This window comes from Tamandua tetradactyla, chromosome 1, assembly GCF_023851605.1.
Source record: "Tamandua tetradactyla isolate mTamTet1 chromosome 1, mTamTet1.pri, whole genome shotgun sequence".
Lineage (NCBI taxonomy): Eukaryota > Metazoa > Chordata > Mammalia > Pilosa > Myrmecophagidae > Tamandua > Tamandua tetradactyla.
Window position 1 is genome coordinate 96002995 of NC_135327.1, and position 67963 is coordinate 96070957.

General features: G+C 49.6%; 7 protein-coding genes across 9 annotated transcripts; all 7 read left to right on the forward strand.

Moving 5' to 3' along the window:
- The first annotated feature begins 618 nt into the window (after positions 1–618).
- On the forward strand, positions 619–2617 carry HOXA7 (homeobox A7). Its single transcript, XM_077162957.1, has 2 exons — positions 619–1156; positions 2067–2617. Exons 1-2 carry the CDS (start codon positions 778–780, stop codon positions 2378–2380), a joined length of 693 nt encoding a protein of 230 aa, XP_077019072.1. The 5' UTR covers positions 619–777; the 3' UTR covers positions 2381–2617.
- A 6863-nt stretch (positions 2618–9480) lies between these two features.
- On the forward strand, positions 9481–11786 carry HOXA6 (homeobox A6). The gene is made up of 2 exons (XM_077121179.1): positions 9481–9952; positions 11432–11786. Exons 1-2 carry the CDS (start codon positions 9511–9513, stop codon positions 11689–11691), a joined length of 702 nt encoding a protein of 233 aa, XP_076977294.1. The 5' UTR covers positions 9481–9510; the 3' UTR covers positions 11692–11786.
- A 1723-nt stretch (positions 11787–13509) lies between these two features.
- HOXA5 (homeobox A5) lies at positions 13510–16214 on the forward strand. Its single transcript, XM_077121167.1, has 2 exons — positions 13510–14252; positions 15220–16214. Exons 1-2 carry the CDS (start codon positions 13691–13693, stop codon positions 15468–15470), a joined length of 813 nt encoding a protein of 270 aa, XP_076977282.1. The 5' UTR covers positions 13510–13690; the 3' UTR covers positions 15471–16214.
- A 10345-nt stretch (positions 16215–26559) lies between these two features.
- HOXA4 (homeobox A4) lies at positions 26560–29482 on the forward strand. Its single transcript, XM_077121152.1, has 2 exons — positions 26560–27296; positions 27851–29482. The coding sequence occupies exons 1-2, from the start codon at positions 26669–26671 to the stop codon at positions 28189–28191; spliced, it is 969 nt and encodes a 322-aa protein (XP_076977267.1). The 5' UTR covers positions 26560–26668; the 3' UTR covers positions 28192–29482.
- A 72-nt stretch (positions 29483–29554) lies between these two features.
- Positions 29555–50179, forward strand: HOXA3 (homeobox A3). Of its 3 annotated transcripts, none has more exons than XM_077121123.1 (4): positions 29555–30556; positions 34842–34924; positions 46472–47120; positions 48486–50179. In XM_077121123.1, exons 3-4 carry the CDS (start codon positions 46592–46594, stop codon positions 49289–49291), a joined length of 1335 nt encoding a protein of 444 aa, XP_076977238.1. In that variant the 5' UTR covers positions 29555–30556; positions 34842–34924; positions 46472–46591; the 3' UTR covers positions 49292–50179. The 3 variants fall into 3 exon arrangements, with proteins under 3 accessions (XP_076977238.1, XP_076977230.1, XP_076977248.1); XM_077121115.1 differs by lacking the exon at positions 29555–30556 and adding an exon at positions 32812–32842; XM_077121133.1 differs by lacking the exons at positions 29555–30556; positions 34842–34924 and adding an exon at positions 43531–43615.
- Positions 50180–53309: 3130 nt separating this feature from the next.
- Positions 53310–57512, forward strand: HOXA2 (homeobox A2). The gene is made up of 3 exons (XM_077121147.1): positions 53310–53403; positions 54020–55101; positions 55755–57512. The coding sequence occupies exons 2-3, from the start codon at positions 54609–54611 to the stop codon at positions 56489–56491; spliced, it is 1230 nt and encodes a 409-aa protein (XP_076977262.1). The 5' UTR covers positions 53310–53403; positions 54020–54608; the 3' UTR covers positions 56492–57512.
- A 3712-nt stretch (positions 57513–61224) lies between these two features.
- HOXA1 (homeobox A1) lies at positions 61225–63897 on the forward strand. The gene is made up of 2 exons (XM_077162958.1): positions 61225–61928; positions 62366–63897. Exons 1-2 carry the CDS (start codon positions 61283–61285, stop codon positions 62719–62721), a joined length of 1002 nt encoding a protein of 333 aa, XP_077019073.1. The 5' UTR covers positions 61225–61282; the 3' UTR covers positions 62722–63897.
- The last annotated feature ends 4066 nt before the right edge of the window (positions 63898–67963 follow it).

Here is a 67963-nt window from a genome sequence, read left to right on the forward strand (position 1 = left end):
AGATAAATATTTCACTGCTTCCTTTAGGGCTGATAAACAGTGCGCCGCCGATTAGGAAAGGTGGCTGGAGAAGCTGACTTTTTTCCAACCACATGGTTCCAGTTTGCAGGGGCGTTCTCGCCCCAGCTGGAAACGACGCTGCGCCTGCCTCGTCCGGATCGGAGTCCAAGTCCGGCCTTTCCCCGCCGTACCTGAGTGGGGGTGGGGGTGGGGACGCGGGCAAAGAGCCTATTTGCCCAGAGCTGAGAACTGCCCGCAGAACAACCGTGGGGCAGGTGGGGACGCGGGGCGCCGAGAACCGCCCAGGGCTAGGTCAGTGAGCAAAAAAACGGGACAGGAGGAGTGACAGGGGCCGCCGGGGTTTGGTCCCTTCTCGGTCAGTGCGTGTAGCAGGATCTGCGCTGGGCCAGCCCAGACCGGTGTCCACAGGCCCTGGCGCCCGGATTGGCGCCCGGAGGGGCGCTCCCTGGGGGCCTGGGAGTCTGTTTCCCGCAGGGCGCCGCCAAGCCGGCCCGGCGCGGGCAGATTCGTTGGCTACATATTTGAGCCTCTTCCCCTTCCATTCTAGGCGGCCGCGGGCCCCGCGGAGCGAGACCACCTGTGAGGACTGCCGAGATTGGCGGAGGCCGTCATGTGGGCGGTCACGTGCTGCGGCGAGCTCCGTCCAAAAGAAAATGGGGTTTGGTGTAAATCTGGGGGTGTAATGTTATCATATATCACGCTACCTCGTAAAACCGACACTGAAAGCTGCCGGACAACAAATCACAGGTCAAAATTATGAGTTCTTCGTATTATGTGAACGCGCTTTTTAGCAAATATACGGCGGGGGCTTCTCTTTTCCAAAATGCCGAGCCGACTTCTTGCTCCTTTGCGCCCAACTCGCAGAGAAGCGGCTACGGGACGGGCGCCGGCGCCTTCGCCTCGTCCGTGCCAGGCTTGTACAATGTCAACAGCCCCCTCTATCAGAGTCCCTTCGCGTCCGGCTACGGCCTGGGCGCCGACGCCTACGGCAACCTGCCCTGCGCCTCCTACGACCAGAACATCCCCGGGCTCTGCAGTGACCTCGCCAAAGGCGCCTGCGACAAGGCGGACGAGGGCGCGCTGCATGGCCCGGCCGAGGCCAATTTCCGCATCTACCCGTGGATGCGGTCCTCAGGTAGGCGCAGCCGCTAGAGCGGCCGGGAGGGCGGGGAGCGGGGAGCGCGCCGGGCCGGGGAGCGCCGAGAGCGGAGCCAGGCGGCTGTGAGTCGGCGGCCCCGTGACTCCTGGCGGCGCTGCCTTTCTGGTTTTAATTAGAGCTGAGGCGCCATTGCGTGGAGAGCCCGTAGCATTGTATGTAAATGAAGCTCATAAAACTTTTTATGACCCAATTAATGGGTTCCATCCTCGTAAATTTATTTAACTTCATTTGCCTTGGAATTCTAATATTAAGTTTGTTCGCTCTTCTCTCGTTCTCCTCTCTCCCTCCCTCCTCTTTCTCTCTTTCAGCCTGGCTTTTCTTTCTCAAAAGCAGGGAGAGCAATGCCCTCCAAAGCCCTTCACAGGCCTGAGGGGCCATTTCAAGGCCGGGGACTGCAGGGAGCGGAGAACAGAGTCAGAGTGCCCTAGGAAGGTCCGGGGATGGGGGCGAGGGCTGCTGGGGAGGGAGGCGCCCGGGAAGTGCTGGCTGCCCGAAGGTCGCCCACTTGCCTAGCACGGCGGGGAGGCAGCCCGGCTTGCCTTAAAGGGCACCAGCGTAGCGTTTCCCACTTATCCTCACTCTATATTTACAGTTTCTCTTTGTCAGGGTGAAGCAGGACATTGTGGAAGCGTAGCCGGCTGGAAAGGGCGGTTGTAAAGTCGGGCTTCTAAAGCCTTGCCTCCTTACACAGTTGCCTGTGCGACTGGCACCACACTTGGTGTCTTGTGAAAACACTTTGGGAAGCACAGAGTGGAGGGGGACGGGCACCTCCGCCAGAGCTCGGAGGAAGGTGCAGGGTCTGGGACGGCAGCATAGCTAATTAACTCCCTATCCTGTTTGTGTCCCTGTCTGCGTGTCTGTCTGTGTGTCCGTCTGTCCTTCATAGGGCCGGACAGGAAACGGGGCCGCCAGACCTACACGCGCTACCAGACGCTGGAGCTGGAGAAGGAGTTCCACTTCAACCGCTACCTGACGCGGCGCCGCCGCATCGAGATCGCCCACGCGCTCTGCCTCACCGAGCGCCAGATCAAGATCTGGTTCCAGAACCGCCGCATGAAGTGGAAGAAAGAACATAAGGATGAGGGCCCGGCCACCGCCGCAGCCCCCGAGGGCGCAGTGCCCGCCACCACCACCGCGGCTGCTGCCGACAAGGCCGACGATGAGGAGGAAGAGGAGGAAGACGAGGACGAGGAGGAATGAGAGGCCTAGCATGACCCTGACTGCACGGGACAGTCGGGAAAGCCTCTTGAAGAGACTCACTGGTTTTATTTACAAAAATGAGAGGGGAAAAACAAACAAATAAAAAAAAACCCAGCCCTCAACCCATCTCCCACCCACCCCATCACCTACTCCGGCTCCCAAATCTTCTGGACTGGCAGCCGCTGAGACTGGGTCCCCTTGGAGAGACCCCCTGCCTCTGAGGACCCCCAGCAGACACCCCACCCCCAACCCCAGGCCGCCGGCCTGCGCTGGCGCGGCCAAAATACTACCTAGCACAGGCCTCGGAGTGAGGCACCCCCAAACTACCTATGGGCTTAGGCCCAGCGGGCCTCCTCTCCCAGGAAGCCCAGACCAGGTCCCAACACTGGCAGACACCTATCACCACCACCCCCATACCCTCAAGGACTTTTCTCAGTACTACCTAACTTGCCCCAAACTACCTATTTTGTGCTCCCTGGCTGCCTGCTACCTAGTGCCGGCCCTTTCCCAGCCAGCCCCCTGCTGCTTCTGGTGGGCAGCCTTTAGGGTTCTTGAGGCTGTGCAAAGAAGGAGCTGGGGTTCAGGGACTAGGGCATTGGCTTCTATTTAAATTAAAAAAATAATATATTTATTCCAAAGCATTCGAAGTGCTGCAATCTAGTATCCCTCCTTCTCCAGCCTGGGCACCCCAAGTTCAGGCCCATCACCCTGGAGGGGAGCATTCCTGTGCTGGCTGCAGACCTCCAGGTTAGCTTCTGCTTAATAGGACTGCGGAAACGTTCCCAGCCAAGTTGCCTCTCCTTTGGCCCCTGTGTCCTACTGTCCAGCCATGCCCAATATATATACCCTAACTTTTCCTACAATAGCAAATACTGTATATTTGAACAAGATTTTTTGTGTGTCATTTATATAGTCTTAGAGCTCATTTGTAAGGCAATATCTTGACTTGGGAAGGATGTGTTATGGGGTGACTTTGTAGCATGGTGTGTTATCTTGAGCTAATGCTGTAGTGGGGTGGGGAGGCCTGAAGACCTCCCCATATACCCTTCATCTCCTCTGTTGTCCTGTGTCCCCCTGGCTCCAGACTGGGGTTCAGGTAGGCACGCTTCCTGTCTTGCCCAGCTAATCGTGTTTTATGTAACAGAAAAATAAAGATGCTTGGTGACAAAGAAACATGAACTGCTTTATCCTGGGAGCCTAGGGAAGGGGGGGGTGCATGGCTGGAAGGCAAACCCTGGCTGTATCTGTGTGTCCAAAGGGGAGGTGGGCAGTAAAAGTGTCCTAGTACCCCAGTGTGAGTGTCCATGTATTGGTGTGTATGTATGTATGTATATTGTGTCCTTTCTCCCATATATTTTTGTGCTTTTAAAATGGATGTGTATACTTATTTTTGTATGTATGTATTTTGCATTGTATGTATTTTTACGAGTCCATAATTGTGTGTCCATTTCTCTGTGTATGGATGTTTGTCTGGTTTGTGTGTGCACAAACATCTTCCAGATCCCTTGAAAATAGAATTTTCAATGGGTACATCATATTCCATGCTTCTCCCTAAGAACCTCCATAAATTCCATGAGCTATCCCCAACCATCCTTTCTTCTAGAGCTGTGGGGTGGGAGCGGGAAGCAAAATCACCCTATAACTGATCCGAGATCCCTCAAAGCCTTGAACCTGGCCCCATATAGGAGATTGGATTTAGGGCGTCTGCCGCAGGCCCCCCACCCCGCATTCAGGCATGGTGAGAGTGCCCCAGGGTCTGGCAGTGCCGCAGAGGGGTGCAGGGAGGGGCAGGGGCCGCAGAACCTAGCTGCGCAGCCTGAGCGGGGGTGTTGGGGGTGCAGGGAAGGAAGAGGGGCTGGGGAAGGGTTGAGGGGAAGTGGGGAGAACGCAGAGCAGCCTGAGCTCTGCTGCTGAAGACCTCTGCTCCAGTCTTCAGTCTTCTGCCTGGGCTGGGTCCCCTTCTTACTGCCCTTTTAATAAAACCCGATCCAGTCAAGTCTACAAAATCCGCGGCCCCAAATCAGGGCAGCCTCGGTGGTAAGATGGCGCCGGTGTAAGAGCTGCCTCCTCTTAGTGATGGGGAAAGGGTCATAAATCCGTTGTTGTTTATGAAAATTTACAACTTTGCAATACAACTTTATGAGTTGTTCGGCCCTTCCATTGGCCGCTGTCGGTCATGTGGATGGGAACCGTGAACATGAACTTTTTTATAATTTCCCTTGCGAGAATAGAGCCGCATTCTTTTGCTCCGCTTCGTCCTGCCTGCTTCGGAGCTCTGCCTTCCAGCCCAGCTCGGCTGTGCTTTGTCCAGCGATGGCGAGCGAGGGGAGGCTCCGGTCCGACCCGGCCCGGCCGCTTGCGCCCAAAGTGGGGCGTGCCCAGTTCCCGGCGCCACGGGCGGCCGCTTTGCAACTCGCAACCTGGCTAATTTCCTGCGTCCTCTGGCACCAGGAAGGAGGACGATTCGTCTCCCGGCCGCCCAAGAGACAGCTGTCAGAGGGGCAGGAGCTTCTGGGACCCTCCATCTGAAGGTGAGACATGTAGGGAGAGGAGACAGGAGCAAAGGTGGTGAGATGGCAGCCGGCGGCGGCAGTGGGAGAGGGTATCCGGGGTGGCTTTGGAGAGGGGCACGCTCACCCTTCACCCACATCCAGCCTCTCACATTCGCCTTGCCCCATCATCACACAACGCATACATACACACACACACACACACACACACACACACACACACACACTCCCCCACTCTCCCCCCCCACCACACTTCCTGGCTCACCAGGCCAGTGAATGCCCGCCTTCCCTGCGTTGGCATAGCGCCCTAGCAAGGGGCAAAAGCAATGGGATCTTCTCCCTTTCCCCGTAGTGGCTCCACAAAGTCCAAAGGGACGTGTTCTCTGCACCCGTCGGTCCCTCTAGTTGCTCGGATTTGGATTTTAATTTTCTCATTCATAACCCAAATGGTTAGAATGAATTCCACAACAGCAGGAGACAGTTCCCGACCTGGAAAGGTGACAAGAGGTGGAGGGAAAGTAAATTTGTCAGGCATTTTTAATAGCACGAACACAGCTCCTTCTATTCCGTGTGAATTGGTTTCTGGGGAGAAAGAACGGGGTGAGGGTATCCGGACTTACTAATTCAGCTAGAGTCCTCCGCTGATTGCTTGCTTCTCTTCGGTGGTTTTCCGATGAAAGAGCTGTCTTTAGCGGGAGCAGAGGGATTAGGTGCGCGGGTGGAATTCTGTGTCGGAAGGGAAGATGGGGTTAATTGGCTGAGTGTTGCTTGGCGGGAAGTTTCCGTACAGAGAACGTTGCGGGATTAGTGCGAGCTAAGGTTGATGGAAGAACACAAACCGGGTCTGGCGATAGGGAGAACCCCCCCATCCCACCCGACGCTGAGGGCACCAGACCGCACATCCCACCCTCTGTGAGCTGAAAGAGGACTGTGGGGCGGCCTGGAAGCAGGCCTCAAGGGCGTCGCGGGCGTGCGCTTTGCGTGGCGCGGTGGCACCCACCCTGGCTCGCCTTGGGCACTCATGGGTCCAGATTTGCCTCGGGAGCTCCCTAGATAGCGAAAAGAAACGAGCCCGAGTATCTGGACTTGAGTTTTTGTTTTTGTTTTTGTTTTAGGTTATTGTTCTCCAATCTTAGGGTAATTTCTTGGTATTCATTAGATAATTAAGAAGGGGTTGTGGATGTCTGGGACCTTCACTTGCGCTAAAGGTGCGCTCCGGCAGGATAAAGCGCCGCATTTGCATGGCAGGGCCGCGAGCCGCCAGACTGCAGGCTGCAGCCAGCGCATTATTTATTGCGACCGCGCCGGGCGCTCGCTGCTGCCACGCTGTGGCCGTCGCCGGGACCGACGCCAGATGCAGCCCCGCGTTGTGCAGCCTGGCGCGACCGCTGAGCTGGCCCCTCAGAAATTTCCCCATCAGGCCGGGGAGAGGGGGGCGAAGTGGAGACCTGGAGGGTCTCTCGGGGCCTGACTAGCAGGGAAACCTCCCCCGCCTTGGCCACTCCTGACAGGGGCAGGACGCCGGACTAGACTCGGGTGCCCCCTCCCCCATGGAGACTGGTTGCACAGGCCGCCTGGCACATCATGGCTGCTTCTGTCCAAACTGCGCGTCCCAAGGCGCCTCGGGGGCGCATGCTGGTTAGGAGAACGCTTGGCTTTGAGATTCTGAAATCGGAGAGACATGTAGTTCTGAGGCCTGCAGGCTTGGCTGGCCCTGAGGAGGATTGGCTATGGTAAAGAAAGCGATCCGTGGCTCCAGCAAGGGCCTGTGCTGGGCAGTGGCCGCACCTGTGTGCTCTGGGTGCTGGGCTGGGCTAGCGATCCGGGCCGGACTAAGGTGGCCTTCGAGGCCCCACCCAGCCACCCACCAGGGCATCCTTCTTGTCGCTGGAGGTCTAGGAGCTCAGTGGGCAGCCCTGGGCAAAGATGGACTGTGGGGCCCTGCTCACATCCCACCCCCCTTGAAGAGCAGCTGAAAGGTAAGTGGACTTTCTGCTTGGCTTTGACTAAGAATAGAGAGCGCTGAGTGGTGACCATTCTCACCATCCCAGGAGAGGCTCCTGTGTCTAAGGCTCCTGTTCTTGCCAAAGTGGGTTTTGGCTCTTCGAGTGTGTGTGTGTATGTATATGTGTGTATATACATTTGTATGTACACAGCACATGGAGACACACACACATATATATACTTCACATGAAATAGCACTTAAAGCTGGTTGGGGAAATAAATTGGTCAGCTGCCGATGTGGTATGGCCCAGCCTTGGCAAACACATAGAGATTTCAATTTAATATAGATATTTTTCCCATCTTAGTGCCTACAAAGGCTAGAAATACAATATTTTTGGCTCTTAGCTGAGAAAATCAAATTCTCTCGTTTGTTGGGACAATTATTAGATCTAGAATCCAGGTTAAAGCATAACAAATAATAATAACAGTAATAAACTGTCACCAGCCTCAATGCTGTGTGATACATGGAGGAATGAAAGAGAAATTATAGATGTAAACATTTATCAACATCTTCAGACGGTTGTTATTTTCACTTTAAAGAATAACTTGCTTGAAATCGCTGTCATCTGATGTCTTATTTAAGAAACAATAATTCGAATATAATTTTCTTGTAACATAGCTTAAAGAAATAATTCCCTTTTTAATATTTTGAATCCATTTTCATCTATTGGTCCTTTCCCTAAAGAAATGAGGGAAATGTCAAATTCTATCCTCTCCTGTGAGGTCGGTCTTTATATACTCAAAAGAGAACTTCCCTGGGCTGGATCGACTGGCGCAAAGGCACTGGTTTCTGGGTGCGTCTTCCATCACCGGCAGCAGCCGCTTATAGGGGGTCGCCGCGTGGGCTCTGTGCAGGCAGACCTTAGGCCAGCCCCTTCCCAGTTTTTCCCTTTGGGAGTAAGGCAGTGGAGGAAATAAATCGAAAAGCAAGGAAGTGATTAAAGAAGTCGTTCTCAGATTCCTGGTGGGGTGGGAGGCATTGCCAGCCCCCCCAAATCCTGAACCCCATCAGCCTGCATTCACCCGGCTTTTACAGATCTTACAAGCACCTTTGGAAATTCAGTCAAATCATATCAATAGTCTTTCTTCAGCCACCACAGAACTGAGGATTTTAAGGCTAATTCAAGGGGTTTTACAAGCCCAACAAAACAGTGTCGTAAAAATGCCACTGGAAGGATATCACATTTTACAAAATGAGATTGATCCGTGTGCTGTAAAAGTCAACTCTCTGGAAGGCACACCTCTCAAAGCGAGAGCAAGCAGCGCACGACAGGTTTTTCATGTGCTGTCTGGGGATAGCCGGGCCTGGGGCAGTGGTAAAAGCAATTCAGAGGATTTCTGGAGCCAGTGAGACCACTGTTCTGCTCCTGAACGACTGCGGGCAGCAGACCCCAGAGCCGTCCCAGGAAGGACAAGAGGGACGGCACTCCCAGGATAGTGTGGGCCATCGGGCGCCCCGGAAACCAAGCCCATCAATTATCCTGCAGTCTTGGGCTGCGCAGCTATCCTGTGTACACTGGTTTCAGCCAGGGGCTCTGTGTTTTCTGCACCTCTGGAAGGAGGACAGATTCCACATCTGGATTCTGATCTCAGTTCTGAGCAGCCCGGGCCGCAGAAGGCGAGACTCAGAATGCTGGGCAAGGGGAACAGGGACCATGGCTGACTTTGGAGCTCCGTCTCACTGCTGCTCTTTTCTAGACCCCCTTCTTGTTAAAACCATTGATTTCTATCCTCCCAATTTCCGATTCAAAGGCAGGACAGGGGAGGGCGCACAGTTGGCCGAGGTGCTTTGAAGCCAGACAGGCGCAGGCTTTGAAGGTGAGCCTGATGGGGCCCAAACGAGAGGTGTTGTATGTGGGAGAAGGGAGCTAGGCCGCCCCTGTAGTCACATCCTGGCCAGTGCAGGTGGGCTTTTCCTTCTCTCCCGCCAGGCCCAGGCTCCTGGTGGGGTGGAGAGAGGGAGAAGGAGAGGACACACAGATTCCTAAGGCGTAGGAGTGAGAAGCAGGGAGTGAAGGCCTGGTTTCTCAGAGCCCCCTTCCCAGCTCAGGGAACCAGGGTAGGGGCACACAGGAGTGGGCAATTTAGGGCCATGCTGGAAGGGCAGGCCGGTGGGGTGCAAGGCCAACCTTGTCACTGCTCCTCCCTGCACGGTGCTGTCAGGTTTCTTGTTTGGAAGAAAATAACAGGAAAATCCAGCAAAGCAAAAAAGGGAGGAGGAAAGGGCGGGCCTGGCGAGGCCTCTACAGCGGCCCCGGCTCTGGTATCCCTACTCGGACCTGATCTGCGCGCCCCTGCCCGGGCGGTGCCCGCCTCTGGCGTTCGGGGAGAGAGCCGGCCGGCTGGCGGTGCGCGCCCATTAATCTGCCCGGCGGACGGCGGGCGGGCGGGCGGGCTGGGGGCTGTTTGTAACTTTGCTGCCTCGGTCGCCGCGGTCCCCGGGGAGCGGGCTCCGGCGCTCGCTCCCATTGGCCGCCGCCGCGTCAGCTGGTGCGATTTGCTGCTGTCGCTTTTGGCGTTCGGCCATCCAGAAACAAACCAGTTCGATGACTACTAATAGTTATAGCCAGATGTACTAATACACAACAAATCACAGTCCTGCAGAGGGGCGCGCAAATGAGTTCCTATTTTGTGAATCCCACTTTCCCTGGGAGCCTGCCCAGCGGCCAGGACTCCTTCCTGGGCCAGCTGCCCCTCTACCCGGCCGGCTATGACACGCTGAGGCCCTTCCCGGCCTCGTACGGGGCGTCGAGCCTCCCGGACAAGACGTACACCTCACCTTGTTTCTACCAACAGTCCAACTCCGTTCTGGCCTGCAACCGGGCGTCCTACGAGTACGGGGCCTCGTGTTTCTATTCTGATAAGGACCTCAGTGGCGCCTCGCCTTCGGGCAGTGGCAAGCAGAGGGGCCCCGGGGACTACCTGCACTTTTCTCCCGAACAGCAGTTCAAACCCGACAGCAGCAGCGTGCAGGGCAAAGCCCTCCATGAGGAAGGCGCCGACCGGAAGTACACGAGCCCTGTTTACCCGTGGATGCAGCGGATGAACTCCTGCGCGGGTAAGACATTTCCCTGCAGTACCCCGCCCCCATTCCCTGGCCCCCAGAGAGTGGAGGGAGAGAGGGAAAGGGACAGGTAAAGAAGGAAGGAAGGAGAAGAAAACGGAAAAAGTGAGAGAAAGTGGAACGAGAAATAGAGAGCAAGAAAGGAGGAAAGAATGAGCAAAGTTTCTTTGGCTCTTTTCAGAGATTAAAAAAAAAAAATTCCCAATGGGCAACCAACCAGACTGACAGAGAGAAGGCAGGGCACTAGTGTCCATATAATGTGGCATGTTAGGAGAAGGGGTGAGTGGGGACTCATTGCCAGGCTGTGTGAGACCCGTGTCAGGAGCAACCTGAAGAGAGAGGTTGCTCTCTTCAGGAGGGGAGAAGAGAGAGGGGAGAAGAGAGAGGGAACCAGATGGGAGGGAGTGCCTGCCCACGCCACATCCTGGTAACTCCCTGCTCAGATTCCCAAGTCAAGAGACTCTTCTACACGGCCTCAGTTATAACTCCCCGTCAACCCCAACCCTCTCTCCTTTCTGCCTTTCAGAAACCCAAATAGAGTCCTCTTCCAGTATTTCACCAAAGCCACATACCCAACCTGAGATCTCTTTCTCATTCTTTCTCTCCCCACCCTCCCCTCCTCCCACTTCCACTCAATTGCTCACTCAGAGCTAAGTTCTGCTTCCTTCTGCACCTCTGCTTGAGCCTCACACACCCGGCTGGGAGGGACCCTCCCCACCCATGGGTCTTTTTGGCACAGAACACATAGTACAATGCAGCCTACATTTCCAGATACCCCAGACTGCCCCAGCTGCACGTTTTTGCCCCTGGTTTCAAAAACTCCACAGGAAATCCTCTTGCCCTTAGAGCAGGAAAAAGCCTAATGTGGATTTTTAAATTTAGTTGTGGTGTTTTGTTGAAAAAAATCCACTTGTTTTCCAAAGGAGCTCAGCATTTCTCAGAGGGGCCATATAATTTGGGGGGGTGGGGGTGGAATTCGTAAGGATTTGATAGACTGACCATTTGTAACTTTCCAAGGAAAGTGTTGAGTTTTGACATGCCTGGCCACAGTAACATCCTCAAAGACAACCATGTGTGAAGTCGTAGTATCCACAGTGCTTACAGAATTGCACACCCATCTATCCCCAGAAACACACACATACACACACTACAGCCAGCTTCCGAAAAAAATAGGACCTCGGTGCCCCAAATTAAGAGTGCTCAGTCTATGCTTTCCCTTGTAATGGCTTTCATGAGGAAGATTTTTGAAAAACAACAACTTCCCATGGCAAGTCGTTTTAGGTGGAAAACATCTCACTTGGTATGAAATAAGCTTCTCCCACCCAGCGCGCGTTCAGCCCCAGATATAGTGGGAGAGACTGGAGTGGAGGGACGCCGGTTTTCAGCCCAGAGCCTCGGGGAACCGGGAGCGGGGCCAGCGGGTTCGGCCGCCCAGACCCTCGCTTACCAGCGCGGGGTCATTTCTGCTCGCAGGTGCAGTGTACGGGAGCCACGGGCGCCGAGGCCGCCAGACCTACACGCGCTACCAGACGCTGGAGCTGGAGAAGGAGTTCCACTTCAACCGCTACCTGACGCGGCGCCGCCGCATCGAGATCGCCAATGCGCTCTGCCTCACCGAGCGCCAGATCAAGATCTGGTTCCAGAACCGCCGCATGAAGTGGAAAAAGGAGAATAAACTCATCAATTCCACGCAGCCCAGTGGGGAGGACACAGATGCGAAGGCGGGCGAGTAGAAGTCTGGGCAAGGACCAGGCCAGCGCCGCAATCTCCCTCGGCTTTGCCCCCTTGACCTCCTCTGCTCCCTAACTTTTCTCCACCCGGAGGTTTCCGCAGCTTCTGGGGAGCCCGGAGCTTTGCAAGCGCCTATTTCTTACAATCCCCACCCTCCCCCTGCACACACATTCTGAGCGGGGAGCGGGGCGCACTGCATACACACAGTCCCGTTCCCCAAGGCTGCCCAAGTCGGCTCAGGGCCCCAGGGCGCACCCCGAATTCGGCTCCAGCTCTTGCGCCAGCGTCTCTGCGCGCTCTGAGCTCCGGGCGCCGGGTCGTTGTCAGTCTCAGGGTTGCTGGGGAGGAAAAATCCCCGGGCCAAGACCCGTTTGGGATTTGGGCGTCTCTGCCTCAGCCCCTCGCTACCAAGTACTGGATGGCACCGCCAAATCGACTTCAGCCACTGGAAAAAGGGAGGCCAATGGCTACGGGCCTCCCAGGTCGCCCCTAAGACAGAAAGGAGCGCGAGGAACAAAGGGGGCCCCAGAGTCAAGGCTCTCTGGCCCGCGCGCAACCGCCAGTGGAAAAGAAATCGCTTCAGCCGAGGCAAGCCAACGTGGGCGCTGGTGGAACTTTACAGTCCCGAGAGCGACCCGGCTCTCGCCGGCTCCCGGCTCCAGATTTCCAGCTCTCTGCCTCCGACAGCGCCGCCACCGCAGCAGCTTTCAAGACCTAGTGAGGGGACCCAGGGACATGGGAGCGGCAAAATTCTCGGCTTCCAAATGTGCCAGGGGCGCCTGCGAAGCCCGGCCTCCAGTAGGGAGGCCCCCCTCGCCTCTCAGCTCTATTTGTGATTTACTTTCTTCTTCCGAAGCCCAGGAAAATAACGACAGAGCTACTAGGCACTGTCTCGAAATGCTTCCATTAGCGCCTTCATTTTACAACTGGAGGTCTAAGCAAGACCCCAATAACTTGGCCCACGGATCCCCAGCTCCTAGGCAGCTTCTGTGGCGTCAGGAAACCTGGGACCACTTGCTGGGTTCACGGAGAACACTCCGACTTGGGGCCCGGCAGCCTCGAAGAACCCGACGCAGTGGGGAAGATTCTCCCAGGCTGGATACTTAAGCAAATCAAATAGCAAGCTAATGACACGAAAACCATATTTACACGAAAGAAAAATAGACTCCAGTCATAAAAGAGTATGGAATTTGACCTCGCTTCGGAAAAACACTACAGAAAGCTATCTTTAATAGACGCCTGTCATTTAAGAGCGGCAGGGACACTGTCCCTCATGCACTAGCAAAAACAGAGCCATAATTGTAGCTGCTGCTGCGGGGCAGGATTTATTTCTCCAATTGGCTAAATGGCTTCGCCCCTTCCCCGAAGGTGATAGCTGTATTTTCAAAATTCAGAGCTGCCTGAGGATGCGCAGAACCGAACCCAACCACGACACAAAATAAGAGGGGCTGAAAATTGGGGGAAATAAAGTTCTTGAAAACAACAAAATCTAAGTCACCATTCCCCCCCCAGTCTTCTGTATCCTCGCCGGGCGCGCGATCGGCAGCTGATGGCCTCACAATTGGTACATCCTAATGGAACTGCGAGGGAAATGCAATAATTTTGCCATAATGGGCTGTAACCTCGATTCGACCCCGGCCCTTGCAACCCAGGGTCGGAAGCTGGGCAATGCGTCCTGCCTCCAGCGGGTGGCGCTCGAGTCCGACTGAATGGCGGCAGCGGGCGTCGGGCACGCGCCCGGGGTACGCGCGCCACCCCTCTCGCCTCCACCCAACTCCCCCATTAGTGCACGAGTTTACCTCTAGAGGTCATCAGGCAGGATTTACGACTGGACAACAAAAGCACGTGATTCGAAGTCGTACCCCATATTTGGGTGCCTACGTAGGAGGGAACCAAGTACATGTCCCAGTCATTTCCATAATTCATCATAAATTGTGCAAGGGTGCTATAGACGCACAAACGACCGCGAGCCACAAATCAAGCACACATATCAAAAAACAAATGAGCTCTTATTTTGTAAACTCATTTTGCGGTCGCTATCCAAATGGCCCGGACTACCAGTTGCATAATTATGGAGATCATAGTTCCGTGAGCGAGCAATTCAGGGACTCGGCGAGCATGCACTCCGGCAGGTACGGCTACGGCTACAATGGCATGGATCTCAGCGTCGGCCGTTCGGGCTCGGGCCACTTTGGCTCCGGGGAGCGCGCCCGCAGCTACGCGGCCGGCGCCAGCGCGGCGCCCGCCGAGCCCAGGTACAGCCAGCCGGCCACGTCCACGCACTCGCCTCCGCCCGACCCGCTGCCCTGCTCCGCTGTGGCCCCATCGCCCGGCAGCGACAGCCACCATGGCGGGAAAAACTCCCTGGGCAACTCCAGCGGCGCTTCGGCCAACGCCGGCAGCACCCACATCAGCAGCAGAGAGGGGGTTGGCACGGCGTCCGGAGCCGAGGAGGACGCCCCCGCCAGCAGCGAGCAGGCAAGCGCGCAGAGTGAGCCCAGCCCGGCGACGCCCGCCCAGCCCCAGATCTACCCCTGGATGCGCAAGCTGCACATAAGTCATGGTAAAGCCAGCCTTTTTTTTAAATCCACACGGCCTCCGAGGCGCGGCTCTTGGTCCCCGGTCTCCTCCGTTCCCTTCTCTCCCAGTCTCTCTTCCTGGTCTCGCCTTTCCCAGCCCCGCGGAGCCTCTCCTTGCGTCCTCCCTCCCCTTCTTCTTCCTTCTCTCTTTCTGCAGCGCCCTGCGCTCGCAAATGGGGGGATAAACCGCCACTGGCTGGGCAAGTTTAAACGTTAAAAGGGGGGGAAAGGAAAAAAACCATCTGGAACTCCAGAGCCTCAGAATGCGCTCCGAGGTCAGACCAGCCGAGCAGGGCGCAGAGGTAGAGAGGATGGCAGTAAGGGCCGTGAATCGGGCTTGTCAGGGCAGATAATTTATGAGAAGAGCTACGCTGGGGAAACAGCGTTACTAATTAGAGCCCCCGAAAAGGGGCTTGCGGGGGAAATAATCAAGGCTAGAGCTGGAGGGCTTCTGAAGTTTGGGGGCAGAAGGGAGAGAGGAGGAAAAGGAAGAAAAAAGAAAACAGGCGCCCCAAGCGTGCAGGCTGGAGCAGGAGGCGGCTCTCAGGGCTGGAACTTTAAGAGAGTGACCTGGAGGCCACTTGGGCGCTCAGGAAAGGGCTGTGTTTTGGTGGGTTTCTGAGCGGTGGGCGCCCAGGCAGGGCTGTGCCCCAGCTCCGGGCGCTCGGGGCAGGACTAGAGGACAGAAGAGCGACGAGGGAAAGCCGGGCTTCCCTCTCAGGACGTGGCTCCAGCCTCAGATGGGCCGATTGTTCCCAGAGTCCAAATCGTATTGTTTTCTTTCTAGAAAGGAAGAGGGAAGGAAATTCGGGAGGGATGGGCTGGCGAGGTAGGACTTGTTGAGCTTTTCACCCCTGTTCCCTATTCAGGACCCTGGCTCATCCAGCTGGCGGACATTGGAAGCCAGGGGCTGAGGAGTTGGTGGCTAAAGCGCTGACTTTTCTGTTGCAGACAACATAGGCGGCCCGGAAGGCAAACGGGCCCGGACGGCCTACACCCGCTACCAGACCCTGGAGCTGGAGAAGGAGTTCCACTTCAACCGCTACCTGACCCGCCGAAGAAGGATTGAAATAGCACATGCTCTTTGCCTCTCCGAGAGACAAATTAAAATCTGGTTCCAAAACCGGAGAATGAAGTGGAAAAAAGATAATAAGCTGAAAAGCATGAGCATGGCGGCGGCGGGAGGGGCCTTCCGCCCTTGAATATTTGAGCATTCAAAGTACTGAGCAGTATTAGCGGATCCCGCGTAGTGTCAGTACTAAGGTGACTTTCTGAAACTCCCTTGTGTTCCTTCTGTGAAGAAGCCCTGTTCTTGTTGCCCTAATTCATCTTTTAATCATGAGCCTGTTTATTGCCATTATAGCGCCTGTATAAGTAGATCTGCTTTCTGTTCATCTCTTTGTCCTGAATGGCTTTGTCTTGGGAAAAAAAATAGATGTTTTAACTTATTTATATGAAGCAAGCTCTGTTACTTGAAGTAACTATAACAAAAAAAAGAAAAGAGAAAAAACACATAAAAAAGTCCCCCTTCGACCTTGTTTAGTGCCAATGTTGTGTGTTGCACTCGAGTTGTTTAACTGTGCATGTGCGTGGAAGTGTTCCTGTCTCAATAGCTCCAAGCTGTTAAAGATATTTTTATTCAAACTACCTATATTCCCTGTGTAATTAATGCTGTTGTAGAGGTGACTTGATGAGACACAACTTAACTTGTTCGACGTGTAGTGACTAGTGACTGTGACAAAAACTGTGACTCTGAGCGGTGTGTCCCTGGTGCCTTTGTAGGACCCTTTGCACGAACTCTGGAAGTGGCTCTTATAAGCGCAGCTTCAGTGATGTATGTTTTTGTGAACAAAGTTACAAATATTGTCCAAGTCTGGCTGTTTAAAGCAAACTGTGATCCAGCTTTTTTTTTTTTTTTTTTTGTATTTGTTTTTAAGGAAAAAAATACTGACTGGAAACAAAAAAAATAAACTTTCTATTGTAAGTTCTCCTGGTCTGGTTTGTGCCAAAAAGCAAGCCATCAGTGAGTGGCTCTTTCTGCTTCTCTGCCTCCCTGTCCAGTCCTGGAAGCGAGTGAGTCTGTGGCTACCTGAGCAGCTCACTTATGCAAGGAGGCCTCAGACCAACACCCTGACCCCAGCCTCTCTATCAGAAAGTTCAGGGCAAAAGGTGGGAAAAAGCTGCAGGCGGTTCCAAAGCCTGAGTTCACCCTGCCCATCTCTGAGCAAAGCAGGTTAATTTGTCCGTATAAAAGAAAAGAGAAAAGAGAGAAAGAAGGAGAAAAAGCCCAGGGCTTTGTTAGTGGCCCTCCAGGCCCATACAGGTCCTGCCTCTCTCCTAAGGGGGTTCTGGGCCTCCACCTACTGGAGAAGCTGCTATGCCAGGTTGTGACCCCAAACCTTCTGCCCTTAACCCACCCCAGCACCCCTTCCCCATGCCTTGCTCTGAACCCAGTTGGCTTCTTTTGCTACAATTAATTTGCTACAAATGGAAGGTTACTTACCCCATCCTAGCTCGATTGGAAAACTCCTCAGAGCAGCTAAAGTGCAACTAGAGATTTGCACATTTACCGACTGCTTACACTGATGCCGTCTTTCCTTTTAAAAGTTATAAAACAGTAAACTTTATAAGCCCCAGTTCCGGCTATATGACATTTGGGTGCCAAATGAATAGGGTTTTGTCTATGAATTAGATCGTAAAATCATCCATAGCACAGACAGATCGGCTCACTGGCTATAAAACGTCACGTGGGGCCATTAAAGTAAGTTTTATGGTTTTGGGGAGTTGACATCCAACATTATATACCACATAACATATAATCTCACTGACGCTGGACTCCATTTGACTCTTTTGCAGGCTACGTGTGCCGCCTGGTCATTCAAATTGTCAGTTTTAGGTCCAGAAGTGTCCAAACCACAAGTTCTCAAAACTCTGAAAAATGGCTCCCTCCGAGTTAAGGTAAGCTAGCCTCCTGAGCGCTTTCAAGTTTATTTGTACTCTGAAAACTTTTTTCCTCACTTTCTCTCTTTTTCTCTCTCGTTCAATAACTCTGAAGCTGCCTCTTAATTCAAAGGGGGCAGGGCAAACTTTTCCTCTGCCCAAATTGGCAGCGCCAAGAGCAGCTTTGCGGAGACACCACGGTGAAAAGCGCCTGTGGCCGTGCCCCAGGCCTAACTTTAATTGCTGCACAACCGCGGACCATAATGACTTCCGCTGCTCTCGCCTGCGTGCAAAAAGATGATTTTGTGTGTGTGCGCGCGCGCGTGCGCGCGCGAATGGGCCTGTGTGTGAGATTTGGCAGGACCATTCCCCACCCACACCCCACACCCGGGGATCTGGCCAGGGCCTGGCTTTTTTGGAGTCGCGGAGCCCTGGGGTAGGGCTGGAAGACAGTGGGGCGCCGGCTGCGGGAGCGCGCGGAGGCTGCGGGCGCCGAGGGCCGCGCTGCGCTGGGGAGTTTGAATGAAAGGCCCGAGAGCAGGGCCGAGGCGGGCTCTGGCAGGATTCCTTACGGTACTGTGGCAGTATTTCTTCGCGGGCCTAGGTCATTTGGCAGGGCTCAATTGAGGCAGCTGCCTTCGGGGCCGACTTTCAGGCTGGCTGGAAAGAGCCATAGGGTGGCAGTGGCCGGCGAGGCGCGGACTGCGCCTCCAGGCTGGGTCCCTGGGTTGCCAGCCCCAACTCAGGCTGCGAACCGAGTTCGGCAGGACGCGGGGGACCGCGGGTCCCCAGCTAGGCGGGACCTCTCCTTAGCACCCTCTCCCCCCCGCACCCTGGACCAGGCCTGAACCTTGTTTGCCTGCACCTTCTTTTTATTTAGCTGGGACTGTTCTCACCCGCCTGTGAGTCTGAAGCAATAAACTTTATGGCCGGATTTAACTTTAGTCTTTGAATCCCAGGTTAAATGAAAGAGGTTAAAGTGCTTTCTTTTTTTTCCGCCAAGCCTTTCTTCTCCCTCTCTTCTTTCCTTTTTCCTCTCCTCTTTTGTAGAAATAAAACGTCTATGCCTAAGACCCTCAAAGACAACTTTAGAGTCCCGCCAGATAACATTAAATATTAGCGAAATTTACTCCCTTTCAAAATACAGGCAAATTTTCTCTCTTCCAAACTGCGCCCTAATGTTTGGAGGGAAATTGAGGTGTCTTCAATGCCCAGCTTGAAAGTCCCCAGAACCATTAGGTTGTTTTTTCTGACACGTCATAAAGCATAGTTTAGGAAAGAAATGGGTCGTTTGGCAGTAGATTTCCGCCTTTCTTTTGTTTTGCTCTTTCTGTTTGATCCCAGGAAATTTACATAATCTATGATTTCCAAAACAGTCCCCAAAATGGTACCAACTGGTGAAGCAAGGTGAAATAAAATTTTCCTGGGTATAGTTCCAACTTGTCCCCAGCCACCACCTCTGGCCCCAAGCTGGCAAAGCTAAGTGACTGTGAACCCTGTGGCCTGTCCTGGAGTTTTTCTCTGGGTGGGTACCCACCAAGGATTTAGCAGATTTCCCCCATCCCATATGAGGAATTAAGCCAAATTCTCCAACTGGACTCAGAAATGAAACAAAAACAGAACCCCTGTCTCCAAATGCTTTTTGCCTCAGGAGCTGGGTAGTTTTTTGTAAGTGCTAGATATTTACTAACTGCTTAAAATGAAAAATTTTAAAGCATAGATTTGAAATTTCAAAAAACTTTATTGTGCATAGGCCACCTACACTCAACATAAGTCCAACAGATGTCCCCAAAGAGAGAGGTCTGAAAAGCAAAACTGGGAAGTTGTGTGTGTTTTTTTTTTTTTTTTAAAGAATCAAAACCCTGCCAAAACTCCCACTGCTCATGAAGAGTGGCAAGGGGAATTTCCAACATCATTTTGTGTGACCTATTAAAATGGCCATTGAAATTCCAGAATTCAGGAATATGTACCAGTATCTTCCTAGGCACCAGAATAGAAACTCTATTTGAATGTGGTAGTCTTTTTTTATTTTGTGTGTCTGTGAGAATTCTGGATTCTTTGTTTCGCTGCTCTAAGTTTCAGGTTCTTTATTAGAAAATTTTGGCTCAAGATTGTATTGTAGTTACACATTTGGTGATCTTGCTTGAGTGATTTCTTGGTGACTAAAAATAGAAGAGAAAAGAGTGTTAGGGATGCTGGCAGGTTAGTGTGAGTAGCTTGTATAGAAGACATTTCTACTACACCTCCGTGGCCACAGTCCATCCTGGGGTTTAGGAATGGGCAGGAAGGTTGTTGGACTCATACCCAGTGTCACACGACGTAAAGAATCTTTCCCATGAATTGAAAAATTCCAGGTAACAAATATTGTCAGCTTGCTTATTTCTGCCTTAGGTAGAATTTAGGAGACCAGGCCAACCCATATGAAGCTAAAGAATTTTTAAAAAAATACAGTACCCAGTTAGACTCGTGTGAGTGTTATTAGAGGGTTTTTTGGTTTTGTTTTGTTTTTCTTCCTTCCTGTTTTCCTAGGAAACACAGGTAAGGAGAAGGGTTGGTTATCCACTGAGTTGGTAGATAAGTTATTTCTTCCTGTGCACGCTTTTGGATTGCTTTTGCAGAGAACTTAGGGGAAAAATCTCCGTCATTGAGGGCTTTATGAAGATATCCAGCCTCAGCTGATGGCAGACGTATGTGTGTGTGCACCGTGTCTTGTAAAAGGAGAAGGCATCCAAAATGTGCAGGCCCCTGTTTGTTTCCACAAGCTAAAGAGACAATATTTTCTGAACTATAAATATAATAGGAAGTTTCTGGTCACACTTACTTAGGGGTTTCTTAGGGTTTCCATGCGCTAATTTCACAACATTATGCCAAGATTCCTTTCCCCTTCTTCTTTGTTGACGGCACTGGGAGAGCAAGGCAGAATTTCCTACCAGAAACGGAGTCCTGTTCATTTGTTGAGAGGCAAAGAGGACTATATCCAAACAATTAGTGAGGGAAGAGCAAATCGCATCCTGAAAGATGGGCTATTAAAGAGGAAAATAATCCCTTCAGTTTAAAAGATGCCCTTCTCAGCCTCTCCTCCTGCCTTGGCTCTGAGGTTGCTCTGTGGCTTGCCCACCATGGAGAGTGCAGAGTACCGTGGCCCCCTTCCTTTGGCTTCTAAGGGGGTTTCCTTCTGTTCGGTGGCAAAACTGGAAACAGGAGCCCCACAGGGCTGAGGGGTTCAGTCCAGGCTTCCACCCACATGGGAGAGGGGGTCCACATCCTCGCCATTCTTAAGCCTCAGAATGGGAGGATCTTTGTTTGGTATTTTTCACAAAGAAATCTGTCCTTCTCCTGCTAGGTCCCTTCCCCACAAAGTGGTCTTTTCAATAATAATATTTGTTATGAAGGTTATTGGGTAATTATTGCGATTTTGTGAAGCAGCCCTTGCTTGAGGTGACGTCTGTCATCGCCTAACAAATGACGCCCGCGCAGTTCACTGCCGGGTTAAGTAAATGCAGGAGAAGATAAATCTGCACACCCTAGGAATCGCCAGCAGAGCACGCTTTAGTACAAGTTCACAGTCAACTTGCCTGCCTGGGCCAGCTCTCCCAACAATTAGGGCTGCGTCTTTATTTTTAAATAAAGAAGAAAATGTCTCCAATTCCCATTGCCTGTTTTCTTCCCATTTTCTCACCCCTCTCACATTTGGGGTTTTTTCCCCCATCCTACTCCAAATTTTCCTTGTAAATGTAATCATGAGTGGTTTCAAGTTAATCTAGTTCCTATCTGAGCACTTTGACAAAAAAAGGTGGGAGGCTGATTTGACAGGACACACAGTTACAAACACACAAAAATATACATCTCACCCTCTATTCTAAAAGGCAGTGGGAGAAGCAGGGCACCCCTGAGATCCTAGGGGGCCCCTTCCCCCTGAGAGAAGAGGACAGCTTTGTGTATCTTTGTGGTTAGTGCGTTACAACTGCAGGTCAAAAAGTTGAGGGTCAAAAGTTTACATTGTGCAGCACTCTTAGTCATCTGCCCAGACAGAGTTTGATGTCAATGTTAGAGTTGCGATCTTGACTATCAGCACAAAAGATAAAATGGCTCGGAGTGATGCGTGCATCACGGTATGGACTCCAGGTGAACCCTAGTGGTTGAATGACCTCAATTATGGAGGAAAGGATAGAAAATTCCTCTTTTCAAGAGTAATACATGCTGTATTTCATCTTGAATTATCACCCCCATTCTGAGGAAATAGCAGCAGGTAAATAGCATAGATTACTAAAATACCAATACCTTAGATGCTGGAGAACCAGGGGTCCGCTTGTGGGATTGTCACAAAACAAAAATGCACAAAACTCAGCAGTGGGCATTTAAAAAATAATATAGCAAGCTTCCAATGTCCCATTTTAGATTCAAAGACAAGGGAAGGGAGCAGAAAATCTTTATTTGAAAAGGGTGATTTTGACTGGCCTGTTTTGTTTTGTTTTAGTACATATAACGATCCCTAAAGTGGGTGAGAACAGTGCAAACACAAGCACTTCTTTCAAAATGTACTCTTCACAGTTTCCAAACATAGGGACTGCTTTTTCTGAAACTGCAACCAACGAATGCGAAGCGTTCTCTGAGCTGGGAAGGGGAGGGAAGGAAGTGGAAAAGGACAGGATTCCCCGTACTCTCTACTGGTGAGAAAATGATTATTGGTGCCATGAAAACGTCCCGGTTCTTGTAAATTTTTCATTATCTTTATTGTTGAACCTCAACCAAATGTAAGAGAAATGCTGCAATCTATAAGCAAATAACAAACTATAGAGAAGCAGCCATTTGAGCAGGCAAGTGGAATCAACAAATGCCAGGCCACTTTGTAAAAGACTACTGTAACAGACTTCTATTCTCAAAAAATACTTAAAAAAATAAGTATTTTAATATTTAAAATTATTAAGTATATAAGGGTGGGAGAGTGGAAGAGAAACAGAATAGTGTATTAAGGAAGCAGACTGGAACCATGCCTCCTGTGTGAGTGGCGATTGGAGAACTAAACAATATTTTATTTTCCATGCATCTAGATTAGCTGTAAGTGTTGATGCCATTAGAATCCATTTTCTGGGGACATATTTTTCTTTTCTATGTGTTGACTTTCAAGTGATCGAGGAACGATGACATTTTTCTAGGTTTTTCTTTTTAACTTCGGAGATAATACAACTGTTCAGAATGTAGACTTTTGCAGGGACGTTTAAGATCATCTGAATATATTCTGGTCGATTGGATATAACGGTGCCAGGCATGTTCAGTGGTAAAGTGGTAAAGTAAATATTTCCCAAACACTGTCTTCATGGAAGTAAGCAGGTTGCTTCCACTGTGCAATGTGTAAAGTTTTTACTCTGGCCAAGAGCTTGATGCCAAATGGGGGTTTGCCAGATGAAAACAGAAGAAAGGAAACAACTGTGGTGATTGCAGCTACAGCAGTGAACACTTCACCACATCTGGGCTAGTGAAATGAAGGAAACCAAAACCCCTTTTATTACTTACCAAGACAATTATGTGTCTCTTCCAGAAAACCTTTTCATTATATTGTAGGTTAAAAACATGTGACACACACCTTGGAAACATGTCAGCTTCAATAATCAGAGACACCTTCTTAGCAAAGTCTTTAAAAGAAAAAGGAGCCTGCAGTACTTACTGCTTTTAAAGTGCTTACTTCTTTGTTCTGAGGATTCTGATCTTTAGGCCTCTCACATAATCCTGTATAAATCTAAAATGAATTCCAGTCCTTATTCCTGGCTTGTATTCGTTGTTTTAAATGACTACAAAGAAATTACTCTCATACAATTAGTTGGTCAAATGGCTGATAAAGTGTTGGCCCTCTAAAAATGCATGCCTAATAAAAGGTGATGGGGGCATGGGGGTGGGGGGAAGCCCTCAGATGCCATCATCAGGCATTTTGAAATTCAGTGCTCCAGAGAGAAAACAGGCTGGGGGACTCTTGCTCTAAAGAACAAAGGACAAATACAGTCAATACATTCCATAATGTTTACATTTCCTTTGGTTTTCCCTCTTGGTTTTCCTTGAGGAGTGACCTGGGCAAAGAACCCTGCTCTCTAAAAGACACTGTATAGACCTTTTAGAAGCGCAAAGTCCAAGGCCGAGGTGAACTTCAGGTCAGCGCGTCTAACAAATATGAAAATGTCGGCTGGTGAAGGGCGCGCCTTGTGATTTAACAAAGACTGTCAATGTGTAAGATTAATAAGAAACAAAATGCACACGGTGTCACTGTTCGGTCACTTTGAAACTTGGGACAGGGTTGCATTCAAGAAGGAAGGCTGTTTCAAATATATTCAAAATGATTCAAATCAGATTCAAACCAGGCTGCAAACACTGCCTCCCTCTCACCCTCCCTCTCCCTCAGACTCCCTTCCCTCTCCTTTTCCATCTGGGATGCAAGGACATGATGAAAAGTTATTTTACTTAATGGGATTTTAAGAAAGCTTTTGTTGGGAATACATGTTATTCCTGCACATGAAAATGAGCAAATGTGCTTACCAGCTTCCCAAGGAAAGGACAACGCTTTCACCCTGCTTGGGATGGAACCAGTTTGTGTGCGAAGATTAGCACACTCCCTCTTTGCTCGATTTTAAGACATCCCATCTTTTTTCGGGCGAGATGCCGCTGGTAAACTGCAGTTAGTTTATGAATTGAGTTAGCGTCTTTCTGGCTTTACTTTGGTGTTATGCTAAGGCAAGAGGTGTTTTAAAAATGTTTTTCAAAAGGTTATTTGATTCAGTGGAATGATGCTATGGCTTGCAAAGTGAGATTGTAGAAGGATCAGAAAAGGTACTGAGATTGTTTATTACAGCCATAAATCTTGCAGTAAAATGTCAAAATGTCGGTGTGTGAGATAACACTTGGTGGTCCTGGCTCCGTTTGTGTTTATGATACGAACCACAAAGACAAGTTACAGGCCTTGGGGGATTCTGTGTAAGCCCATCTTCCTAAAGTATTAGAACCGCATGAAACACAAGCGCAGTTAACTCGTTTAGGTTAACCATATACAAAACAGTGTTCTTGTCTCGTTAATACTTTAAAATAGAAACTCGGCAGAAGGTTTTGAGGTTAAACAACGTGAATTTTCTGTTTTAGTGTCTGTAAATAATATTAAACAGACATGATTAAAACCCTAGTACTCAAGGTTCATGACAGGAGGAGGAGGGGAAGATTTCATTTTTTTTCTTCCAGATTTGTAATATACACATATAACATATTGTATGTCATAAGTATATATTATTTACATTATGTTATATAATATATATAGTATTTTTTTCTTGTTGGAGAAAGATACTGGTTTAGGCAGCTGTATCACAGGATAGATTTTCCTCCTAGTCTAGAGAGGATGTCTAGAGATTATACTCAGCGCTAATTTCTGTCTGCAGCTCAGATTTCATTAAAAACAAAAAATGCTCAGAGTGCCTCTTGTCAATGGCCAGCACTCTTCACACACACACACACACACACACACACACACACACTCTTCCCCAATGTGAAAATTTTCTTTGTACCACTTCAGGCTGATTCCAGTTAGAAAGCTAACACAATCCCTTTTTTAACCGCTTTCCCTAAATTAGTTTAAAGATTAGTCCCATATAATGGGCTTTATGTGGCTAAGCATTAAATGACTATCCATCAAATGGATGTATTCCAGCATTTAGTAACTCATATGAGCAACTGATATAAATGAAGATAAAATTGACACTCCTTTTGAAGTGGCTCCAGGGTTAGGCTGGCACTTTCCTTGTCTGCGCTCCACACTCAGTTGTGAGAAGGCTGTTTATACTGCTTTTTGAAAAATCAACTAAGGTGCACCAGCTAAGAAATCCTTGCTTTGCATGCCAATATGAAAGTATTTTTAGAATGGTGACTATGCTGGCTTGCATTGCTTCAATCAAGGCTGAAACATAGAGGATCCAGGTGTGTCTGATTCAGGAAAGGAAAATACATACCACGAATAAGACATCAGTATTTACTCCAAAAATCAACATTAGGTGGAATTAAGTAATTTATTTGCTGATAATGGCGTATTTAGTTTACCCATCAAATTTCAATTACGGAATGGCAGGCAAAAGTCCCCTTTTCCCCACTTTCCGAAGCTACTGATATCGTTACTATGCTTATATCAGCAGTACAGAAATTATACATTGCATATATAATTCTAACCTGATATACAGCCTAAGAAAGCAGCATCCAAAAGAATAAACGTAAAATTCTTAGCTGGAAAAGAGCTGCCGGCGATCAGGCCGGGCACGTTGCCTTTCTATCCTTAGCTTGTTTTTAGTTTGAAAGATTGTTCTGAAATAGAAGTTGTTGGTTTCAAAGCTTGATGTTGTGGAGGCACTTTCTATCCTTAGCTTATTTTAGTTTGAAAGATTGTTCTGAAATAGAAGTTGTTGGTTTCAAAGCTTGATGTTGTGGAGGCACTGCTTCTATCCATTCCCGTTCTCGAGTCATCTTCTCTGTTACAATCGCACCTCGTAAACAGGGGCACGCTGAGCTTTCACATTGATACCTCCACCAAATAATAACTAGTAGTAAGGTTCCAAATTTTCTTGGGGGGAGGGCGTCTTTCTCTAAAGAAAGAAAAAGGAAAAGTGTTTGCCCACCCGGTCACATTGAAATGTCCTCACTTTACATTCTCAGACACATTTCTCTCAGGTGCCCACCCACTCACCCACCCTAGGGCTCCTGCCGGGCTTCTCATTGCTCGGGCTGTCCCGGTCTCCCGCGGACATAGCGACCAGAATGTGGGAAGGGGAACAGCGGTGAGAAAAAGGGTCTTTCCTCCTCATTCCTTTTATTCCGGACCCAGCAAAACAACAACAACCAAAAAAACCTCAAAAAACAAAAACAACCCCCTTCGTTCCGGCGCCCTTCCCTCCCCCATGGGGAACTTCAGGCCAAGCTGGTTTCGAGGTCAGCGTTGGGCCGTGACCACTGGGCCATCCCGAAGCTCAAGCTAGGGTAAGGGCATGCACAGGGCCCAACCTTCGCGTCCAAGAGGACCAGCAGCGGGGCAGACCCCGAATTCCGAGCTGGACTCAAATTTGGGGGTGACAGGGTTCCAAAACACCTCCTCCCTCCTCTCGCCCGGGACCCGACAGCAGCATCCATCACCCACCCGCGAGCTTCCTGATCCGGGTCCGCGCGCGCCGTGCGTCCATTGGTGGGGGTGGATCACGTGGGGGCACGGAGCGAGGCGCGCGCTAGGCCGAGGCGGAACGCGCGCGCGCGCGGGGGCAGGAGAGGAGGGGCGAGAACTTTGGCGGTGGCGGGAGGAAGGGGGAGGGGCGGGCGCTTGACAGCGGGGGGAGGGGAAGGGCGCAGAGGAAAGGGGGGATGGGAAGCGAAACAGGAGGGGGAGGGGCCTCGGCAAGCCCAGAAAAACGACAACGCGAGAAAAATTAGTATTTTTGCACTTCACAAATTAATGACCATGAGCTCGTTTTTGATAAACTCCAACTACATCGAGCCCAAGTTCCCTCCCTTCGAGGAGTACGCGCAGCACAGCGGCCCGGGCGGCGGAGACGGCGGCCCGGGCGGGGGCCCCGGCTACCAGCAGCCCCCGGCGCCCGCGGCCCAGCACCTGCCGCCGCAGCCCCAGCTCCCCCACGCGGGCGGCAGCCGTGAGCCCCCCGCCTCCTACTACGCGCCGCGGGCCGCCCGCGAGCCCGCCTACCCCGCGGCACCGCTCTACCCCGCGCACAGTGCTGCGGACGCTGCCTACCCCTACGGCTACCGCGGCGGTGCCAGCCCCGCGCGGCCTCCGCAGCCCGAGCAGACCCCAGCGCACGCCAAGGGGTCCGCTCTCAGCCTGCATGCGGGTCATGTTTTGCAGCCTGGGCGGCAGCCCCCGCCACCGCCCCCACCCCCGCAGCACCGCGTGGCGCCCCCTGCGCCCCAGCGGCGCTGCGAGGCGGCCCCTACCACTCCGGGCGTCCCGGCAGGGGGCAGCGCCCCCGCGTGCCCGCTGCTCCTGGCCGACAAGAGCCCGGCGGGCCTGAAGGGCAAGGAGCCGGTGGTGTACCCCTGGATGAAGAAGATCCATGTCAGCGCCGGTACGTGGCGCCGCTGGGGAGGCGCGGGGAGGCGCGGGCAGGTTGAGCTGGGGCCTGGGTTCGAGGGTCCGGACCGGGGTCAGGAGGGAGAGGCCGAGGGGAAGGGGGCCTCAGGAGGGGAGCCCCCATCTTGCCCGGGTGCACTGGGGTGTGGGTGTGCGCACCAGCCTCTTGATCCCAACGTGAGAACCCTTTTGTACCGGGGGTCCCTTTATCGAGAGATTTACGAGACGCCAAACTGTTAGGGCAGTAATTATAGTCCCCATAAATTTAATTGCCCTGGCAGAGGCTTCGGGCCATGTGTCTTTGAAGCTTTTCTTCAGCCCCGATGCCCAGCACCATTCTTTATGGCTCTCGGGCGTTTCTCGTTGTCAATAGCCTGTGAAACATTTTCTTTGCCGTTTTATGTATCTTGCGTGAACTTGGTGTCAGGTTATTATATAATGATGATGTCCAATTGCTCTTCCCCACCCCACCTTCTCTCTCCTCCTCCTTTTCCTCTCTTCTCTTCCACTCCCTCTTCCTTGGCCTTCTCCCGGATTCCGGGAGTTCAGTCAACCCCAGTTATAACGGAGGGGAGCCCAAGCGCTCTCGCACCGCCTACACCCGGCAGCAAGTCTTGGAGCTGGAGAAGGAGTTCCACTTTAACCGCTACCTGACCCGGCGGCGCCGCATCGAGATCGCCCACACGCTCTGCTTGTCTGAACGCCAGGTCAAGATCTGGTTTCAGAACCGGAGGATGAAGTGGAAGAAAGATCACAAACTGCCCAACACCAAGATGCGCTCCTCCAACTCGGCCTCGGCCTCAGCAGGCCCTCCAGGGAAAGCACAAACTCAGAGCCCTCACTCCCATCCCCACCCTGGCGCCTCCACACCCATTCCCTCCTCCATATAGTCTCTTGGAGACCTAGATCAGTTTCTCCCTTACCTACCTTTCTCTTCTCTTCTTCTCCCCCTTTCCTCATCCACCCCTCTGAGTCTGGACCATAACAGACACCAAAACAAAACCCGACTTGGTGAAAAGGATAACAAAAAAAAGAAGACATTATCCCGGTAAGAGTGTGTACTAGTTGCCACCCAAGAAAGGATAAATGGCCAGGATGCTTGCTGGTAGAACAACCTGCTGGCCTGAAGAAGACTACCAGGTTTGAGTACCTGAAAAGGACCACTTGGCATCAAATTTCTTGAGATTGTTAAAGTTAACCATGCTGACTAGGGACAGGTACATGTATGTCTATTTGTTGCAAGCAGAAGAAAACATACCCTTTTCCCACCTCCTGTATTTCCTTCTCCCTTATTAAGGCAGCTCATACAATCTTGTATTGAACTGAATAAATGAGCAGACATTGTGGACCTCATAAAATTATTTAATTCTCAAAATATATAGACCGTGATGGTAGATGTGACAAGTTAGTTTCCCTTCCTTGCATTTATTTAAAATACTGTTATAGAGATATTGTGGACTTATTTTGGGGCACATTTTCGGGTGTGAGGGGAGTGCATTTAGACCCATGTGCAACTGTACAAATTGTGGTGTGGCTATATAGAGAGCCATGTGGTAAGAATAAACTCTGTTTTTAAAAAAATACATTAAAAATATAAAACACAGATTTGTGTGTTTCCTAAGCTTTACATTAAAAAAAAAAAAAGCAAAAAACCACTAAAAGTCCTCTGGATTGAGATTATTGACCTTGCACATTAAAATCTGGTAGATGGCTTGAGTTGGATTCTCTTGGATTCCGACTGCTCACATAATTTGTGTGAGTGTGTGTTTTCAACTTGAGCTGAACTCTTGTCAGGCTTGACCCACTGTGGGAAAAGTTCCAAGGAGAGGAAGGCTCTTGAGCTCTAAGAGGGCTCTTCTTCTTCCCAAACTTGGCCAGGCTTTCAGGCTTCAAGTCTCTGTAAGGCATAGAAGCGTGCCCTTCCCCGCAATGAAAGGTGAAACCGCACAGTGCTGCGGGCCCAGGAGTTTCTGCAGCTGTTCTGCACACTGAACTCTGAGCACACTTGGAAAGAAATGGTCCCTCTGGTATTTATTGCACCTTCACACTTAATCTGCCTGTTTCCCTGGAGATAAAAAATAGTTTGGGCAAAGGTTTAAGATTGCTTTTTGTTTCTTGGCTGTTTTTAAGGTCGTCTTCACTAACTACAGCTTGGAGCTTTTTGTTTGCTTGTTGTTTTTTTTTTTCTCTCTCTCTCCCCTCTGCTCTCTCTTAAAGAAGAATTTTCAACATAATCTGAATTTTCCCAGTATATCCTCCAAAGTTTCCTCTGAGGGAAATAAACAAACAATGACATCCCAAAGTGCACCCCAGGCAAGGTAGACCTGATAGGGGTGGATCATTGCTGGAAGAAAGCCCAACTTTGAACTAAAGTCACTTTCATCAAGTCCGCCAAGATCTTTCTGTTCAATCCTAGAGATCGAAACTCAAAAGGTAGAAAATAAGAACCCATCTTAGTATCCATGACCCTAGTATTTGTTTATCGATTTAGATTTGCTCATCAATAAAGGGACTTCTTATAACAAGATGCAGAAAACAATGCACACAAGCTCCGAAATATTAAAACTGTCATCTGCCCTTGAATGGGTGCAGGTTTTAGTTAATGTAAAAATTTTAGCAGAGATGGGGTCAGGTGGAGCAGTCGCCCACCTTTGCAATAACAGATGAATTTTAAATGCATTTTTCCATGGCAAAACACTTAGCCAGTGGTCAGTGCTGGTGCCTCTCTTGCCCCCGCTCTCCTGTGATACAGGCTAGAATGGTCAGCTCTCTACCTACAAGTCTTGGACCAGTTCTGAGAGGAAAGTGGTGGATACCAGTCTCTGAGGGGCCTCTATCCCTGTTCATGAAAACTCAGCGCAAACAAATATGTACCTGCCATCCCAAATCAGGCCAAACCTGGCATGAAGTGCATTTTACAAGGTGTGAATGGGTGCCAGGGATTTCTGGAAGCCCTGCAACTGCTCCCCGTACTACATGCACTCGTAAAATGAAATTAAATCACGCTGAAAATAGCAATTTTCCCAGGAATCATTAATCACCTCATACAATAAATACTTCTTTGTAATTCAACAGCAATTCTGAAAGGCATTCTCTGGGAAAAGTCTGTGGAGGAGCGAGGGATCTTCTTGCAAATAATGTGGGCTCGGGCAAAGACGCAGCATCTTGGCTGTCTGCTCAAAAACTGCCTAGCTTTTTGGTGGAAATTGAGAGGCAAACTGAAAAACCTCAAATGGCAGATTATCATCATTTAAGGTAAACTCTCTTGTATTTCTCCTTTGTGAGGAAGGAAGGGTGTGGGGATATTCATTGGCTTCATGCTGGGGGCAATTGTATGGGGGGGGGGCAAAGGCGGTGACTTTCTTTTACTAGCTCTTATATTCTACCAGGAAAGAAAAAGAGAGCATGAGATAGTTTTCCCAATATTCCATGGCAAAATGACATTTTTGCCTGAACTGTCTTGATTATTAAGGTATTGGTGAGATTAACAAAAACAAAAATATCTAAATGATTAGGTCATTAAAAAAAATGTTTTACCCATTTCAGATCTGGCTTTTAAGGAAGCTTGTTATAACAGCTCAGAAAACCCCATTTTCTGTGCCAAAATTGTGCATTGTCTGCCCTTTGCTAGGGCAACCATAAGAGTTCACCCAGAGGACAAATTTTCTGTCTCATTAATTGTTGTTGTTGTTGTTGTTGTTTTTAAAGCAAACCCTATTGGCCTCTCAAACCCTTGACCTTTAAAGACAGTATTTTGTATAAGCTCTGTAATTCTACCAAAATGGGCTTTATACATACTCTTCTCCGTTTTCTCTATTTCTCCTTCCCTCCCTCCCTCAATTACACACACTCATCTGCTCTAGTCACAGAGCCAAGCTACAGATAAAAGTTTGTCAACATCTGAAATCAACCTAAATCGGATGGGAGACACTTTAATGGTCACAGTTTGAATTAAGTACTTAACACTCTCCCCCCTGAAGAATAATGGCACTTTACAGGAGCTGTTCCCTAGTTTTGTTGAAATCTACGATATACTTGGTGTTTTATTACAGAAGGAATTCAACTGTGACAGGCATAGTAGAGTAGTTAATACCCAGGCTGGGGCTCACGGGAAGATTACCTAGATATATGGGGGGCTTGGGAAGAGGGACAGCCCTCTGCATGGCATCTCTGACTGTATACGCGGTCATCCCAAGGTGTCTCTATGTCTGCCATCTCTCAGCCTCCTCCTCCTGGGGTGGGTACCACATCTCCCCTCCATGTCCCTACTCCCCTGAGCTTCCAACCAGTCCTGATCTCATCAGGAAGAACTGCTTTCCCTCAGCAGTTTCAACACAGAAGCACACCAGCAATTCTGTTTAAAATTGCATAATAGAAACACTCCAAAGAATCAGTGTAACAAATAGAAGCCTAAAGCTTCTCTTCTGAATGGGTGGGTTCTGTTCAGGCAATAGGCCTTCCTTTGCACTCCCCTGGTCTCTGTATTTCTGGACAAGGTCCTGCATGGATCATAGTCTCATCAGTCGCAATTGCTGATCCGTTTACCCCTTGTCTATATTATGCATGGGCCCAAGAAAATAAATCTGCTTCTACTCCCAAAGAGTCTGGGCCAGAAACAATAGGTGGAGGGAGAGATGTGTTCTTTCACCTTGATAGCATCAAGGAGGCTGCTGGCACTTTTGCGAAATCTTCTAGACTGGAACTTCTGGCTGGGAACTCTAGCATTCTTCTCAAGGCCCTAAACTCATAGAGCAAAAGTCCCTCCCTCCCTTCCCCCACCGCTTTTCCCTGGCCAGTCCCACTGTTTCTGGGGTTGATTATTAGAGCTGAAAGGAATTTCCTGATTGAGAGACTATCCAAGGAGAAAGAGACCATTTTGGTTCCAACTCTCCATTTACAGATGAAGAAACTGAGGCAGTTGAATGATCTCTTTGCCACCCTGTTCTTTATGTTAATGAATGGTAGGCTGAATAGAGCCTTTGGTCTCTCTCTGAACATAGGGTAGATACATAGGTATCTTTCTTCTGAGAAGCCTGTTCTGCCTATAATGGAAATATGCACCTAGGCTTCCTAGAGATGGATGGCCACAGGTGTGTGGTGGTTGGGGAAGAAGGTTGGGTTTTTGCCTGATTCAACTGCTGAGAACCAAACCGCGGTAATCAGGGCGCTTAGACAGGTGAGCTGGCTGCTAGGCTCCGGAAGGTCTGGCCATCGGGCGCCTGCGAGAGTGGTGGACTGTCCACGGTCTACAATGCTCATAGGGCGCGAGTGGCTAGTTCTCCGTTCGCCTGGCTCTTGCCCTAGTATGTCGATGGCGGTCGCTCGCCCAGGACCCTGGCAAGGCTCCCGCACTTCCGAATCCAGAGGAACTAAAAAAGCCAAACAGGGACCCGGTTGCAGCAGATAAAGGTGTAGCGCCTAGTGGAGGGAGATATTGAAATTCTAATCTTTTGGGGTCACGTGACTCATTAAATAATTAATGCGGATTGTCAGGAATGGATCTGAGTCGTCAGGGCCTCACCAGGAATGCATCTCTCAGAAGTGAGACCCCAACTTCCTATTTGATTTTTAAAACTCACGCCCTCAGATTTATCTCCAAAGGCTTTTAACCCCCTCAGGAAGGCAGGAAGGAGCCCTTCAACAGGGAGGCCTGGAGCCGGCAGCCCCTCGCTGGGCCCTGGGGCTCTTTGCGCCGGGTTTCTGCGGGTCCCGGGAGCGCGCCGCGACCAGGAAGCGTGAGTCGGGGCTTGGGTTTTCTGCGGTCACATCCTGCTTTGGTGATGAAGTGGGACGGATGCGCAGTTGGAAACGTTCTGATTCACACTGGGGAAGGCAGCAGAGATACCACAGGACCGGCGCGCGGCTTTGTTCAATTTTCCCGGCGTTCATAAATCACCCGCGCTGGGCGAGCGAGGGAGCAAGCGAGCGCCAAAAACGCGGAGAGGGAGGCCGCGGCGGCCATTGCAGGAGAGTCCTGGGCACGCATCTCTGTGTGACTCATTAGTCTGAACGATTTATGGGGAACTGCAGCCGTGACTATTAGACTTGGGGATAAGGAAATAGCAACAGTAATAATAACCATAATAATTACAATACTCCTAAACGCTGCCGGGGGGTGGGAAGGGGGAGGCCTAGAGGATCTTTCTGGGGAGAAGCTGAGTTGTGAAGTGCCAGGTGGCCAACCCCCACCTTGCTTAGGATCACTCGAGAGCCCCAGGAGACACAGAGGGCAAGTTTGAACTGGATAAAGGAGAACAGCGCTGTGTGGATTCTGAGCCCCAAGTGTCTACTAGGGTGGACTGCGGGTTGAGGTGGTGGCAGAGGGCAGCTGCCGGTTTTCGGCCACTTGTTCAGCGTGCTAGGGGCCCCAACGTCGGTTATTTGGTAGCTCCCTGTTGGCACTATCAGCAGGACTGCATGGAGGCGGGACAACTAGCAGAGGGCTCCTTGGGGCAGGCCCGATTGGGGGCGGGGTGTGGGGTGGTGGGGTGGTGGGGTGGGGGAGTTACTGGGGACTGAGTGAAGGTGTGCGGGAGGCAGGGGTAGTGCTGTGGAAGCAGTTGGTCTCACAGAGTCCGAGCCGAGCTGGAAAACCAGGGCCTAGCCTGGGGGACAATTCTTTGTCCCTTCCCCAGTGCCTCCCACCCTGAGAAAGTTGGCTAACGACTCAATGACCATTTGCTGGTCAGAGAGCGACAGAGGGCTGCATATATCCTGAGGGATGAGACTGCAGCAGACTTAGGGCGCATTGAGCCGATTTGTGGGCGCTGCTGAAAATTGGACTGGACTGGCAGTTCGGGTCCGGTGTTGTCGGGTGCCTGCGTCCTCCCGTGTTTCCAGCAGCCGTAGTTGGCCTGCCCTGAGCAAGTGGGCACTGCGGTAGTCCGGCCAGACCACTGGGACCAGGAAATGGAGCACCCAGGACTTGAATGAACCAGAAGACAAAACCTTCCAAGACTGCCTGTGAAAGGAGTCGGGGTCTGATTTCGTGCCAACAGAAATGAACACTGTTAGTGAGGTTTCAGGAGACGTGATTGAATGCTCCCAGACAAGGCTTCCCTTTGTTAGCAAAAGAAAATAAAGCGTGCGTTCACAGTCCCCATGTCCGGGTGTGCGGGGAGCTCTCTTAGCTGAGCTCGTTGATAGAGCCGTGCGGGTCGAGCAGAGCGAGTCCGGAGGAATCGCAAAGCCTCTTTCACCTTCCCATCTTCCTCCTCCTCCCCCATTTTCCTCCCTCCAAACCCCTCCTAACCACCCACCTCACTCCACCCCCACCAAAGAGAGAGAAAGAAAAAGGATAAGAGTGTGGATGCGGAGATGGAGTGTGTCTTTATTTTACAAAAAATAAATCACCATCTTCAGGTCATTCGTAGACTGGAACCTTTCGAGCAATGAGTGTGACGCATGGACGAGCGACCTGGCGACTCCCCCGTTCCCGCGTCACCCCAGGGGCCACCCGGGCGCGCCGCGCTTCCAACTCGGGTCTTCCAACTCCCTTTCTTCAGCCACGGATAATCCTCTGCTGTTTATTTGTCCACAGAGCACCGGGACACTGGAAAAGGCGATTCACCGAGCGCAGGGAGTTGGAGACAGTCCCTGATTCAGACTTAAACATCTTTAGAGGTGAGTGCCGTGCCAAAACTCTTCTCTGCGCCAGACTTTGCGCGAGGCCGTGGGGAGGAGTTTACCCTCCCGGGCTCCCGGCAACTACAGCCTATTGAACGAGATTCTGGTCAATATTTAACTTCGGAGGAGTTTTCGAGCTGGGTTCCCTTCAGGGGAACGCCCCGCGAATGAGGGGCTTCAGGCAGACAAAGAGTCTGCTCCAAAGCCGCTGGTGTGCAGGAGGGGACAGTTGCAGAGGCCAGAGATGGGGCGGGAGGAGTCAGGGTGTGTGTGTGTTTGTTTCCTTCTGCAACAAACCACTATACCGAACAGCAGGGCAAAATCAAGTAGAGGCCACCGCGGCGCGCTGCGTGGGCCGCTCTCCTTGTTGACTGCATGCAGGGACTGCCGAGGCTGTGAGTTCGGAAATGGTCGTCATTTGCAGCACCCAGTTGCGGAAACTAGTCTCGCCGTCTTGCAGTTTCTCTTTCCTTGCCATGAGGAAAGTTTTACCTTTCCTTGGCATGAGGGAAGTTGTTGTATTTCGAATATTTAGGCCTTTGGAGCCAGCGGGTCTTGCTTCCTGTACTGGGACTGATAGAAGTTCTTTCCATGGGAAAAACACGGGTTTTCTATGCCTCCGCGTTTTCTTTTCCTATGTGGTACAAGAGAAAAGCCCTTAAAATTCTTTTCAAGTTCTGCTTTAATTTGTTCTTTTAGTTTGGGATGCAGGGAGGTAATTACTGTGGTTTATTACCTTGTAAAAGATCCATAAATTACATTTCTATTTGGGGGAGGGAGCTGCTAGAATAGCTTTCAGAAGCTTGGTAAAGGGAGAATGTGAAGGAATGGGTTTGCTTTGTCCTTTCAGGAATTACTTATTTTTAAAAAGTTTTCTGAGAGTTTGTTTTCTATTCACTAGGCTTCAAACTTCCCTAAAATTAGTTCCTCAAGTAGATAGCAGGTTGTTAAGTAATTGCAACATGCTATTCAGTGGCGCTCTAAGGCTGATATGGTGTTCTGGATACAGTTCTTTTTTTTTTTATCAGATAGGAAGTAAACAGAGTAATGGTAAAACTGGATTACTTTCTCAGCTACTGTCTGTCTGTTTATACCAAGTATAGATGAGCATTTCAGGAATTTGTAACTAAGTGTGTATATATGATTTGCATTTCTGCAAAATAACCAAACCCTGCATGTATAAATAGCTGCAGGAGTTTGGAGCTAAGTTATAAAGTGATACACACATCCACATGTGTCCAGAGAACTTGGAGCCCATTTACACTTCAGTTGCACTCAGAGGAAATATCTCATGTTAAATAATGATCTATCACCTCCACAAAAAAAGTGGGCTTAGAGAGCCTTACGTGATGCTATGTAGGAAAACCACTAGAGTTAACTAAAGGGAGAAAAACGTTAAGTGTATTTTTGATAGAGAAATCAGATTGCAGTGTTTGAGTACAGATATATCTAATCTGCCAACAGCTTTGCAAATATTGACTAAAGGTCTGTATCCTTGGTTGCCTACTCCTTCCAAGCCAACTTTCCCCCTCTTATGGCTCTGGTGGCCTGAATCCACAGCATGTCTCCACAGCCCTGGCAAGGCTAGCGGCTGGTGAATTGAGTAGAGGGGGACTGGCAGCTGGGTTTCCCCGCACTCTCTTCTTGCTCTCTAGAACTGAATTTTAAAAGGTCCACAGCCTTGCTCCAGGAAAATGGATTTCAGGGTGGTGAAGGAGGAGGACTCTCAGCTGCTAGTTCCTGGGCCAGCCTTGCCCAGCCTGAACTCTCCCTTAAGGAAGCAATTTTCACATCAAAAGTTAAATTTCCTTTGATTTCCTCAGATTTCCCCTTCTCATTCCATCAAATCACCTCATCCCATTCTAAGCCATTAATTGTTAAACAGCAGTTGGAACATTAACTGAGTTGTTAATTGTGGTAAGGAGACTCCAAGCTGGAGCTGAGTTGCCACTGGGCCTTGCTGGAGTTAAGGCATTTCTCTGAAGTACTACCAAAGGCTTTTTCCATTGATTTATGGCCTCAGGAGTTTGCTCCATATTGTTCTGAGAGTTCTGAAGGTGGACCATTTTCATCTTTGGGTTGAAGCCTTTGCAGAAACTTTAGTTGGGAAGGGGACAGTTTTCCAGCCACTCTAGCAATTCTTCCCTGAACGGTTTGGAGTGGAAGTGGGAGGAGAGGACAGTAAGGATGAGTGGAGAAAGGAGAGTGCTTCTGGAATCAGTCTTTGAATCCTGTCCCCTATCCCTCCAATCCTGATTTTCACTTTGTATTTGCCCTTTCCATCTTGTGGTTGAAGTGGAGGGCCTATGACTCAAGTCAGAGCTGGAAAAGTTCACACAGAGGTCCTCTCCCAGCTATGCCATAGACAGACCTTATTGGAATACTGCCACCAGCTTAGGCCAGGGCTCACTTCCAAGGGTTTAAGTCTCCTCCTCTTTTATTGTCCTTCTGATTTGGACACCCCCATGACCTAGGCCCCTTACTGAGGGGCTTATATTCTCATCAGTCCCCTTCTGTTCCTCTGCAGGGGAGGAAAGAAGGAAGGATTCATGCACAGTCTCCTGCAGCTGCTACAAGTGAGTCTTCACACATAGACAGCCATAGCCAGCTGAAGACCCACTCTAGAAGAATAAAAGAATATGGCAGGGGAATTTCATGGGCCTCAGAGTACTCCCAAAGTTCTGAAACTAAGGCCTAAAAAGACGAACACTTTAGGCAACTTGTGATGTGATGAAGTGGTGAAATCAAGGGCCAATGTCATGAAGCAGGAGGCAAAAGTAGGGTTGGGACCTGAGAGAGAGAGAGAGAGAGAGAGAGAGAGAACTTATTTATTTGAGTTAGGTTCATCCTGAGGAGAGTTGGTCCAGTTCAATTTCTCCTGGTGGACATGGGGTTGTCTTAGGAGAGGGCCGACAGACCTGCCTTCAGAGAGGGTCCTGGGTTGCCTTGTAGGTTAACTGAAGGGACGTGAGTGAGGTTTGATTTTTTTCTCTTATAGAGACAATTAGATAATTTCCTCTTACGTTTTTCAGCTTTAGAAACCTGTAATTTCATGTATCACTCAGCTATGCACTGAGGAAATGCAGTAAGTGCAGATTTGGCCAGGGTACTGGGTTCCTCCAGTTTTGTAAAATCCTGACCCACCACTCTAGAGCCAGGCATGTTCTGCCTTGTGGACTCCCATCAGCCAAAACTAACTGGACTTGGAGGAGGTGTTTCAGCCTTTTGTCAGGTAATTATGGGCCTTTTTGGTTTCTTCAGTGGCTGTGGTGTATGGCGTGGGTGTCAGCAAACCTATACAATGGCAGACCATGAGAGCGGCTGCTGATCAGGCCAGTCATTTCTGAGTTTTCTTACAGAAATGGGGCCTGACCCTTGCCCTTTGATGTGCGGGCCAGTCAGCCAGGGGAGACGGGGTGTTTGGGTGTGCTGGGCTCAGCTTAACCCTCAGTGGGAGGCTGTAAGGAACGTTAAATAGACGCTAAGAATACAGGCAGTATTGCTATTCCCTTGTGTTGTGTTTGGAGTGTATGTAAAGAAATAAGTGGAGATAAGTAATTTGGTGTGGCAAGCCTGAGGTGGGGGAGGGGACAGGACCCCAGCTTCGAACTGCCAGAGACAAAACTCTTCCCAACTGCTGGTCAAGGTCCCGCACCTCCCAACCCCCAAAACTAAATGTTCTGTTTGGAAACCTAGTTCCTTCAGTGATTCCCTATTTCAAATAAAAGGATTTAAGTTGACGTATGACCACGTGAGCACATAATACAGCGCATTATTGTGGCATTTGGAGCGGAGACCCGGGAGGGCTTCGCCTGTGATTACGTTTTTCTAGATTCTCTACAGAGCGAGAGCTTACCGCGCCCCCCCCCCCCCACGCACCCACCTCCTCTTTCTCCTTTCCCTTCTCCGGAGAGCGCTCTCCGAGCGGGTTGCAGTTTTTCGCCACGTATGGAGCGGTTCTGGCCAAGCTAGCCGATGGGACAAGAAGCCACACCAGGAGGATGGAATTTATTTTAAGGTATTTCCGCTGATTGTGCATATCTAGAGTGAATTATGGCTGTGAGAGACAAAGGTCAGGCAAGGAGACCCAGGCTTGTGGACAGGACCCTCAGCCCCTTCTTCCTTTGTTTCTCATTTTAGAACAGAAACCATGTGAAAGATCCCCAGTAGCACCTAAGATTCTTGAGTTTAATTCCCTGGAAAATGTGGGGTGTAAGGAGGAGGCACTTGGGGGCTACTAGGTGGGCTAGGCGCCTCTAGTGTGGGTGGCTTTGTCCACTGAAGTGGAGCAGGTCTTGAATCCCAGGCAGGAGTTGACCCTAGGGGAGGGATGGTCCCGAAGTAGCCCATGCTAGCGCCTGGTGGGAATGGGGGCTGAGCGGCGAGAAGGGGAATCTCTCCTAGGTTGGCATGTTTGCTGGCCCGCACAGAGGGTTAGGGCTGACCTGGGTAGCTGGAGGAGCTGGGAGAGGGAAATCGATGAGTGTGCAGATGTACTGCCATTTTATTGATGTTGCTTTGGGTCACTTTGTCCAGTGTTGGGTTGCAGGGCTTGCTTCCCTACACCCGGGACTGAAGTAGCCGCCTGACTCAGAGGGCGCACCATTGTTTCTCTAAGAAGATCTGCCTAGGGAGGGGTGGAGAAGGGCAGCTCAGATCTAGGAAAGGCTGCGGGATGGGAAGTGGAAAACCTGCTGGATGCTTGGAGGTTCGCTTATTCTAGCATTTGGGAGACAGAGGAAGGAGAGAGCAGAGACTAGGTTTGGGATATCAGGCTTCATCTGTGCTCCCGGCCTGCTACCCCTGCCCCCCACCTCCATAAGCTTCCAGCCGGTTTGGATAGTTGGAGGACTGGCTGGTGCACACCGGGCTGGAGCGAAATCCGGAGGTAGGATCCGCAGGGAGAGCAAGACCCCACGGCTGGTTTTGGCGATAGACATTTCTTTGGCTTCAATGCCCTAGAAACGGTGCTGTACCCCGGATGGAGTCAGATGAGAGTTAAACTATGTGCTTCCAAATTAGTGGGAAAGCCCGAGCTAATTGGGCTTTCGGGACCCCCGCACCCGTGGGAAGGGTGGAAACTCCCTGGGAAGGTGAAGGAAACTCTGCTTCCCTCCGCACCTTGGAAAGGGGCTACAAGGCGTTGGATTTGGATTTGCCCAAATGTGACAATTTTTTTTAACCTTATTTCCTTCTGTACTTGAAAAAATAAAATATCAGTCTTCCCCTACTTGAGCGGGATTGCTTCCCCAGAACGGAACGGCCGGCCGCTTTTACCCTTCCTTGCCGCGGTCCTTGGCGGTAACCGTATTTAACTGAGACCATTTCAAGTGCTCTAAAACACCCCTTGGAAATAAAATGTAAGCTTTAATTGCTGTTCAATTACTTGTCAGCATTTCATATGATTTATGACCCAGTTCTGGCGCATTTTTGACCCAGTTAAAGACTCATAAATAATATAGCTTCACTAGAAAGAATCAAAACCGGAGTAGAGGTTTGTTAGAGGCATCTTTTTATTGTCGCTTCAGTGTCAGCAAGCAGAATAAATATCTAACGTGAACTCTTCTGAGCTGCTTCTGCATAAAAGCATGCACAGTGAGAAGGCAGTAGTCATATTTATAGAGGGCTAGTTGGTTTTTCCTTGCATGAAAGAGCTAAAGCCCCACCCCATTACAGCTAAATTATAGCTATGAAAAAGGCTGGTCCTTTTCTGCCCTCAAAATGTCGGCCTCATCCTCACAGGCAAATATATTTCCTCAAAAATTGTTCTCCCCATTCTGGGATTTCCATGCCTCTAATTGACAAACAGTTATTTCTCACCTTCCTCCCTGGTTGCAGAGAAAGTCTCGGAGCAGCAGGAGGCCCTCCCAGACATTTTCACGTTTATGATAAAAACCTAACCCTGCACGTTTGCTGATCCACATATTCTTGTAGGGCTGAGAGCAGGTTTCCTTCAAATCCTTATTGGTGAGAGATCGGGAAGTGCAGAGATATGGGAATCTGAGGAGTCAAGGGGTCCTCTCAGCAAAGAAAATCATGGTGGCTTTGGCGGAGCCGGGAGAATAGCTGTGGGATTTGCCTAGGAAGGACAGAGCGCCGAGGAGGCTTTGGTGGATTTCTGGCAGTGGGAATTAGCTGGTTCTATTTCCCCTTTAAAAACTATACCAAAAAAAAAAAAAAAAAAAAAAAACCACCCAAAAAACAAAACAAACAAGCAAACAAAAACAACCAAATGAAACCAAAACAAAAGTACAGCCATTATAAATTTTTACTTTTCAAATCACTTCCTCTGTGTTTGCTCCAAAGCAAGTCTTTGGATTTCAGCAGAGAGGCGGGAGGCTGGGCCACCCAACAGTCTGTTTGCCAGGAGGCCAGACCCTAGTATTGAAGTTCTCGAGCCCCACTTCTGTCCTGCTGGGGTCAGTGGCCCAGAGGCCACCTACTCTGGGGTGGATGGAGGACCTGGTCCAAGCTCCTTCCCCAAGTCCCCTTTGCTCCCGGGGCTGGGCCGGTCCAGCCTCCACGTTTTGCCCTGCGTAGTCTTTTTCCCCGTTGGAAAGGTGTGTGCCCCGGGATTCCCGGCCCTCAGTCAGGCGCTCTCGAGACTCTCGGCTGGTATCGTTCCCTCCCTGGGCAAGTTCTCACGGGCAGGCTGGCCTTCCCTGCAGCTGGCTTAGTTGAGAACGCGGCAAGAGACGTGTCAGCAGTTTGTAGGAGAAAGTATGGGTTGATTATTGACCCACGCCTTCTTTCTTCAAATGCCATATCCGACTGGGCTGGTTTGAAGAGAAAATGCCGGCGAGCGGATTTTTTTGTGGCCCGCTCTGGCCTCCTACTCGTCCTGGCTACCCCTTTCATGTTGTGTCACTGCAATATGCCATAAGGAGCAAGTGTTTGCTGTTTTGTGCTCTGTTTACAGCTTTGGGGCGCCGAGTCATAAATCTTGCCTAGCCATAAATGACAAAAACCATTGGTATGCATGAGGCCACCCTGGCCCGGAGTGCTTTTTGATTTCTCCCTTTTCCCCTGGCTTTGTTTTTACTCTAAGGTGACACTTTGGCTCCCTGACAGTTTAAACATACTACTTATATTTTTAACACTTTCTTTTGAGAAGGACCTGCCGCTCACACCTTGGAATTGCATTCAAGTTCCATTTCTCTTTATTTTTTTGCCACACATATCCTTGCAGAATTCACTTCTGAACCTGGGGAGCTGAGGGAAGTTTTAAAGGGGAAAAGAAAGTGGGGATCAAACTTCAAGATTAGGGTCTCCTGGTATGCAGACCGTCCGGTGTCCTGGCTTCCTGCCTCTCTGCTGAAATCCAAAAGACTTACTTTGAAACAAGTGCAGGAAAGGTGATTTAAAAAGTAATTTATAATGGCTGGGTTTTTTTTTTTTAGGGGGGGGAATATAGATTTTAAAGGGAAAATACCACTGGTCAATTCTCATCTTCCTTAAAGTTGTGGCAAATCACATGCAAACTCGGATCTGTCCTTTGCTTAGCTCGGTGTCCTCCCACCCCACCAATTCGGAAAAAAAATAGGTGATGGATGTAGGTTTGGGTTGGATTTAGATTTTTCTGTCTTCCCTGTGAGTGAGCTTCATGTCTGTGGTGTGAAATGGGCACATGAGGCTGGAGACCCATGTTCCCAGGCATCCTAGTTGTAACCCTGCCCAGAGGGCTCCGTGTCACTGCCTGGACTAATATGCATCGTCCCCAGGCCGCCTTCCTCTTGGCTGCCACAACTTCAATGGTTTATGCCTAAAAACATAACCAAAGACAGCCCAATTGGCCCCTGGAGAGGACTCTGAAGAAATGAGGCCATATCCTAGTTTCCCAAACACTGGCTTTGGGGTGCCTGGATTAGGGGTAGCAGGCAAAGTTAACTGCCCAAAGTCTGGGGAACTCCCTTCTCCTCGTTCTCTCTCCCCTCGTTCTCTTTCCCCTCATCCCCTAACTGGAAATGGCCAGGGCACAGAAGGTTAGGAGGTTTCTCAAACGGATTCCTAAGAAATAGAGCCCGGCAAGAGAGCCCCTTTGTGAGAGCCGTTTGTTCTCATTAGCATAATTTTCCTGGACTTTAGAGACGCCTATGAGAGAGGAGAGGGAGGGCGTTGGGGGGTGGGGGAAACTGCCCTCCTCCCGCCATCCCGGAGCTCCCTCTCTCGCCTCTGCCCCTCCCCTCGCCTCAGCCCCCAGCCCCCACGCCGGCCCGCGCTTCCCCAGCCGCCTTGGCCTCCCTTCCCGCCCGCCCCCAGCACCCCCCTCCGCCACCCCCGACCAGACGCTGCTCCGCGTGTAATATTCATAAGAAACGTACCCAAGTCGGTGCCACTAGCTTAGGCAGAGCCCCGCGCCGTGCTAGCGCTTATCTCCGGGCCGCGGCTGCTGCCCTCGGGAAGGGCAGGAGGCGGGGGTGTGGGGGAGGGGTGGGTGGGTGGGGTGGGTGGGAGGGGGGGTCCAAGCCGCCCCAGTCCGCCCTGGGCTAGCCGTGCCGGAGCAGCCAGGCGGCCACGCTCTGCGCGGCGGCGTCCGGTCCTCGGGGTCTCCCTCCCGCCCGACGTCTCGGCTGATGCTGAGGGTCGGTGCCCATCCCGCGCCGAAGGGACCCGGCCGGGCTGCGGAGCCGGGCTGGGGGCTGGAGCTCAAGCCCCAGCCTGCGCTCGCTGCGCTCGTCAGAAGTTAAGGTAAGCAGGGCCACAACCGGCCGCTCCAGCGCTGAATGGCGGAGTTTACGTCTCGGTGATTTATGGCTGCAGACTTAAATCTCGGTTCAAGAAGAGTTCACAAGCCGGAGCTTCCTTCCCGGCAGTGACTGATATACCCTTACACTTCGAGTTCAGGCCGCTTTCCCATCCCCGCCCCCACTCCTTCCCTCTCCCTTAGCCCAACTTTTCTGGGTTGGGGAGGGTGGGAGGGGAGGGCAAGAGGATGTAGGGACTCTTATCCGACGTTCCCTCTCTAACTCGGGGTGAGGGCAGGCTGGGGAAGAAAAGGGAGAGGAAAGAGGGAGCCGGGTCTGAAAAAAAGAATTGAATTTGGGCAGATCTTTGGAGAGAGACAATAGGGCTGTCTTCCTGCACTCAATTTAGCTTCCACAGTTCTCGCTCAGTCCTTGCACCTGGGGGTTATTGTCTAGAAACTGATCTTTGGGGAGGAATCTTAACTCCAGCCTTTGCTTGGGAGTACAAAGCAAAGTTTCTTGGTTGGCAGATCTCCAACTTCTTTGCTAGGTTGCAAACTTTGGGGACTGGGTTTGTGTGGGCCCAAGGTGGTTGTCTGCTGACCTTAAACAATAGGAAAGACTTAGGTTGGCTTCTAAGAGAGCAATTAATATTTTAAGTTTTGGGGGTTGCCTGTATGCTGTTCGTTTTTAAAAGGTGTTTTTGTTATTTTTTTAAAAGATAATACCCAACTTGATGAAAAGGCTTAAGTTAAATAAGCAGCAAGCAGTGTATTTTGTAATAGTGGATTAGCAAGTCACTTGAAATATTGGCCATTCAAAATCAATTTAATTTTTGTTTTATCTAATATCTTTCTGTTCAAGTGTCTTGGGTAATTTTCTTAACCTGATGTTTTATTTTACACAAGCCCAGTATCTATAAAATTTATAAATTAGCACTGCCAAATGCAATAGGAACTGTTTTCAATGAAAGAACAGGAAATTGAGACATTAAATTACTATCCAGTTTTGAAATTTAATTTTATCCTTTATTTGGTTTTGATCATGGTATATAGAGCTTCCTATCTATTTCCAAAAGAAAAACAATACTCCAGGGCTCAAGATCATGCACAATAACTCCGGATAAGGGATGCTGTAATTTTTAATTGAGGATCTGGAAAATTAATTGTGCCTGCTTCCCAGATGTTGGTCAGATTGCTGGCTTAATAATGAAATCCAAAGAAGTTCATTACTAAAAACAAAATTATAATTATCCATTGGTAGGTATGATTACATTATTTTTATAGCAAACAAAGTGCCTGCTATTTCTTTGAAAACATGAATAACTCTAGGACTCAAATACATATAGTTTCGGGTATGAAGTGTAAACCATTTTCTTCATGAACTTGTCATTATAATTTTGCTAAATGGCCAGAGGGACTAACATTCTGAGAGAGTATTTGTGTGTGTGTTTATATGTGAAACCCACATGGAACTTTTGTAAGCTGAGAATCAGAGGTTGGCCATGCAAATGTTGAAGACAAAAGGGCAATATGGATTTACTTCTCTAAGCTGCTTTCTGAATAAAAGAGGGTTGAGAAAGCCTTCCAATTGCTTTTTAGATTTTCAGGGTTATCATTTACTTGCTGTTTCTGAAGCAGGTAAATAGGCCAAGTGAACAATATCAACAACACCAACAGCACACTAAGATCAGGGAAATCTGGCAGGATTTTATGGCTTGTGCTTCCATTCCTCGTCTGGAGCCAAATGACCCCCATACATCAAATTACATTGCAGTTTCTAAGACAGAACCTATTATCGTTAAGTTGGAAGGAGAGTTCAAGCCGTGGTCATGGAGATGAACGCTGGTTTTTCAGGTTCCTGGTGTCTTCCCCCACCCCCCCCCAATCCATCATGTTTTAACAGGTAGAATTTGATAGTTGCCTTGAATACAGCACCTCTGCAAGGCAAGAGGGTCTGAGAGCCTTCTGTAGTTGGGAATAGAGGCCAGGGTTGCTTACCAGGAGGTACCCAAGAAGTAGAAAGAGGAAAGGAGTAATGAACTGTCCTGGATCTGAATGGTGATTTGTTAGAGGGGGGTTGTAATTGATCCTCCCTGCCAACCCCCCCCAACCCCAGGATGCTCCATCCAAAGTTTTCTCCCTGCTTGGCCACAAGGGGCTCATTTGGAAGAGTGGGTCATATCCCTGCACAAGGGTAGATTAAGTGCCTAACAAGCTCAGCTTTTGAAATCCTGTAGGGTCTGATAGGGCAATTGCCAGCAAAAGCTTTGTGGAAACCTCTCTGGTGGACAGGAAGGTGCGAGAAGGGGCTGGAATGGAAGTTACCCTGCCTCAGGGTAACTAAAAGTTACCCAGTTCTCCTGACAAATAGAAGTCCTAAGTGGGGATTGGAGAAAAATTGATGATCCAGGCTCCCTCTTTGCCTCTTCACCCTCCTCTAAGACCACCAGAGAGGAGGGAGTTGCGGGGCTTACTGGACGAGGCCAAGTAGCAGAGACTAAGGCACACCCCAGGTTCCTCCTTTCCTGAAAAAGAAGTATGCCAACCCTGTTCCTTTCCGGCCTGTTATGTCTTTCTCCTTTTAGACCAGCTCCCGAGGCCCTTCTTGCAGCCCTCACTCACTCTCTTTCTCACTCCCCGGAAAACCCCCCAACTCCAGACGCGAGTTAAGCAAATATTTGTAGCTGCCAGTAAATTCCAGCGGCTTTTTATAGCGCGGCTCCCTGCGCCCGAGGCCAAGTCGTGCTGCTCAATATTGCTGACCACTTTTTCTTTTATGGCTTTCATGTCACTTAGCTATTGAGAGTAAGATGGATTTGCGCGGAGCCCTCACCGCGCTGCGCTTCTCGCCCCCCCAGGTCTGCGCTGGGCGGCCATTGGCGGCGGAGCGTCACGTGACCGCGGGGGCGTGCCAATGTGCGCCCTCACGGGTGTCAAGCCCCTGTCAGAGTGTGCGATCAAGATCTTGAAACAACGCGATGCAAAAAGCGACCTACTACGACAGTTCGGCGATCTACGGTGGCTACCCCTACCAGGCAGCCAACGGGTTCGCTTATAATGCCAGTCAGCAGCCGTACCCGGCATCCGCTGCTCTGGGCATCGACAGCGAGTACCATCGACCTGCCTGCTCACTCCAGTCACCCGCCAGCGGTGGGGGCCACCCTAAGGTGCACGAGTTGAGTGAAGGGTGTTTGCGCACCCTAAGCGGGGGCCCACCCAGCCAGCCCACAGGCCTGGGCGAGCCGCCTCTGCCCCCACCGCCGTCCCAGACCGCACCCCCTGCCCCACAGCCACTGCAACCCCAGCCACAGCCCCCAGCTCCCACCCCTGCCGCTCCCCCGCCCCCATCTTCGGTCTCCCCACCTCAGAATACCAGCAGCAATCCCGCCCCCACCAGCGCTGCCAAGAGCCCCCTGCTCAACTCGCCCACCGTGGCCAAACAAATCTTCCCCTGGATGAAAGAGTCGCGGCAAAACACAAAGCAGAAAACCAGCGGCTCCAGCTCAGGTAAAGGGGTGCCTTCTGGAGGAGGGTCCCCTAGCCTGGTCTCAGGCTCCCCCAAGCTATCTCCAGCTACAGCCAGCACTGGGAGTACTGGAGCCTTTCTTGGAATTCACTGCCAGCCTCAAGAGATTCACAGGGTCTTTGCAATTAGAGAGGTGCCAAGTCTCTGTGGGCCAGAAACGCCAGAGAAGGGCTTGATAGGTGTCTCTCTGGTCTCTCCAAGGGCTAGTGGGGGCCAGTGAGGTTAGGATCCCTTCTTCCTTATTTTTAAAAAATGTTTTATTCAGAAATCTTCACACACATACATTCTAGGATCACTTCTTGTTCCACTCTTGGAGTTAGACTTTTAGTCAGAACCAATCTGAGTTCCATTGTCTCTCTTTTTAGAAGAGCTTCTCCATTCTAATGAGACAGTGACCCCTCCCAGTACCTTAACCCCCAAGTCAAAATCAATGGTTTGCCTATAATCAGAGGCTATTTTTGCTCCAGCAGATGGAGTGGCTGCTTTACCTCTGGGAAGACCTTTCTCAGACTTAGTACAATGAAAGGAGTCCACAATCTCCTAGGGAGGGGATGCAGGCTAGTCATCCTAATGGGAACCACATGGATCTCTTGGAACCAGACTCTCTAGTGGGGGAAAGACGCTGGCCTTAAGTTTCCCAGCATCTTGGTTACCTTTGTTCTTGCCTTCTCCAGTGACTGGTGTTCCATCCTGAATCCAAACATCTGGGCCCTTCAGAGCCAATTTGGGGGGGGGGGAGGGGGCAGAAAGGAGAGGTACCAACGTTAATGGGCAAGGTGGACCAGGCTGCTTGATGGCCTGGGCAACCCTTAAAGGGTCTGGCATTAGGGAGCTGGACCTCCCTAATAGAGAAGGACATCCTCAATGGGATGGAACTCTTCCTTTGGACAAAGAAGTCCTTCCTTCCAGTTTGGGTTTTCCACACTGCACATCTCCTCTGGGTAGATATAGATAAGCAGATAGTGAAGGAGGAAGTGAAAGTTTATTGAGTCTAGGTAGATGTCCCACATTCTGGTTAACATGAAGGAAATGAAGATGGTGACCTGCCCACAGGGAGCTTGTAGTCTCATAGAAAATAAGGCAAAGTGATAACTCCAGAAAGGAAATACAGAACAGAAGAGCAGTTTGGGGATTCTGCTTTTCAGTCCCTTCTCTTTGGTCTGTGATTTGCTGCTTGGCTGAAGGGCTGGCTACTCACACTATTGCCCCTACTAGAAGAGAGGCAACACCTTCTACATCTCCCCCACACTGAGCTCTGACAACTGGCGAGATTACTGGGGATGTAGGATAGAGGGGCTGGGCTGTGAACATCCCCTGACCCCTTCCTCTCTCTTCTGTCCTGGTAGGTGAGAGCTGTGCGGGAGACAAGAGCCCACCCGGGCAGGCGTCATCCAAGCGGGCCCGCACGGCCTACACTAGTGCGCAGCTGGTGGAGCTGGAGAAGGAGTTCCACTTCAACCGATACCTGTGTCGGCCGCGCCGCGTGGAGATGGCTAACCTGCTGAACCTCACTGAGCGCCAGATCAAGATCTGGTTCCAGAACCGCCGCATGAAGTACAAGAAGGATCAGAAGGGCAAGGGAATGCTGACATCATCTGGGGGCCAGTCCCCTAGCCGCAGCCCGGGGCCTCCGGGCGCTGGCGGCTATCTGAACTCTATGCATTCGCTGGTCAACAGCGTCCCGTATGAGCCCCAGTCGCCCCCGCCCTTCTCCAAGCCCCACCAAGGCGCCTATGGGCTGCCCCCTGCCTCCTATCCCGCGCCCCTGCCCAGCTGCGCGCCCCCGCCACCCCCACAGAAGCGGTACACTGCGGCGGGGGCGGGCGTGGGGGGCACCCCTGACTATGACCCGCACGCTCATGGCCTGCAGGGCAACGGCAGCTATGGGACTCCGCACTTACAGGGAAGCCCCGTCTTCGTGGGGGGCAGCTATGTGGAGCCCATGAACAACTCCGGTCCGGCCCTCTTTGGCCTGACTCACCTCCCCCACGCTGCCTCGGCCACCATGGACTACCCAAGCGCCGGGCCGCTGAGTAGCGGCCACCACCACAGTACTGGACCAGGGGAGCCACATCCCACCTACACGGACCTTACCGCCCACCATCCTTCTCAGGGAAGAATTCAGGAAGCGCCCAAGCTCACCCACCTGTGATGATGGGCTCGGGGCTGCACACCAGGAGAGTACCCCCGACGTTTTTTCTTCGGTTACTTTTTTTTTTTTTTTTGGTTTAAAGTTCTTCCTGTCCCTCCCTTTCCCTCTCCGCCCCCCCCTTTTCGATTCCTCCCGCCCCGTTTTGTTTTCTTTGGTAACGCGTTTTTATAGTTTATGTGACGTAGCAATCTTGGTTGCTGGAATGGCTGTCAGTATCAATAGCGATATTTATCTCCTCCCTTCCCTAGCTCGGCTGCTGGCCCTGCACCCTTTACCTTCTCCAGTCTTTGATCAGAAACAGGGTATATGAACAAATTTTCTAGCTGAGTTCTTCAATGTGAATTTGTTCGTACATTATGGCTCCCGAGGGGAAGCGATTAATTTTTTTGTTTGTTTTTTTTAATTGCACTTCTTAGCGAGAAAAAAATCAAAGGCGCTTTGAAACAGGGGCTCCCTGTGCAAGGATAACTAAGTGTACGTCTCTCCGTGTGTGTATACTGGTGAACAGTCAGATTTATTTATATTTTTTTTGCAAGCATTGAATAATCTAAGTTTTAAATATTATTTATCCCCATCCGTTCCTATTTATATTAAAGAAATTCTGTACCCTGATTGTTCAGAAGGTTTCTTGGGCCTTTTGTTCAATGGTGTATTGGCGCACATAGAAAAAAATATTTGAAAGGGAAATATAATTCCTTTATAAAAAGGTAATGATGCAATAAAACCAGAGAGGATCCAGATTTTGAAAACAGTGATTTAGGTTTGTAACATCCGGCGAAACTGAAAGAAAAATCTGTAAACGCGAAAAATATACTAAATGTTTTCAGAGTTCTACATTCCGTGCTGCTCACGTTCTGAGAAACAAAACAAAATAATAAAGTTTTTATTCTGAATAATATCCGTGTTCAGAGGGTTCTTTAGCCGAAGATGGGGGTCTGCATGGAATTCAGGCGGAGGCGGGTTGGCGGGGCAGTCCGCGACGGCCTTGCAGTCTTTGGAGCCGGCTTCCGAGTGGAGTCTGTGCAGGCGGCTCGCCCGGGAGCACCGCGAATTCTTAGGGAAGGCGGCTTGGACTCCTGGCGGCGGCAGCTCTGGAAAACGCTGTGCCGTGGGCTCACTGCGCTCTCTGGTTCCCAGCTGCCTCCGAGGCAAGTTGAGGGCTCAGAGGCTGCGGAGTGCTGTAAGCCGGAGAAACAAAGGCAGCGGGGCCCGAGGCGCGCGGGGGGAGCACAGGTGGCCACGCGACCCAGCTCGGGGATAAAGCAGGGCGGTCCTCTCTTGCGCTCCCTTCTCTGGTCAAACGGACCAGCCCACGCCTTAACCCGGGGAATCGTCAACTGCATGGAGCACTTTCCAGGAGTAGTTGGACTCCTCCACGTGTGCTTCGCAGTCCATTATCGCGCCAGGAGGAAAATACTGCTCCTAAAATCGCCACCGTGAGCAAGAACAGTTCGGAAGGGACTAGGGCTCACTCAGGCCGCCAGCAAAGGTGGTGGTGGTGGTGGGGTTGAGCTCGAGAGGCTCTCCCTGAACTCTTCCCTGTATTGCCTGAATCCCAGCATCTGCTTCCTCCCGGAACTTAGTATTTGGCTTTCGCTGTATTTATTTCTTCTCCTTCTACCCTCCCCACTTTCCTTTTATGGCCCTAGGGGGAGGGAAGAGAAAAGGGAGATTGGAATATTTCGAATAAAAATGCAATTTTATAAGTACCTCTTTCATTTGATGCTAAATACTACATTTCCGCGTCTGTGTTTAAGATAGGGCTGTCTACAGACTGGCTGCAGAGGCAAAGGCAGAAACAGTAAAAAGAAATATTTTCATCTTCAGATTAAAGAATTGTTCAGAGAAGGAGCCAAATTCAGGAAATGCAAATCTCGGACCTGCATTCCCATCAGCAACCCTCTCAGAGCTGTAAATGAGGGGCCGCCTGAGTCAGGGTGTCAGGAGCATCTGATGTGAGAAATAAACCCCTTTCTCCCTGAATTGTATCTTTCAGAGACAGAAGTGAAAAATGTCGCCATTTTGTTTGCAATTCAAAATATCCATCATCATGGCCTCTATCTTCCCCCTGAGAAGCTCCTTCGGATGATTCCTAGAAACAGACACTAGAGCCACTTCTGGATATCTGCTGGGCCCAGAGGGGCCACTTTTGGGGAACCTCTCACATTTTAGGGACAAGAAAAAGGCTAGAAGGATGAAAAGCCAGGAGGCTTTGGAGAGATGGATATTTCATCACCAGAGGTGTCTCTCCAGGTCAGTCCTGGCCTTCTACTGTGTGTGTGTGTGTGTGTGTGTATGTGTGTGTGTGTGTGTGTGTGTGTGTGTGTGTGTATGAGTTTGAGCCGTGAGAGAGATGGGTTTGTTCCCCCCACCTCCAACCTCCCTGCCCAAATATGGCGTGCACCTCAGAAATGCAGAGGCTGGGGAGCAGCCTTTGTGAGAACTAGAGCTTCTTCCTTTTCCATTTGCCATGCTGGGCAAATACAGGAGTCATCTTTTAAATAATCATTTTAGAGAAGTCTATAAAATTATCTGGAAAATTATAAGCAATATTGTCTTTGAAAAAAGAGGGAGACAGAGACAGAGAGATCCACCCAGGGAGGATCCTATTTCTAAAATACCTAAAATTCAACCTTTAGCTGAGAGAGGAATGGTTGGCAGCTTCCTTCTTCTCTCAGGGTGGAGATTTAAAAATGAGATTCTAATATTATTTTCCATAGCTTGCCAGCCAAGACATTCCTTTTGGCTTTCATGGAAAAAATATTGATCTCTCCTCCAGCTTCCTAGATATTAAAAAGAAATCCTTACTAAAATATCTCCTGAGTTAAAGTAATAGATATAGGGGAGAGTTCAGCGTTGAGTGGTCGGAAAAAAAAAAAAGAGTTTTCTACCAGATGGTATTTGAATTAAAGCCTCTGAGGCGAGCAAAAAGCTCTCACCCACGCAGCCCCTGACAAAGCTTCCTCCATGTCGGGCAGTGCTGCTCCCTCTCTTCTTTAGTCAGTATTTCTGGTAAAAGCAAATGCCAAAAGCCACCATCCCAGAGTCTGCAAATCACCTTTCCTAAAAGCACCCCTCTAACCCTTTCTAAAGAAGCCAGAAAATATCTTTAAAAAGACCAGTTTTCCTTGTTTACTTGCGTTTCCTGCTCGCCTCTCTGCTCGGCCACATTTGATCTTGGAAAGAGCTTGAAGCTGAAATGTGTTCTTAAGGGCCAGAAGCTGTCAAGGCTTTTGGTGAGCAAGATTGATCGTGCCCAGACTTCCTTCAGAGCTTTGTTTGGAATAAAAGCAAGAAAACTGAAAAACTCCACATTTTCCAAAATAGCATCTCTACCTGTAAGGGAATGCTCTGGACTAGTAAACTAACCAAGGCCACTTCATATCTAATTTGCAACCCAAACCCTCTTTGATGAGGGTCCCAGAGATGGAGTCCTAGCCTTGCTCCTTGGTCGGCCTTTCTTGTTTTCTACGTAGATTTTTCTCCCCCTCCAACCTCTCTCTCCCTGGCCATCAGAATGATTTATTTTCCTGCCACCAATGCCTGCTTGCCTGTCGGCCTGGGGGAGTCTGTTAGCTTGGTCCATTTCAAAGGAAGCAAAAGCGAATCACCATCCTCTGGGTTTGCGGGAGAAGAGGTACCTTCAGATCTCTTTCTCAGCTTCCTCCCCTCTTTCTGGCTTAGTGGATTTTTAAAAAGTTATTATTTGGTACCTAAAGGTGTTATCTTTTGAACCCTCCGGCACCATCCAAGATGGGCTCAGTCTCTCTCCGAATTGGTGGTGGTGGTGGTGGTGGGGTAGAGCATGAATGAGAAACACAACCTTCATAATCTCTCCTCGTTGCCCTCTCTCCTCCACGGTGCTGTTTCCAGCAACAGAACACGGGTGTAAACCTCCCCAGTGCCGGTGTCTAAGGAACGGGAAGGTGCGGGAGGCAATTCGGACTGTCAGGAAGCACTCGCTGAGTCTCAACCAGCCAGCCCCCGTACCAGAGCGACAAGGACAAGGAGAAGGGAAAAGAAAGAGGAACAAGCACCTTCTCCCTCCCTGCTGCTAACTTCCAACAGACTTCCTGGAAATCGGAAATACTCACCGCACCCGAGCCCTACGGGTATGAAACCCAGAATGCCAGGAGCCGCACGCGCCTGCTCCGGGCGGCATTTCTTTGGCTGGCCGCCGCCCTGGCTACAGGGACTTGGGCACATGAACCTGGGGCTGTTGTCTCGCTTGGCATTTGCATCTATCTTTCTCGAGCCACTCTTGAGAAGTTGATGGCGCAGGAAGGTCGGGAAGCTTCAAGAGCCGCCGCCTCCCGTTTTCCGCTTCCCGCCGGAGCCAGATGCAAAGCTGCAGTGGAAAAGCTGGGCTAACAATGGGCCGGCGGCCGGGGCCGGGGGGCGCGGACTCCCGGCTGGGCATTGGAGGGAGGGGGGCGAGGGGCTGGGGGAGCCGGGGGAGGGGGGAAAGGGGGACAGAAGAGAGAGAGGGAGGGGGAGAAGGGAGGAAGAGGAAGAGAAGGGAAAACAGAGAGGAAGGAAAATCGACTGAGAGCCAGATCAGTTCTGAGATCCAGGAACTGGTTTAGAAGTGGCCGAGGAAAAAGGAAGAAAAAGAGGGGGAACACCCAAAAAGGAGTGTCTCTACTCTTTCCTCTCCCTTTCTCCATCTTTCTCTCCCTCTTTCTTTTTCCTCTCTCATCTCCCTTCTCTCTCTGTTCTTTCCTCCAGCCTTAGCAGAACTTATGTGGCTGGGATGCTGGGCCCTCGGGTGTCAAAACTTTGAAGATTAATGGATTACTTTGTTAATGACTGCAGGCATCAGACTGAGGTGCTTAAATGATTTGTGAGGTGCGAGGCGTCCTCCCGACAGTCCCAAACAATGCGCGGAGTGTGCGGGGGAGGCAGAGGGCAGCCGCCGGCGGGACCGGCAGCAGGCTCACACTCGCACACACTCATACACACTCCCAGGCGCACACACCAGATCCTTGCTGATCAGGAAGCGGGCAGGCACCCTCACCCCCACGCACTCACGGGCATCCCCACCCACATATATGTATTTTTGCCCTGAAAAAAGTGTAAATAAAGCCTCGCTGGCCCCCAATGAGGCGTTCCTTCCCGACTTTTTTGGATCAATCAAACAGACAGTGGCTTCTTTTGATTAAAGCCCAAATTGTCATTGGGCAGAAGCAATCATGTGACAGCCAATTCGGTCCAATTTCAACCTTGTCTCCATGAATTCAATAGTTTAATAGTAGCGCGGTCCCCATACGGCTGTAATCAGTGAATTAGAAAAAAAACACCCCAGCAGCGATCTTCTATGATAGATTTTTTTTTTCCCTCCGCGCTCTCCTTTTTCCTGGGCCTTGCCCCCCCAAAGCCCCTCCAGAAGAGGGAACTTTTTCTCCGAGGGGGCTCCAAGGAGAAGGCCATGAATTACGAATTTGAGCGAGAGATTGGTTTTATCAATAGCCAGCCGTCGCTCGCTGAGTGCCTGACATCTTTTCCCCCTGTCGCTGATACATTTCAAAGTTCATCAATCAAGACCTCGACGCTTTCACACTCGACACTGATTCCTCCTCCTTTTGAGCAGACCATTCCCAGCCTGAACCCGGGCAGTCACCCTCGCCACGGCGCTGGCGGCCGCCCCAAGCCGAGCCCCGCGGGCAGCCGCGGCAGCCCGGTGCCCGCCGGCGCCCTGCAGCCGCCTGAGTACCCCTGGATGAAGGAGAAGAAGGCGGCCAAGAAAACTGCGCTGCCGCCCGCCTCGGCCGCCACCGCCACCAGCGGCCCTGCCTGCCTCAGCCACAAAGGTCAGTCCAAAGACTTGGCCCCAGGTTCCCGGGACCCTCTTCCCCCTCTGGACTACCCCAAGAGCGGTTATGGGGGGAGGGGAGCATGGGCTGGGGGGAAAGGGGGAGAGGGAGAGATGCTTGGCTGCCTTTTTCCTTTCCCTGTGGGCTTAGGAGTGGATGTGCTGGAGAGAGAAGGGATCTTGTGCTCCACAATAAGACATATATGTTTTTTTTTTTTTAGGAAGGGGGGGTGGAACTTTCCCTAACTTGTGTAATGTGGGATGATTTATTTGAGTTGGAACTGACCTCCTCTTGTCTCCTTGTCCTAGAGTTTGGCTTTTTGACAGTAATGAAGAGTGATAGATCACTCTTGCTCAGCTAAGCAGCTGATGCATTAATTATAAATTGTGGTGTGGCTAATATAAAGTTTGCTCCCGGATGGAGAGGTTGGGGGGAGCTACAGGCAGAAATTTGATGGAGGTGGAGGAGATGGGTTCTACCCATTCTGGACTCCCAGGAAAAGCAGCACAATAGCTCTACTGCATCCAGGGGCGGCCATTTTGTTGCAGTTCATTTTTTTCTGCTATATTTATTATCCAGTGGAATAACCCAGCTTGGACCCTTCCACCTCCAACTGTGCGTGTGTCTCTTGTTGGTTTCCCTTTCCGCAGAATCTTTGGAAATCGCCGATGGCAGCGGAGGGGGCTCAAGGCGCCTGAGAACTGCTTACACCAACACGCAGCTTTTAGAGCTGGAGAAAGAATTTCATTTCAACAAGTATCTTTGCAGACCCCGAAGGGTGGAGATTGCAGCGCTCCTGGATTTGACTGAGAGACAAGTGAAAGTGTGGTTTCAGAACCGGAGGATGAAGCACAAAAGGCAGACTCAGTGCAAAGAGAATCAAAACAGCGAGGGGAAATTTAAAAGCCTTGAGGACTCCGAGAAAGTGGAGGAGGATGAAGAGAAGTCACTCTTTGAGCAAGCCCTCAGCGTCTCCGGGGCCCTTCTGGAGAGGGAAGGTTACACTTTTCAACAAAATGCCCTCTCTCAGCAGCAGGCTCCCAATGGACACAATGGCGACTCCCAAAGTTTCCCAGTTTCGCCTTTAACCAGCAATGAGAAAAATCTGAAACATTTTCAGCACCAGTCACCCACTGTTCCTAACTGCTTGTCAACAATGGGCCAGAACTGTGGTGCTGGCCTAAACAATGACAGTCCCGAGGCCCTCGAGGTCCCCTCTTTGCAGGACTTTAACGTTTTCTCCACAGATTCCTGCCTGCAGCTTTCAGATGCAGTCTCGCCCAGCTTACCAGGTTCCCTCGACAGTCCCGTAGATATTTCAGCTGACAGCTTTGACTTTTTTACAGACACACTCACCACAATTGACTTGCAGCATCTGAATTACTAAAAACATTAAAGCAAAACAAAGCATCACAAAACAAAACCCCCCTTGACCAGGTGCTTTTGCCTTCTTTATTCTGGGTGTTGATTTTTATTTTATTTTATTTTTGACCTATCTCATCCTTCCTTTAAATGTTGAGGATTTTCTGTTTAGCGATTCCCCCTGGGAAACCAGTTTCAAACGATCTTTTACAGATTATTTTGGAGTTTTAGTTGTTTTAAATTTTATCCAATCACCCTTTATGTGGTTTTCTGAGAACAATATGAGGCCTGCAAGAAAGTGATCATATAATTGTATCTTCACTTTCTTTTTATTTTTGTGTTACATTAGTATGCATTGTCATGCATATTTTTTGGTAGGATAAATTCTCCTTTGCTACAAATAGCTTTCATATCCCCCCCCAATCCCTTTCTTTTTCTTCTTTTAGTCTAACTCAGTAAATAAAATTCTGGTCACAATTTATCTTCTTTTTCAATTTTAATATATTTATAAAGGGGGTATAGTCAAAATTTTCATTAGATAGCAAAAACAACAACAAAAGCCAGAAAATGGCTAGGGCTTCTAAGAAGTGTTTTTTCTTTCTTTTCTTTTCTTTTTTTCTTTTTAAGGGAATAGATTTGGTTTTCAGATTTGAGGTTCAAGCCATAGATTTGAATTGGTAATAGAAGCAGAATTGGGCCGCGATGAGTTGGGCCAAGTCGAAGCTTTTGAAACTGAAGAAATAAAGTGCCTACAGAAACCTCCCACTCAGGAATGTGGAGTTTCTTGAACAAGCTACTAGTCTCTAGGTCATTAAGCAAGTTATCAACATTTCATTTATTTATACACGTTTGTTTCAAACATCTATGTTCTCCCCTACCCCCACAAGTTCCCGCATATTTTCAGTGTGGTTGATTAGTCTTCCAGATGTGGATGAGTCCAGCAAACAGACCTAAAAAATAGAGAAAAACAAAAATAAAACAGTTGTTGCTAGCTGGAAAATGCACTTCATTTTTTTCCAATCTTCTGGTCCAGTCACTCGTGGGGTCTTTTTTATCAGGGTCAGAAAAATCAATATTTCATTCTTAAATCAGTTTACATTGCAAATAATGGATCATCAAAGCTTTGAAGTCAGGTTAGGAAGTTGAGATTTAAAAAGGAGTGTGTTTGTCATCCTAGGTTATAAATTAACCCCGTTTTTAGAAAGAGAAAAAAAAGCACTTTAAAATGAAATATCAATAAAACGTGATCTAGGGTATGTTATTGGGTTGTTCTGTCCCCCCCCTCCTTATGTCTCCCATGTTTATTTTTCTCTTTCTGAGAAATGTTCTGATGGCAACTTACTTAGCGTGAGAAAATGCAGTGTGTAAGCAACATGTGTGCGGGGCGGGTTGATTTACGAAGCCGGCTCTTAACTGTAGCGGCTTGGAAGTTATAATGAAATACCGATCTTTCTCCATGGGTTTGCTCCCCACCTTCCCCTTCTTCTTCAACCCTCTAAGTCCCAACAGCGGCATAGGCATTTGTGTGTGTGTGTGGGGAGGCGGGGGGTTCGTGGGACCGCGGCCGATTTCCGGCCCCTGGCGCGGAGCGAAGCAGGGCAGCCCGGACCAGGCCAGGGTTGCGGGGCTGCTGGGTGCGATTTGTCCTGCACTCATAAATCAAACGCTTTCTATGAATGAGAATGTCATCAAAGAGATCAATTGCAGGAACACATGCACAAATAAAAATCCTCTTACGTAGTTGCCGGGGATTCCCGTCCGAACGCATTAAGTTAGAAGGCGTTTAGTCATAATTCATTTTTATTGCTCTTTTAAAACAACAGCTTGGCTGAGCCGCAGATGCCATGAACAGCTCCGGGACTCGGCGGCGTTTTGTCTCCTCCTGGCTCCTTCCCTTTCTAGTAGAAAAGCTTTGAAAGAGGCGCTTTGAGCCCAGCGAGCCGCTTGCAGGCGATTATTTTAATCGTGACCAAGCTAGACTTTTCATCCTTTTGCTCTGGGCGTTTAGACACTTTAGCTTGTGTGGTGGGGCGCGGGCCTGTGTGCCCAGACCGCCAAGCATCTCCTTCACCGACTAATCGGCCCCAGAATTTCTTAGTGGGGGGTGGGGTGGGGTGGGGGTGGGATTGGGAAGGAATCGAACTACGGAAGCCTACCGGCTCGAGTCAGAGGAGGCTGCCTTTGTGAGCAGCGCGGGAGAGCTGCGGTCCCGGACGCTCTCAGGCGGAGCCCGCAAGGTTGCGAGAGCCGGGCCTGCCGCTAGCTGTGCGCGGAGACAGACGGGAGCCGGCCCGAGTGCCTGCGGACCTGTGTGTTGTGCGAGTGCATGCTTTTGACACCAAGAAAACCTCCCCACCCAGGCTGTCTTAGTAAGGAACCCAGGAGAGAAGGGAGGTGGAGGGAGAGGAGTGCGGAGGCCGGGAGCTAGCAGAGGAGGCGACAAGGCTGAGGCCGGTGGCGGCTTTGTGGAGGACGCCCTGCGGCCCAGGGGGGTCGCGCAAACCCCGGCGGAGGAGGCCAACAAAGGTATAGGAATAAGGCAAGGGGGGAGAACGTACGGATGAGCTTTGGCTCCGAGAGTAGATCACCCACACTGCCAGCTCATACTCTCCACCTCAGCCCCACCCCCACAGGATCCCTTCTCCTCCTATTCCGCTGCAGGCCTGGCGCTCCCAAGGAAGCCGCTTCCAGGCGAGTCGTCTTGCCTTTTCCCTTCTCCAGAAGCTGGAACTGAGGCAGTAGTGACCTTTTCTGTACGTGCTCCCACTTAAACCAAGTTTGAGGATGGGTCAAAGTTCACAGAAAAATACCATTCCAAAGGAAGTGTTTGGGGAACCCATTTTTTTTTTTTTTTTGCTGCTGCTGAGGGAGTCCAGCGTTAAAGGTCTGCAAGGGTTTTCCCTTCTGAGATGACAGATTTGGGGGGAGACTTTATATTTGGAGAACAGAACACAGGGGCCTGAAAGGGTGCCTAACACATTTGAAATATGCCTGCCTCAAGCAAAACATTGTTGTTCTAACTGGGGGAGGGGAGGTAGGCAAGAAGTAGGAATCCCAAACCCACATACAGTCCTCATAATAATTTTCATCTGTCAGATTCAATGTTGTAAACACCATCAGAGTAAAATCTATAGAACAGTGGCTGCAAAGCTTCTTGGCTGATTTCTGCTACCTAAGCATGCATCAATTCTCTGCCTCTGGACTTTTCTCTCTACAAGCCCGTGGTTGACTCGAAACCTAATAGTAAATAGCAATTAACGACACCATCAGTATCAGGGTAGGATAAGTGTGATGAAGACCAGGACCTCTGGCTTGGGATGATGCTCAGATTTGCACGTGCCTCTCTGGGGAAACACTTGACTCACATAGGCAGCTACACAGTAAGTTGGAAAGGGGAGGAGGTATCGTTGGGGAAGAGGAAAGTGTCTAGTGTCCACCATCAGCCATCTGTCCACCACCCCTCCCACCTGCTAGCCCCCACCCCCACTCCAGACATGCAATGCAACCGAATCTAGTGTGTGTGTGTGTGTGTGTGTGTGTGTGTGTGTGTGTATGGGGGGGGGTGTTGGAGGAGGATCTCCTACTCGTAAATCCCCTCTCCAGAAAGAGAGAAACGAAGGAGAGAGGAGAGCTGAGCACACTTTGTTGGAGCTGTGGTCTGGCCCTTCGAGGCCCCACCCGGAGCGCGCAGGCTCCTGGGTCCTGGGGAGCCGGCAGATGGTCTGCAGCGCGCGGTTCGGCCCCTACGCAGGCCACGTCCGCTAGCGTCATCTCTCTCCCCCGCCTCCTACCCCTCAAAATCCAGCGGCCGAGTTGCTCGGGATCCCGAAGGGCTCCCGGAGCAAAGCTGAGTGGGAAGGAGAAAGGGGCGGGAACGAGGAGAGAGAGAGAGAGAGGGTGGAGAAGAGTCCGGCCATCCCAGGCCTTTGCTGACAAGCTCTGCTGCAAGGGCTCACCCGCCCCGGGGCGTCGAATTACATAAGCTCCTCATTGCCATGCTAATGGCAACGGTGTAGGGCGGAAAAGGAGCATCAGAGACCCTCCTAGGAAAAGGGAATTTTCTTTTCTTGAGCTCGCCGCTCCACACCCATCCGGGATTCCTCTCAGTCAGTCCTCCGCGCACTTCCTTCTCGGCTCGGAGAGCTGGTGGCCCAGCCTCGCTCTCCACCACCATTTTCTGCATTCCTTACCGCCCCAGGGTCCCGGAGCACGGACAGTGCAGTAAAAGCGATCCGGGAAACTGGGGCTTACGCAGGTCTTGTTTCCTACCCTTTCTGTTCCGCCCAGACAGTTCCGGCCGCTTTATCCCTCACCCGAGAGAGCCGAGAGCCCTCTTCCCTTCTCACCTTTCGCCAGTTCATCTTTCTGTACACAGCTGAGAGGGGAACGCTGGTGGGGGATGCCCTCAGCCCCTACTTCCCGCAGGGGCGGGGGCCGAGCGGAGTTGAGCGCGCGTGGAAAGCAGCCTCTCCTCCCCTTCGCCCCAGTGCTCGGAATCAGTCGTAGCAGCCGCCGCAGCTACTGCCACGGCCTGGGCTGCCTAGGGGGGCGACTGCGCGTCACCTAGACGGAGGAGCGCCGGGGATTTAAATGCCACTGAAACAGTGATCCATCACCGCGGGAGTCGGCAAACTTTCGCAGGGGGCTCAGCGATTGGCTGGCACAGTCACGTGCCCCTCCCTAGAGCCCTCCGCCCTCCGCCCCCTGTCTTGCGCACTGTACATTCATATCATTTTTCTTCTTCGACCCCATGGAGGAAGTGAGAAAGTTGGCACGGTCACCCAGGGCTTCGCAGGACCTGGTCACTCAGTGACAGATGGACAATGCAAGAATGAGCTCCTTCCTGGAATACCCCATTCTCAGCGGAGGCGACTCCGGGACCTGCTCAGCGCTAGCCTACCCTTCCGACCATGGGATTACAACTTTCCAGTCGTGCGCAGTCAGTGCCAACAGCTGCGGCGGCGACGACCGCTTCCTAGTGGGGAGGGGTGTGCAGATCAGCCCTCCCCCCCACCATCACCTCCACCATCACCACTCCCAGCCAGCCACATACCAGACTCCTGGGAATCTGGGGGTGTCCTACTCCCACTCGAGTTGTGGCCCAGGCTACGGCGCTCAGAACTTCGGCGCGCCTTACAGTCCCTACGCGTTAAATCAGGAAGCAGAAGTAAGTGGTGGGTACCCCCCGTGCGCTCCCGCTGTTTACTCTGGAAATCTCTCATCTCCCATGGTCCAGCATCACCACCACCACCAGGGTTATGCCGGGGGCACGGTGGGCTCGCCTCAGTACATCCATCACTCATATGGACAAGAGCATCAGAACCTGGCCCTGGCCACGTATAATAACTCCTTGTCCCCTCTCCACGCCAGCCAAGAAGCCTGTCGCTCTCCTGCGTCGGAGACATCTTCTCCAGCGCAGACCTTTGACTGGATGAAAGTCAAAAGAAACCCTCCCAAAACAGGTCAGTCCCCGTCTACTGCTGGCCGGTGGATGCTCTTTGATGATACTGGAAGAAGCTGGTATGCTTAGTTTGCAAGGAAAATTCCTAATGATTTTTTTTTTTAAGTTCTTGCTTCCGACAGATGTTGTAGGGTATGGGGAGATTGCCCAGATGTTTTGGGGCAAAGAAGGCTCTGAGACACGTGTTTCCAAGTGGGCTGAGTTTTAGAGGTTTTGTAAGTAGGAAGGGGAGGGGATGTATTTTGCTAATATCTCTAGGCTTCATTAATCACTCGTCTGACCACGTCTTTACACTTCATCACTCACCCTTCGTAGCCTGATTTGTGCTGAGAAGTTCTTGATCTCCCTTTGCTCTAAAGCCTGTAGGGGATAAATGTCCCTCATATCAATTTTTAAATTTTTACCTTTTTCCCTCACCAATTCCTACTCTGTCTCCAGGAAAAGTTGGAGAATATGGCTATGTGGGTCAACCCAATGCGGTGCGCACCAACTTCACCACCAAGCAACTGACGGAGCTGGAGAAGGAGTTCCACTTCAACAAGTATCTGACGCGTGCCCGCAGGGTGGAGATCGCTGCGTCCCTGCAGCTCAACGAGACCCAGGTGAAGATCTGGTTCCAGAACCGCCGAATGAAGCAGAAGAAGCGAGAGAAGGAAGGGCTTCTGCCCATCTCTCCGGCTACTCCGCCCGTAAGCGATGAAAAGGCCGAGGAATCCTCAGAGAAGTCCAGCTCCTCTCCCTGCGTTCCCTCCCCAGGATCTTCTACCTCAGACACCCTGACCACCTCTCACTGAGGAGGCCACCCCAGCCCAAGGCTCCACAGTCCAGGCTTCTCAGGCTGGGACTTCTTACCCAAAGCACATTCTTAGCTTATCTTCCTTTCCATTGACAGTCTCTCTCTTCCTTTCTGATCCTATCTGGGAACTCCTGGCCGAGTTAATGTGTTTCCAGAGAGTTCTGGACCAGACCTGGTGGGAGATTTACTCCTTAATCCAGATTGGGTGCCAGCATCAATTTTCTGATGGTCCCTACAACCCCTTCCTGCCTTTTAAGGGTATTTCCAGGAACCTACTATTCCTTTCCAGATGTCCTTTGGAGAATAGACCCCTTTGCCAGCAGAAACATATCAGGGAGAGGCTTCTCATCTTTTATCAATCTGTATCTTTACAGTTGTCCCCTACTCTGATCTTAAAAGTAGAATAGAAAGACAGGAAAGAGTTCAGGAGCTCATGAAGAATAGATGCACTATGAGTGTGTTTACACAATTCATTCATTCCTTAATTTAATTCAGTTTCATGTATAAGTTGGCTTTGTAAATACTTTGACTGAGAGATTTATCTTTATACAGATTTTCTAGGAAAGTTTAGTTTAATTGACTCAAACAGGGTGGGCAAACTCTCATGGCTCCTACAATTTTATATGTGATTATAGGTGAAAGAATAAATTTCCTTATTGAAACCCAATCGGATGCCTCAGAGGATAGCCTTGATTTGTTCTTTCAGTGAGCTAAGAAGGCCTGTAGAGCACAAGGTTCACAAACCTGGCTTCCTGTATTAAATTTTTCCCCATCCCCTTTTTTCTTGCTTCTCTGGTTACTTTCCATTAAAAATTTGTGCTGGATTATTCTGAACCTAAAGGCATTATTCAAACCAGCTTCTTCCTTCCACAGTTACTGTAGCTGGATATGATGTATTTTCAGCTCAATTGTTAATGTGATGGATGGCACAATGAATGTATATTTTGTGTGATTGGTGAATAGTCTTTTGCATGTCGCACAATGTTTTGATGTCTCTGAAGTACCACACTGAGTTCTATCAGTTATCCTTGGTGAGCCTTTGATTTCCCATTTTCTGTACAATCATGACTAGCTCTGAGATCCTGGAGTGATGTGATCCGGAGCAGAGTTTACGGGTCTTAAGATGTCTGTAATAAATATATTCAATTTCAGGTATGCTTAAATGTCAGTGTATTTGACTGGGATACAATTTGTTGATTCCTACGAAGTTGTCTATTTCATTTGGGGATGGGGAGAAAGAATGATATGAATTTTCCAAGTGGGCCTTTTCTTGCATAAAAGTGAATACCCTCCATTTTCATGTAGCTGAAACTTCTTCACGACTTTAATTTCACCAGATTCTGGTATGACACCTTACCAATGTTATTTAATAGCTTGATTTTCTTTAAAATAACAACAGCTTCTTTATAATAATTGACATTTATAATGGAAAAAATGAACGGTGAGGAAATTTATGAAGAAGAGCTATTGCTGAAACAATCATGGATACTTCCTGGGTCAAGTGCTAACCTTTTCACCTCCAACTGAATGTTGACATATATATAAACAGAACCTCTCTTCAAAAGCTGAAACTGTCTTCAGTCAGTCTTTCCTCACATCAGTGAACCTAGAGCGAACAGATTCTCATTTAATTAGCTCCAGTATAAAGCTGTTGTGAGGATGGAGCCCTCACTCCACCCGTCTTTCCTTCTTTTTAGATTGCTGTGCAGTGTTCCAATATATTCCAGCCTTTAAATTTAGTGGGGTCTGCTTTCAGTAAACCCTTATACCCCTCCCCCATTCCTCCCTTCAACATCTATCCCTTGCATTGTTTCCCAACCCCCTCTAGGTTGCACATCTCATTCCCTTCAGACTCAATTTTTATTTCATAGCCAACATGGCTGCGGTGAGTCCACAGTTCTAATTCCATGCAATATAACCCAGAAAAAAAGTTTTTAAAATTTTATTTTCTGGGCTCAATAGTTCCTTCCAGGTGAACTTGTCCCTGTGCCTTGAAGTCTTTCAATATCCAAATTGCTTCAACCCTGGCATCTGCCTGCTCTCAGGGGAAGCCAGCAAATGAAAGAGTTCAAAGTGCTCCTCCCAGACCTCTTACCACTTTTTCTTTACTTTCACACATTTTTTGGAGGCTTTAATTTAGCTCCAAAGTACAGCAGAAAATTTACAGCATCCCAAACAAATACAGACATACGACTTCCTTCCTCCGCAAAGAATGTTTTACAAAGGATGGGGGGGGTGGGGGTGGAGGGGCATACAAAAGTTTGGAGTTTGCAGGCATCCTAGAGCACCAGTGAGATTTCCTGCACTTCCCTGTCAAAGGCGGCAAGCCTGGACTCTGCAGGCACAGTTGCTGCGGCCATATCAAGGGCGCAGGTTGCCCTCCCCTTGCCTGCAGAATTCTGAGGTCGCCTCTAAAAGATTCAAGTCGATGGAGAAAAACTTCAAAGACGGCCAACTTTTTCTTTCATTTCCCTGCCTGGCCTTATACAGTATCTTTTGTTTATTAGTGTAAGGCCACAAAACAAAACAGATGGCCGATTTTCAAATACTTTAATGTGCTAAAGTGTCATTTGCATGCCATTGCCGAGATTTCAATATCTAAAAGCAGGGACTGACCCGCTGGAATCCTGGAGATTCCAATCTTTAAGGTGTTGGTTTTAACGTAGCTCGAGAGAGAAAAGAAGGGTAAATTATAGTTAAACATCTCAAGCCTTCTCTAGGTCATGGAATAAATCCGTTCACAACCAATGCATTTAGAAAGCATTAATATACATTTCAACAAGGAAAACATATGTATCTTTTGGCTGTTCTAATTGATTAAATCAAAGGAGCTTATCAAATCTTTCTCCAAGGTCTCCCTTTTTCTATTTTGGTCTCCGAGGAGAACAGTTAGTTCCTTGAAAAATGACAGCAACAATAACTGAAACAACACAAAGAGGAAAAACAGAAAATGAAATGTTATTATTAATTTTAAAAAGGACAATAAGGGTCTCACTTAAGGACCTATGGTAATTGCAAGATAAAATTCCAGTTTTCGAAAACTTCTCCCATGTTCATCCAAAATATTCCCGAAATTTGGGTGTCCTCAAACTAAGCTGAGTTGAGGTCTTGCTGTGACACTAAAGTTTACTTTTGGAGGCTATTCAGATGCTATGGTGTTTTCCTCTGGGGCAATCAGATTCAAACCGATCAATATTTACTCAGTCTGAAAGGGTTGTTGAAAAGGCTGCTAACAACAAACTGCTTAGCTGCTCACCCCTGTTTAATCTCAGGTTCACCAAAAGTTCAAGAAGAGATGAATGCAGTGATGGGTCACTTTAGAATGAGTCCCAGCGGTTTATCTGAGCTCTCTGCTAAAGGCAACAATTACAGTTCCATCCCTCTTTGGGAAAGGGGCAACTTTCCTATTATTCTTTTGCTAAACAGTGTTTACTAGAAATTTAAAACACTTTCCTCTCCGCTCCTGGATTTTTTTTTTTTTTTTTAAGATTCCAGCTGCCCTTCTCCTTGCCCCAGCTTTCTGACAATCCACTAAGTTTCATTTGACTTAAAATAAATTACATTGAGTATTTTAAAAAATGTTAAATTAGTCTGACATAAGAGATACGATTTATTTCAGATGCCACGAGCTATGAAATGAAACTCTTTGGGCTATTAGAGTTCATCTTCTTTGCGAAAGTATAGGGCAAGATTGAATTGAAATCCATTTGCGTTTGAGTAATATGTACAACCAGAGCCCAAATATCCATCTGAAATGGTTGTTCAGACAGGAATGGGGAGGCAAAGGGAGTGGGAGCTGGCTTGTGCAAAAGCAAATTAACTCAGGTGGAAAGCCAACTTTAAAATTTTACAACCTCCTAGTATATGAACTACTGAAAAATGAAAAAGGAAGAATCAAGGAAGCCAGTGGGGAATGGTGGGTAGAAGATGCTAGACGCAGAAGCTAATTGCTACAGCTCTTTAGAGGTTAAGGGTCATGTAATCACTGCATAAATGCATACTAAATAGGGATTTATTAAGCTTTTCTGATGGCTGAGCACGTCTGACAAAAAACGGTCACTGCCGTTTATGTTTCCTCCTTAAGAATAATCCTTGTAGTAGAAGCTTTTCGCATTTGAATCTTTAATTTACTGTTGTGAAAGACCAGCAATCCTCCCGTTTTAAAATTTCAAAATAGTTCTTTAACAGCACATTTCTTCGTATAGGATGGGACTGTAAAATATCTCTCTCTTAGAAATGCTATAGCTTTTTCAATACACACAAGAACACAAGATAGCATGTCTCTATCAGATAAGCTACTCACTGGATAGCTAACTTTCCTGACCCTCCAGCAGATAAGTTTACTTTGTGCCAGCACATCTGAGAACACACAAAAAATCTGCCTCAGGACTCCTTGTACCTAAATGAGCAGAATTAGAAGGGCTCCATCTACCCAAGCTTTCTCATTTTATGGATCAGGAAGACATGCTATCCAGAGATGCATTCATTTGAGTGAGAGCACATGGTATTAGTACTCTTCCTATATAAAAATCAGATGACTTAGAGTCTGAGTCAAGTGTATTTCTTATAACCAAGATCCTGTTTTGATTTTTTTTTTTTTTTTTTTACCTTACTTGCTCTTCATGATTTGTTTCAGGCTGGTTATTGTTCACTTTTTCCCATTTCTGGTTTACTGGCTACCCACCAAGTCCATTTCTTGATTTTGCGCTTTCAGGATTACTTAGACCTTGAAATAACCTCGTAGTCGAATGTTTCTGCCACCATGTTTGGATAATAAAATGTTGGGTTACTTTCCTTTAAAGACACATGTTCTAAGATATAGAAATAGAAATGGAGAAAGCAGGCAAAATTTAACAAGCAAAAATTTCTTTCTCTTTAATCTAGGCTAGGGAGGAATAAATGAAAGAAAAGCTGCCTGCACCCACTTTGGATCGCCATTAAATTGTCAAAAGGTTTCAGCTAAAGGCTTAGATATGCAAGAAACATTCCAGAAGGGGTCCTAACCCTGAATCTTTTTCCTTTCCTTAATTATTCTGGTCCATATTTCTTAATTTTCTCCATCATTCACTCACGTACCTAAAACAGGCACACACAAACACCAAACCCAAAACATCAACACCAAGTCTCCTTGCAACACAACTTTACACATTGTTTTCACCATGGTGAGACCTACTGATCTCAGCAGAACCTGCTGCCCCAAAGGACATCTATTGCTGTTAGTGTTTGAAGTGCTGAGCTGC

Excerpts from the sequence above, each read along its gene's own strand:
- HOXA7 (XM_077162957.1), top strand. The coding sequence starts at position 778 with ATGAGTTCTTCGTATTATGTGAACGCGCTTTTTAGCAAATATACGGCG. Across the intron at positions 1,157-2,066 it reads CCCGTGGATGCGGTCCTCAG|GGCCGGACAGGAAACGGGGC; the intron begins GTAGGCGCAGCC and ends TGTCCTTCATAG.
- HOXA6 (XM_077121179.1), top strand. The coding sequence starts at position 9,511 with ATGAGTTCCTATTTTGTGAATCCCACTTTCCCTGGGAGCCTGCCCAGC. Across the intron at positions 9,953-11,431 it reads GCGGATGAACTCCTGCGCGG|GTGCAGTGTACGGGAGCCAC; the intron begins GTAAGACATTTC and ends TTCTGCTCGCAG.
- HOXA5 (XM_077121167.1), top strand. The coding sequence starts at position 13,691 with ATGAGCTCTTATTTTGTAAACTCATTTTGCGGTCGCTATCCAAATGGC. Across the intron at positions 14,253-15,219 it reads CAAGCTGCACATAAGTCATG|ACAACATAGGCGGCCCGGAA; the intron begins GTAAAGCCAGCC and ends TTTCTGTTGCAG.
- HOXA4 (XM_077121152.1), top strand. The coding sequence starts at position 26,669 with ATGACCATGAGCTCGTTTTTGATAAACTCCAACTACATCGAGCCCAAG. Across the intron at positions 27,297-27,850 it reads GAAGATCCATGTCAGCGCCG|TCAACCCCAGTTATAACGGA; the intron begins GTACGTGGCGCC and ends CCGGGAGTTCAG.
- HOXA3 (XM_077121123.1), top strand. The coding sequence starts at position 46,592 with ATGCAAAAAGCGACCTACTACGACAGTTCGGCGATCTACGGTGGCTAC. Across the intron at positions 47,121-48,485 it reads AACCAGCGGCTCCAGCTCAG|GTGAGAGCTGTGCGGGAGAC; the intron begins GTAAAGGGGTGC and ends CTGTCCTGGTAG.
- HOXA2 (XM_077121147.1), top strand. The coding sequence starts at position 54,609 with ATGATAGATTTTTTTTTTCCCTCCGCGCTCTCCTTTTTCCTGGGCCTT. Across the intron at positions 55,102-55,754 it reads TGCCTGCCTCAGCCACAAAG|AATCTTTGGAAATCGCCGAT; the intron begins GTCAGTCCAAAG and ends CCCTTTCCGCAG.
- HOXA1 (XM_077162958.1), top strand. The coding sequence starts at position 61,283 with ATGGACAATGCAAGAATGAGCTCCTTCCTGGAATACCCCATTCTCAGC. Across the intron at positions 61,929-62,365 it reads AAGAAACCCTCCCAAAACAG|GAAAAGTTGGAGAATATGGC; the intron begins GTCAGTCCCCGT and ends CTCTGTCTCCAG.